Source organism: Harpia harpyja, chromosome 17 (genome assembly GCF_026419915.1).
Source record: "Harpia harpyja isolate bHarHar1 chromosome 17, bHarHar1 primary haplotype, whole genome shotgun sequence".
NCBI lineage: Eukaryota > Metazoa > Chordata > Aves > Accipitriformes > Accipitridae > Harpia > Harpia harpyja.
In genome coordinates this window covers 29,578,630-29,650,718 of record NC_068956.1, presented here as the reverse complement: position 1 = coordinate 29,650,718, position 72,089 = coordinate 29,578,630, and the positions used below count along the sequence as shown (strand labels likewise).

At 38.1% G+C, this 72,089-nt stretch overlaps 1 protein-coding gene across 24 annotated transcripts; it reads left to right on the top strand.

Moving 5' to 3' along the window:
- Window positions 1-21,526: 21,526 nt before the first annotated feature.
- POSTN (periostin) lies at window positions 21,527-59,997 on the top strand. Of its 24 annotated transcripts, none has more exons than XM_052812561.1 (24): window positions 21,549-21,750; window positions 23,251-23,349; window positions 30,125-30,189; window positions 31,495-31,652; window positions 32,300-32,464; window positions 33,227-33,373; window positions 35,975-36,116; window positions 37,315-37,527; window positions 37,688-37,822; window positions 38,692-38,840; window positions 39,370-39,506; window positions 40,271-40,401; window positions 43,777-43,907; window positions 44,081-44,183; window positions 44,548-44,615; window positions 45,196-45,241; window positions 47,447-47,494; window positions 50,880-50,975; window positions 51,592-51,681; window positions 53,279-53,356; window positions 53,777-53,857; window positions 56,051-56,137; window positions 58,178-58,216; window positions 58,753-59,997. In XM_052812561.1, the coding sequence occupies exons 1-24, from the start codon at window positions 21,629-21,631 to the stop codon at window positions 58,791-58,793; spliced, it is 2,571 nt and encodes an 856-aa protein (XP_052668521.1). In that variant the 5' UTR covers window positions 21,549-21,628; the 3' UTR covers window positions 58,794-59,997. The 24 variants fall into 24 exon arrangements, with proteins under 24 accessions (XP_052668529.1, XP_052668540.1, XP_052668526.1 ...); XM_052812560.1 differs by having other exon boundaries at window positions 21,551-21,750; window positions 58,175-58,216; XM_052812566.1 differs by lacking the exon at window positions 51,592-51,681 and having other exon boundaries at window positions 21,544-21,750; window positions 58,175-58,216.
- The last annotated feature ends 12,092 nt before the right edge of the window (window positions 59,998-72,089 follow it).

The window sequence follows — 72,089 nt, the reverse complement described above, 5'->3', positions numbered from 1 at the left end:
TTTGGACTTTGAAAAAGATTATGTAGAAGTAACACAAAAATAAGACACAGCAAATTAAACTTGCTTAAAACACACTTGCATTTTGATCGGCTCTGCATGTAAGAATCTGGAGTCTACAATAATGAAAGGATAATTTAAAACACTTTAAACTGAAACATTATAGGAGCAATTATCCTAGCTGAAGGTTTATGTTTTTATATCCAGGGTTCAAAGGGAGTGTAATGTGAAGTATCCTTTGCTACATCTGTAAGGGAATAAAAGGTCCGTTATAGGCCTTATAGCAATATGGCATTGGGCCTAAAGCTGCCAAGCACCAAGAATAATGGTTGAAATGCTTTCAAGCAGATAAGTTTTCATGCTCAAGTCTCCTGGGTTCTGTTGCCATTTGTTTAATAATAAAATGATCGCTGAACTTTTACATCCTCGGTTCATCAGTTCACAGAAACAAGAAAAATCACATTCTGCTCTACACACGAGTCAGCTGAGTCTCTATAGGTATTTTTGGAAAGAACTTAGATAACTGTTTTTTTAAAAAGCCGTATATCTAATGGGAGGGTGTAAAGACAACAGATACCCAGTGGTATCTAGTGAATAGAAAACAGACAATAAGCAAAAACTGAAATACAGGAAATTCCATTTAAACATAAGAAAAAACATTTCGCGGTGAGGGTGACCAAACACTGGAACAGGTTTCCCAGAAAGGTTGTGGAATCTCCATCCCTGGAGATATTCAAAACCTGACTGGACACAGCAATGAGTGACCTGCTCTAGCTGACTCTGCTCTGAGCAGGGGACTGGATGAGGTGATCTCCAGAGGTGCCTTCCTGCCTCATTCTTTTCTAGCTCTATCTTCAGATTTGAAAGAAATCTGAAGAGCTTGAAATTTGAACAGTACAGCTGGAAGAACTGCCATATGAACATACCCTCTCCACCGATAATTTCATTACTGATTTTTTAGATTTACAATGCAGTGAGTTCCTGGAAGCCTCCAAGAAGGAAAACTTGAAAAATTGAAGAGTTTGCATGTAGACAGCCCAGGAGTTAAGTTCTCACCTCATTTGTCCACCTACAATGAGAACTATATAGAGCTTGGCGATGCAGGCTACTTTGTGGGAGACGACACCAGGGGGTAAAGCCTGCCATGTACCACTGAACAGGGTGCACAGAATGTACCTCCGAGGTCAGGGAAGCCACACGACCAGTCCTAAGCTTCTCCACACGCTGAAGCCCATCCATCCTTGAGAAGTCTGTGTCCAGTATGATCAGCTCCCCCGTCCTGAGAACAAACCCTCAGTGCAGGAGATGGGAGGGGTGGTAGCAAAGCACCTGATTTCTCCAGCCTGTGGGATCCTTTTAGATTGACATGTGCTTTTTCTTATAAGGAATAAAAAGAATTTTGTGCATCTGAGGAGGTTAAGATGCATACAAAGGTTTTAAACTCCATGGTATTTCTATTGCAGCAGACTGTATTTTCCAGATAGTCCGTAATCATTGCCATGGACAATTATATAGTAACATGTTTGTTAAAGTAACTATTATTTACTTTATAAACTGCAATGACTCCTTTAAAACCTTTGCTATTTATTATGTCAGAGGATATTTATTCACTTCCTAAAGGACCCCTGCCACAGTTAACTATAGTTTCTTTGAGTCATTACTCCCATTCCAGCATCTGCAGTCCTTAGAGGAATGTTTACTTCACCAACCAGTAACTTGATAAGGCTATAATGTATAAAACAAATGAAGGAAAACTCTCTGTTCTGGAACATAACCTTCTTTAGTAGAGTAGGTGCCTTGGAAATTCCTGTTTAATGTTTATGTGCGGTCAATTATTTTTAATCATCTGAGCCAATTACAACTCAGTCATAAAGCTGAAGAGCAAAATAAGTTAGTTTATTTTTAAAAAAACCTTTTTGCTAAATTTAGGGGTGTTTATCTGAAAATAATTTTAAAATACTCAAGTATAAAATATTTAACCATGAGGCTTCCTTTTTTTTCCATTCAACTCATATCAAACTGCTGCTAGACTTAATTTTTTGGTAATGACAAAAGGAACTCCTCTCACTTCTGTTTGGTTCGTGTATTAGGTTCATCTTTAGATTTGTATCCTCCTTTCCATGACACTTATAAACACTTACAAACTACAGCAGTTAGATAAAGGGTAAATGCAAGACATCTGATTGAACCTTTGCATTCAGTTTCCATTTACAATTTCCTGATCCCAAGCCGTAGCACTGTCCCACACTCAAGGAAGGGCAGATTTATTGGTTCTCGGTAGTCCCAAAGGGCTAAGCAGCACAATCTGAATACAGCCCTCCACAGACATAGCTCCTTAGCCACAGCTTTTACTCTGAGGGCAGTAAGAGTAATGGCAGCAGGTCTGTCTGGCTGCTGTTCTTTGCAGTGCTTTGATGCTTCCTGGGTCAGGAATGTTTTGCCTTCCCTGGAAGAACTGACTTCAAAGTCAGTAAGCTCCATCTAGCACCTTCAATTCTATGTCTTGTGTCAGACAAAAACATTTAGTCACATAAAGAGGTGAACATGTTGTTGCAACCCCATCAACACTTCTTATTGAAAAGAATAACTCATTAGCTTTAGTTCATATTTTCTTTTGATGCTGGTCAGACTGGTTACTCTTGAATAGTAAGAATACCACAAATAATCTTCCATCTTTTATTTACTTTATTTTGCTCTCAAACAGCTTTGCGTTTTAGGGGTCATTCACTTAGAATAGGGGTTATTTACTTAGCCAATAGGTTTTCAAAGCTTAAGATTTCTGCAGTCTCTTAAGCATTTTCAGTCATGATATATTGTTCTGCTTCTCTGTGGTCTGCACATCAACACGAACACACACAACTTGCCTCTGCAGCAGGTGCCAACAATATCATCACAACCCAGGACCAGTGCAAAGTTCCTTGGGTCAGTTGTGTTTACAGGATGTGTTCTACCAAATTTACTTTCCATAATCATTCTCTGAAATCTACCAAATTAATATTTGCTGTTTCCAGAAGCTGTTTCTGCAAAGGAACTTTGCCTGTAGAAATAACCACAGCTGGAACACAAATCTTATGTCTTTAGATATTCAGGACCTATAAAGATTGGCAAGTGCTAGCCCTCAATTGCATAAGAAAATAAATAAAACAATGTTTGGGAACTAAATATGCACCATAACTTGATTGATTTATTTGCTGAAATACATGCACATGTTTAATTTTTCACTTCATAAACCATATAGCTCCAGGCCAGCTCCTGGAAAGATACCTAGTGAGAACCTCTGTACTGAGAAAGTCAAATTAATCAAAATCTTATGGATAAGAAAAACCGTTGAGACACCTTGTGATTTAAATCCAAACAAATCCACTCTTGTCTTCAAATGCAAATAATTAAAAAGAAAGACTAAAAATTTTATGAGGAGAATCAGATCTTTCTTATGGTGTAAAACATTGTTTCTTGAGACAGGTAATACTATACAAATCTTGGGAGGGAGAGTTTGACAGTTCACCATGAATACTCAGGAAGACAAAAGGATGCGTAACACATCCCACCCTTCACCTTGCTAAACAGGTATTTAAGATTCCAGTTCATCACACCTTGTCTCTGCCGATCCTTCCTCCTCAGGGCGAGGACTCCTCACTCGTCCCCTGCTCCACCGTGGGGTCCCTCCCACGGGACAGTCCTTCATGAACTTCTCTGGCATGGGTCCTTCCCACGGGCTGCAGTCCTTCAGGAACAGCCTGCTCCAGTGTGGGCTTTTTCCCATGGAGTCCCGGCCATCTTGGGGGGCATCCCCCTGCTCCGGCGTGGGCTCCTCTCTCCCCGGGGTGCGGGTGGGCATCTGCTCCCCCACTCCCCTCCATGGGCTGGGGGGGGACAGCCTGCCGTCTCACCATGCAGGGGCATCAACCTTCTCCCCTCCTTCTTCACTGACCTCGCTGTCTGTATAGGTGTTCCTCTCACATTCCAATCTCCTCCTCCGCTGCAGGTTCCCCTTCTTAAATCTGTTCTCCCAGAGGTGCTACCACTGTCGCTGATGGGCTCAGCCTTGGCCAGCAGCGGGTCCAACCTGGAGCTGGGGAAGCTTCGAGCAGCTTCTCACACAACCCACCGCTGCAGCCCCCTCCCCCGCTACCAAAACCCCACCACACAAACCCAAAACACACCCTCAGCAAAATGCTACCCCTCGCCTCCCCAAAACACAAAACCAGGAAAGTGGCGAGGGTTTGAATATGCCTTCATAACAAACTCCGGCCCTGGTCTTTGCTGGATGGGCTGTATAACAAAAACCCAAGAAGGGTACAAAGTTTCAGTGGGGGTGCTGTGGGCAGCGGGTTGGTTTTGTCCGTCGCGGAGCTGTTTGGAACCAGCTGGAACAGGCTGTGACTGGCACAGGGCAGCCCCAGCCTCCTCCTCCAGCACAGCCCACCCTGCAGCCGTGGGGTCAGACGTCCATTGTTATTTAATGACATCTGCTCAAGATGCTCCCAAACATTCCTTCTGGAGATGAAGAGCAGCCATGTGCTGCGTAAGAGCTCAGTTCCCCAATGTCCCTTTCTCTTAAATCTGTCTGAATCCTTAGCTGTGGAGGGGGTTCTGCAGACTGAAATTAGACATTTCAAGAGCCTTTGTATTTGAACTTCTGAGAACCAGACCAAAACCAGGTACCATTTCTGATGGCACCTTCAGCAAAGAGCAGTTTCCTAAACTCTGTATGCACGTGGCTACCCAGTACACAGGGTTTTAGAGGCTGGGTCGTGCCCTTTGTCCCCTATCTCGTGTCTATACTCACTTTAAAAGTCCAAGGCTTCAAAGGGGTTTTTTCTCCAACTTTGATGGTAATAGCCAGAGCTTTAAGGCAAGTCTGAGCAAGGCATCAGCATAAATGTGCACAAATGACACAAAACCCACATGCAGTCACAGCTCTCCTTAAATGTTAGCGGTATGTTTAGAAGTCTGGTGTGAACTTTATAGACAGTTTGGACTGATTCTAATTTATTTTGACAGCCTCATTCTCATTTATATGTCTTCCTTTTTGCTTTACTTTTGATATCTTAAGAGCTTTCTTAAAGTGCGTGCAAGTTTATTTCCTTTCCACTTCAGTCATTCTTATCCTGCCAGAAGGAGATGTGTGAAATAAATAGAAGGAGGCCTTAAGTGGTTTTAAGCAATGGTGTGACAAAGGACAAAGCATTTGGAAGCATTGCTAAAAATGACAGAGCAAAGCATTACGTTTTTCAGTATTAAGCTCTATGACTACAATATCTGTTAGAAACGAAGATCAATCTTAATATCCCCAGGGCTGCTCTTCTCCCATTTTTTGCTCTTCATCCTCCAGGTTTTAATTACAGATGGGAGGATTATCATATCCAAATTAAGGACTGTGTGAGCAGAACATAGGAAGAAACTCTAAATTAATTTAGACACAACCTTATATTAAAAAGGAAACCTTGGAACTGATGATTACTCATGCTATAATTATCTAGTATTACTCAAGCTAGAACTGGAGATTATTATTCTGTTAGAAGTAACATAAGACATAATATTGACCAAGTATTGTTCCATACAACTTTGATGACATGTCCACATCAAGGACAGTTTGTGTCAAATTGGTCAAATATAGAAGTCTGAAAAAAAAGCATCCAGACTCACTCCCAGGAGCTCTGGGTGCTCAGCTCAGGAGAAATAACTTTTTACAGAAGCATCTGTACACAATGTTATTATTCTCCAGTCAACTTTCTATAATATAAATTCTACAGAAAGAACCATCTGATACACATCTACCAACCACAGTATGCTTTGTGTGTGATGCATATCACAGAAATTCATATTATACCTTGGATGAATGGAAGTATGTTCTTTGTAACTTGCAGTGCACTGCAGAAGTGGCTTAAATTAAGCTTAGTGGCTTAAACTTTGCATCTTGCTTCCTTCTCCCATCTATCCTTATGGTAATTTCTTTCATGGGCTCCCTGATTCGTGTAAGTGGCAAGAGTCATTACAGCAGAATTTGATAAATATTTCTATATCCATTTCTTGTGACAGATGTGTGCGTGTGTGTCACATTTGTATGTGACAAATACATCTGACTTCTGAAAACTGACGACAGTAAAAACCAGTTGCAGATGGAAGGCCATCATACACAGTAACCAGGACTCATTTATGACCTCCTTCTTTCTCCTTCTCTCAGTCTAATGGAAGAGTGTCTGCTGTAGCCTTAAAATTTAAGCAAACAGTATTGTTAACTTAATGTTTAAGTGAACAATCCAGGATTTCCCAGAAGATAAGGCATTTCCATTATTTTGAATGTGAACTGGAACACATATTAAATACACAAGTGCTATTTTCTGCTAATTTGAAAAAAAAAAAAAGTTTTCCTGCAGTTTTACAGCTCGCATGAAGTAATTGTCAGGGTACATTTTGCACTGGGTACATTTTGCACTATATACCTTGCATGATATCACTATAAAATTAATTGCCTCATAGTTCAAAACAATCTGAATTTTTATTGGGGTATATAACTGACCTGTTAACTAGCTGCAAAGAGCAGGAGCACAGTACCATTTATTCTTTCTTATTTCAGAAAAGAGTCCAAGATGACAACAAAATTCAAGTTTTCTTCCCATAATATTATTTTTTCTTAATTCCAAAATCTCAGGTTTGGATTTCCTATTAGCACACTTTCTTATGCTTTATAATATCAGTTTCCCATTCAGTGTTCTCACCATCATTTATTTTGTTGTAGAGTATTCAAAGTACATGTTCATCCACCCTAACTTAATTGATTAAAAGTTAAATGCCACCTTAGGCTTCTTTTGTACTCAGTGGAAATAATCATGGAAAGAATCATTTGGGTTGGAAAAGACCTTTAAAATCATCGAGTCCAACTGTAAACCCAACACTGCCAAGTCCACCATTAAACCATGTCCCTAAGCACCACACCTACACATCTTTTAAATACCTCCAGGGATGGTGACTCAACCACTTCCCCCAGCAGCCTGTTCCAATGCTTGATAACCCTTTCAGTGAAGAAATTTTCCCTAATATCTGATCTAAACCTCCCCTTGTGCAACTTGAGGCCATTTCCTCTTGTCCTAGCACTTGTTACTTGGGAGAAGAGACCAACACCCACCTCGCTACAAGAGAGGTGTTATTAGAGCATGATCCCTCCCAAGCTAAATCAGGACCTCTGGAGAGGCTCACTTCATTAAATATAAAAACCCCAGGGGATTTAGGTATCTAACTTTAAATGTCTAAAGCCAGATGCGGTTAATGCTACTTTTTTTTTTCTCTAAAAACCGTGATTACCCTTTTACCACATCAGACACTAAAGTCATCAAAATTGTCTAAATTTTTGTACTTTCCAAAAAATATATTTTCTTGTTCTGTACATACTTTTTATCCAGACTTGTCACAACAGCCTATCAATGCAGCTCTAAATAGCAATTATTTTATGTCCTTGTCTTATCTAATCATCATTACCACCTCTTTGCCAATAATGCATTTTTCCATTTGAAATTTTAAATATATTTATGACAGATAAAATCAGCACACTCAGATTAGGACCTTTTGCATGCTGTTTCAGAAGTAATAGACTTCAGAATCCTTGGATTTTCCTACTTGTGTTTGAAGAAGAAAACCCTAAGGCTATTTTAATTGTAGAATAATTATTTATCTAACTTGCCCAGTAGGGAATCCAGACTGTTTGTATCATTACTGCTGAAGGACTATTTGTATCTCTTCAGAGAAAATTTGCACTTCTTCAAAATCAGGCGTCTTTCCCTGTTGCTAGTTATGGAGTAAGATAATTGACTCACAGTCATACTTGCATACCGACTGCAGGTGTTAGTTTCTTCCAGATTTGGCTTGAGTTGGACATTGACCAGCGCTGTGGCTAGGTGGGTGCATTGTTCAAATTAGCCCTTGGCTATTGTGTTGTTATCTGTCTCCCCTAAATCCACTTTGAGCCAGATGCAGCCGTTACGACTGCCACCGGTGGTTTATCACTTGAGAAGGGTTGCAGAAAATACAGGTCAGCTTGCAGGGGTGGGAGCACACGGCCACAACTGGTTATTTGCTTGGATAGCCTCAGAGTGAGTCACATAATACATACATTTTCTGGTATCAACACTCCACAGCAGTCAGCAGCACTGAAGTGAGAAAGTCACAGTTTAGTTATTTAAAGAGGTGGTGGCCATGTGTCTAATAGTTTATTAGCTATCATTTAATTAAAATTCAGCATATTCAGTGGAGTTAATATTTATTTAATGATCAGCCAGATTTGTGCCATCTGTAGTATATTCTTTAGCACTATAATGGCATCATCTGTACTACAAAATGTATAAATTTACCCAATCACTCAAACAATCTGGTATAAAATTTTATGCATGATTGAAAAGGAAACACTATCCTTCACACAAAAAAAATGCATCTGCTTTTGCAATAGTTATCTCCAAGGAAGGTATTTCTGGCATCCAGGATATATAGTATAGTTTTTGGGCTTATACTTTACTGTTTTAGGTGATATGAGAAATCATAAAACTTGCTTTTTCAGAGCCAGAATAATCAAACAGCAATTCTGTTCATCAGCATAACAATCCAGTAATTTTATACATAGATCTTTCCATGAACTTTTAAGAATCTAATTTTTAATTCACCACACGTCCGATCTATGGATGGGGATACTTGTTTTGTTCCATGGCTTTTACTCCTAAAAGCCAATATTACAGTCCAATTCCCATGAATTCAGCTTTTCTGTGGCAAGAGATTATCTGATACTGAAATGCTTGCTTGCAATGAATACTGCCTACTAAACAAGTAAGCTGTGTCACTTAAAGATGCATCAGGCAGGCTCTTAGTTTACCTATTGCATCTGCCTCTCACGAGGGTGCTGTTTGAAACCAGTGTCAGTGCCAAACCACAGCAATGAGCTGTGTCATGTAACTGTAACTTTTAGTGTTCTACAAGCACCACAAAACAGGTAGGAATCACGGAAAGCCATGGATAACGTCCTTATAACATGAAAAGTGACCACTCGAGTGATTTACTTTTGGTCCTTCACAATATATTCATACATTAAGTAGTACAAGGAAGGATGATTTCAAAAGCCAGATCTGTAAGTAAGCAATAAACATATTTTGTGAAGCTCTGGGCTGTTCGCTGTAGTTATGGGGGAAAAAAAATGATTCTGCCATTTTGATTAAGCTTGATTCTGAATACAATAACCCCTCCACCCAGTGATTAAGCTAAATAAAGTATTTCAAAAGCCACTGGGTTGTATTGCTATGGTAACCCACTGAACCACTGAAATAATAATTGTGTGCCTGACATTACACATAAAATTTCATTTTCCCTCCAAAATACAATACTGGTATACTTAATCTTTTCCTCAACCCTTTCCCCACATCAAGGAGAAAATCAGTTTTCTCTAAGCTGGCAGCATTAAATCTACCGATTTGTCAAGGTAGATTATATTATGCATGATTTTGTTTGTGTAATTTTGCCTTACCAGTCATGATCTTTAAACTGAATGAAGTTTTGGTTTAATAATAAAAGCTACAGTAGATGTCACATCCTATGAAAAGTCACAAATTCTAGAAGGGACCAAAAATAAAACTGGTATGCAAATGTTGAATTGCATCCAGACACATACAGTACAGATCAAGTCTGACTGTACATGCTTTGAAAAGTCTAAAATGCAATAAATATGCTCATATGACTTGCTGAATTGAAATCTAAGTCTGAAACTCACATTCATCTACCAGAGCAACACTCTTCTTCTGTAAATGTGTTTTACTGAATCTATGTGGAGTCCAGTTAAAGGCAGAAGTTTGATTTCCTTCAAGCTGGTTTATATGATCTGCTTTAGAAAGGTGACATTATTCTCATCTTCATACCATCTTAGCTCTTCAGAAGACAACTTGTGTATTTTAAGATATTCATGGTGAAGACAGTCTTACGATTTTTGTCAAAAAAAGTATTTATATTTTGATTCACCTTATCACGTTGTGTAGGAGATCTACAGTCTGGCCACAGAGACTGGAAATAGATTTTTGATGTCTTTTTCATTGTGCTTTGTGTTGTGCACAAACGTAAACCCAGTGAAGGGTCTCACTGGTGTGAGACAATGCCTCTGCACTGAGTTCTTATTAGCAGGACTATTTATTGGGCTTATTGGGTGAACCCATAATTTTTAAAAGTTAAAAACCTAAATGCTTCCATTCCTGGAAGAGGTAGTTTGTTTCCTGGAAAAGCTTACACATCTTAAGCTTCTCCAAGGATCAGACGAACTGCCTAATTTTTGGAATGAATATTTATGAGAAGAAAGCCTGATTCAGAACTGATACTGATACTGTTTTTTTTTTTTTATTCTACACTTACAATACAGTAGCCTAACCACATACTGAGAAATCCCTAATATTTGTGCCACATACTATAGCTGGTTTTAGGGAAGGGACACCAGACAATTGTCCTGTCTCCCAAAATTATAGAACCCCAACAGGCTAGGTAGGAATGTGAATGGAAAGAAGGAAGGCAATGTATCTTTCCATGTCTGGAATTGGTTCCCTGAATTTAATTTCAGCTCTGGGCAGTGAACACAAACTTGAATTCAGACAAATAGAGATGCCTGATGTTTCACACCCATGTGGGAATCCAAGGTCCAATCCCTTCCTGCTCAGTTTGAGTGGAAGCTGTGGATATCCAGTAACTTCTGAAACTCAAGATTTTCATGTGTGTTTTATAATCAACATTGTAAATAGAATTATATTAATTTTCATTAATCTTTTGAGATATATTCTTCACTGAAAAATATTTTAATCTATTTTTAGTATTTATTACTGTCTTATCAGTGATCAATCTTGTGTTCAGTTTATACAATGACTTCTGAAACCAAGCCACATTGCTTCCAGTTCAAAAAATAATCTGAACTGGAAGTACTTTTAGATTTTGCTAACAATATGAATGGTTCTGTTTCCTGAAATCTCTGAGAATCTGACATAATTCTCAAAAAACTTCACCTAGATGCCTACACCACTTCTCTTCTCCCACATTCAGTTGACCCTACTACATCCTTTACTTAGCAATAAGGCTAAACTTATTTTGCTATGGCATGTTGTGCTGCAGTTTTGGCTGGGATAGAGTTAATTTTCTCCATAGTAGCTAGTATGGGGCTGTGTTTTGGATTTGTGGTGAAAACAGTGTTGATAACAGAGGGATGTTTTGTTACTGCTCAGCAGTGCTTACACAGAGCCAAGGTCTTTTCTGCTCCTCACCCCACCCCACCAGTGAGCAGGCTGGGGGGGCACAAGGAGTTGGGGGGGACACACAGCTGGGACAGCTGACCCCGACTGACCCAAGGGATATTCCAGACCATACGATGTCATGCTCAGCATATAAAGCTGGGGGAAGAAGAAGGAAGGGGGGGGACGTTTGGAGTGATGGCGTTTGTCTTCCCAAGTCACCGTTAGGCGTGACAGAGCCCTGCTGTCCTGGAGGTGGCTGAACACCTGCCTGACTGTGGGAAGTGGGGAATGAATTCCTTGTTTCACTTTGCTTGTGTGCACGGCTTTTGCTTTACCTATTAAACTGTCTTTATCACAACCCGTGAGTTTTCTCACTCTAACCCTTCTGATGCTCTTCTCCATCCCACTGTGGGGGACTGAGCGAGGGGCTGGGTGGTACTTAGCTGCTGCCTGGGATTAAACCATGACACATGTGCGCTTGAAACTTGAAAAAAAAAAAATCATTAATGAACATGCATTTTAATGTCAAATCCATTTCCCTTCCACACATTTCACGATGAACAACTCAACTTGAGCAAGTTTCACTCCACCTCAATTTTGGTAATCCTTTTTTTTTTTCACATCTTCCAGAATGCCACTTTTCCTTGTGTTTAATATCACCACCTTATAAAAGCTGAAAGTATTTGTTTCATTTGGAGCCACTGCTAAGTCTCTCTGCATAATACTCAGTGCACAGCAATACCAGTTCTTTTATTATTATAGCCTTATTGATGTGATCAAAGGCCTAACTTAAAAGATCTATTTCATCTTAAATGCTCATTATTCCCATTCTTTTCTTGATTTCTTATGCAAAGCTTTCTCAGTGACTACATGCTATCCCCCCACATAAATTCCAGGATCTTCCTTACAGTTTTGATTCATGCCCTAGAAGCTGTATATTCTAGGTCACAAAGCCAGGCTGTAACAGGAAGGACTCATGGCAGTCAGGATTGTACAGTCTATAAATAACAAGCAGCTTAAAATTTTACCTTAAGTTGACAGTAACCATCACAAAATTCAAAACAGATGAAACAGCTACCGTTTTTGAAATAAATATCCTGGGGACCCCTCCTTAGTGTTCCTGACAATGCAGACCATGTAATAAATGGCCTTTTGATTAACTAGAAGTGTGGTAACTTTTACCTGCACTGGAGTAGATTAAATGACCTTTGAAATCTGTAAAAGCTTTCCGGAAGAGTAAATAAGCATTTAATTGGGCCATTTAGAATGCATATTACTGACAATTTGCTGTCATTTCAACCTCAACCAAAAAGTTATTTGCAAGGAGACAAGTTAACTAAATAAATAAACTGGATAGTACTGGCTGACTCGTAGGAATTTTTTTTTGTTATCTGTTTTTTTCCTTTAAGCAGTAAAGAATAGAGATTGTGGGCACACAGCGTAGTTCACTGTCATACCGTCTACTACCAGGGCAACCTTGAAATATTAGTGGGCGACAGCACAAGCACCCTTGCGTGGCGACGTGCTCTGCCCACCCCACCCCTCACCCCTGGAAGCCGACCTGTATTTTCTGCAGCCCTTCTCAAGTGATAAACCACCGGTGGCGGTCGTAACGGATGCATCTGGCCATGACGGCTGCATCCGGCTCAAAGTGGATTTGGGGGAGACAGATAACAACACAATAGCCAAGGGCTAATTTGAACAATGCACCCACCTAGCCACAGCGCTGGTCAATGTCCAACTCAAGCCAAATCTGGAAGAAACTAACACCTGCAGTCGGTATGCAAGTATGACTGTGAGTCAATTATCTTACTCCATAACTAGTGGACAGCCCAGGGCCCGTTGAGCTCTCCTGCACGGCAGTGGGCTGCACGCCAGGATCTCCCCTTGAGTACGGATGCCTCTCAGGGTTACTCCTCAAGGTTGAGAGAGTCCTTGCCACAACAGATTCTCAGTAAGTGATTAATAGCATGCTAAATTTGAAATTTTAGCTAAGTGATATAAAGGATTGATTGTGCATATATAATCCTTTAGACATAAAGAGTTGACCAAGTCTGGGACTAGGAGTGGATCCAGCTGCACCTAGATTCCTCTCTGAGAAGGAGTTTAGAAAGCACAGGGGTCCTTTCTGAACCTGGTGACTCAACAGGAGGGTCTCCCTGACAGTTTTGTCTGACCCTGTCCTCTATGCAGTAAGTATCAAGTGAAATTTGCCATCGAATCTTGTTAAACCACTGTTGCATTTCCTATCAAACTTTGTTAAATTGCTGTATTATATCAATAAATATATTGCTACTTGTCTCTTATGAATGAAGTACATCACCCGCAACATGTTGATGTAGGCTTTTGCTGCTTCCTCAGGACATTGTACTACACTCCACTGCTGCCTGAATCGCTTATTAACTCCTATTGATTGGTTCACTCGGCTCTTATCTCAGTGTTGCGGTGACACTTACCGTGTGTTGTATAAGCACAAGGACTTGGTAATGTGGATCTTACCTCAGGCTGCATGACGGGATGATGTGCTCATTCTCTAAGGAAGATGAGAACTGTTTGTCTATGGCAACAGCATCACCTGCTGTTGGATGAAGAATTAACATTCCCGTTTCCTGAAGAGTTTGCCGAATGCTTTTTTTTTTTTTTTTTTTTTTTTAAGGGTAACTGAGCTGAATAGGCAGATCAGGATTGAGGAGTAGGACCATAGAACTTAAGCTGAACTGTCATTTTTTTATAAAATATTGCTACATGCACGTAACTTTTTCAGTAAATAACAATTCATATCTTGGGATCTATAGTGTCACTTTGACACAGAGAAAGCAGAATATTTTGATGTTCAGGGCTGTAGATTTTTCCCAAAATACCTAAGAAGGCTCAGTCCATATTACAAAAAGATTGTTAGGGATTTGTTAGAAATAATCCTTCCCTGGGTTTGTAAATCAACATTAAAGATAGTTTCCTAAAGAAAAAAAAAAAAAAATTGTCATATTAGATACTGTAAGTCTTACTTTAGAATCACTTCTAGGAACACCACATTTAATCATTACACATAAACATTATAGAATAATTTTATAATACACAAAAAATGTAGTATGTACCATGATACTTTAAAATTTAGCAATATCTCTTCTTCTATCAGAATATGATTACAAAATAACAGTTTCTGAGGGATCAGATTCATTTTACAACTTCTGTTGACTTGCCTAAAAATTATACACCTATAGCTTCCAAGGATATCCAAGGATGGGTGTTTCCTTGCATATTGCAGGAGCCAAAGTATTGATTGGTATCTCCAACTCTGAGTCACAATAATGACAACTTTGAGTCTTCCTTTCTCCTTCCCTTCTCTCCCAAATTCAGAGGGCTTGGAGCTGTCTTTGCATTTCTCCATCCAGCAATGCTTTCTGTCATTTAATCCCCATATACATACACATGCTATGTCATGCATTCATTGGGGGATGTCACGGGGAAGAGTAATGCCCAATTACATTGCTAAACACCTTAATTAATATGTTGATTAAGATTGTGAAGACAGAGTAGTGTACAGAATAAGCTGTTAGTGAAAACCAGTGGAAATATGAGAAGTAAAACCATTTGCAGAGGTGTGCCAAATGAAATTTAAATTTTAAAACAGAAATTATTGATATTTAGGAGCAGAGTCCTTTGTCTAAGTCCTGCAATAAATGACCAGATAGAAATTAATCCAAAATTAGTACTGGCTTCTTTTGAGCCATTATACAATCATGGTTGAGATTTGGTTTCACTTTTGTATATCTCGTTCGCTGAGAGATTTTTGACAAGGGAGGCTAAGTTCAGACAAGAGCAACGTAATGATCGGAAGAATTGTGTAATGCGGAAACATTAGAAGATTCAAATTGTATAGCTTGGCGATGAGAAACTGAATGAGATTTATGAGAAGAGTCTAAAAGATTTGAATAAATAAACCCAACAGGAGGAAAAATAATTAGCTCCTGCAGGTGTGGTGTAGCTATGCTTAATGGGATGACCTTAATAAAAGTGAAAATTTAGGCAGAATACAAGCAAGAGGCCCTGTGGAGCTAGTCATTAGGTTGGGAAATAGCAGAGGAAAAAGGTAATAACCCATCTGATCACCAGAAAACATAATGGTACTTGTGAGGGCCTGAAGGAGTTAATGTCTCAAACACTGTGGTGGGCCAAGTTCTGCTCAGTGGTGCGCTCTGCATAACCACGAACCTGCCCAGCAACGAACCCAACCGCAGGCTCAGCTCACCATATGTGGCCAAAGGTCCAAGGACGGTCGTACGTGCAGGGAGGGAGAAGTCACTCCCCAAACGACTCCAAGCCCACCGACCCATTTCCAAAAGGTTCTGGAAACACTAACTGTGCATGACACCTAATTAGCCTAATGAGTTTGAGTGCCTGCCTGAAGGAGGGGCAAGGAGCTGATAAAAGGACACAAACTGAAGCCCCAGGTGCACGTGCCCACCGGAACTGGACCCCTGGGCTGACTGGACCAACGCTGGACCCAGGACCAGTGAAATCTTTCTCTTCTCTCTCTGTCTTGTTTCTCTCTTTCTTTTTCCTTTTCTGTAATCCCTACATCTTATCCCTTTAGACATAAACCGTTGCCCAAGTCTGGGACTAAGAGTGGATCCAGCTGCCCCATGGCTCCTCTGTGAGAAGGAGTCTAGAAAGCAAAAGGGTCTGCTCTGAACCTTGTGACTCGACCGGAGGGCTCTCCTTATTGTCCTCCCTGAACTGATCCCCAAATAAACAAGGCTTGTAGTTATATGTTTGGTGACATGTGGTTAGCATGTTACACAGTTTACTGACATAGTTTCATGGCAATTCTTGTGAGCATGCCAGCTGTTGTTGTGAGCAAATAAAAGTTGAGTTTCGTGAGTTAAAGGATCCCTGGTGTCATTTCACCTTAATCCTGACCTGGAAATCAGCAAACCTGAGTCATTGTCCTGAGAAATTGGGATGTGACAGTACTCTAAAGTAATCTTATTCAACATAGCATATTTCTAAGTGTCTATTCCCTGAAAAACAAACCACCCAAGAAAGGATGCCAAGGGTGGGGTTCTTCTCACGTGACACTGGGCTGTCTAAACATTAGGAGCCTAGTTCAAAATAGTCGCTTCATCTGCTCTGCTGTTACAGGAGAGAGGCACTTACAGAACACAAATCAGCTGCACCTAAAATCTGAATTGCCCTCTCTCCATCTAGGATAAAAAGGGAGCCAAGATGACTAGCTTTGACTTTGAGATGGCTAAATTTAGGTGATATGAACCCTAGTTTGAAAATGATTACATCAAAAATCATCAGTTGTGTTGAAACACCATGTTTCAGAAGTGAGTCAGGATACCTTAAAGTAAAACCCTGATGTGACAAAAAAATGAGTGGGTAACTTAAGAAGGTTTATTAGCATCTAAATACTGGTGATAGTGGAGGGAAAAATTAGGAGCTGCCTTGGACTATTTTATTTTAATTTCCCAACAAGACTGACTATTGACTATCAATCCATGCACTCATGATCATCCTATTCACAGGACCCACCATCAAGTCTTTCCTAGTTACTTCCTTGAGGTTCATTTCCATTTCTCATTTGTGGTAATACTTATATATGGATTTATCTTCACTAAAATAGCTATGGAAAGGAGAGCGAGCTGACAGCAGCAAACCTTTGCCATGCAGTTACATCAGAAATCCTGCAGTGAAAGTTTTGGTGATAATCCATCCCCTTGCAAACACACTTCAGATTTGGCATCTTGCCTTCAGACCAAGCTTGATTTTATTCCTTTATAAACTTTCTGTCAAGGTTTGTTGTTATTGTTGTTTTATGTATCTACTTTATAGCTCTGAGTTTCTGTGTATCCACGTAAACATCCAGCCGTCTTCCCTCTATCTGATATTTTAAAATGCCACATATTATAAGAGTTCATGTGGAAACCAGGCTGCATCTGGTCTAAGCATTGCTGGGTCCTTCACTGCACCAGGGGAACTCCCTTCCCTTGCTACTTTGTGTTGGTAGCCAGGCTTACCCTGCAACACGTGCCCTGCACTATTTTTTTTAAAAAAAGTCTGATCTAAATCTCCAGAAGGTACAAATTCTTACTGAATTAAACTGATTATGCTTTACATCTTTATCCCCAGTGGCTCTCTGTTAGGTACTCTCAAAGAAACAGAAAACTTTTTACATGGTTTTTTCATGCTTTATTTGACCGGGTTCTTAAGTGGTGCTGCAGTAAACCACCAGGTGTTAAATATTTTTTTCCTTGACTGCAGCTCCCTTACAACACTCTTATAAGGTAGATATGTAGAGAAGCCACATACCCCAGCTGTGACCGGCAGAGAACTCTTACAACTAAACCCTTTACTTCTAAGGTGTATCACCTTGCACTTACAAACACTAAATTTCTTATACACGTGTTACCGTCAACCTCTTAGTTTGTCTAGAAGGACAATGGGTTGCTTGGGTTCTTCTAGTGCGTATCAAGGCATTCCTAAGAACAAACTAGTTTTTAAGAAGAGACACTGAAGGTTACTCCAGGTGCAAATTGCTGATCTAAATGAAGTTAATGACAAAAATCCCAAATTTGCTGAATCAAGGTTTCTAAGGAAACCTAACGATTTAAACAACCGCAGCATAGAGGTAGCCTCTCCTTTAATCTTAAAACTTTTTTACCCATTTGTTCTTTCCACTGAGCACACACAGTCACTCAACAAAAAGTAAACACATAACGTAGTTATAAAATAAAAAGCAGAGTATGTATACCACATGACACACATTGTAAATGACCTGAAATATCTGCAGGTTTTAACTGGGAAGACAGTATTTGAAAAACTTTTAATTTCCCTCCATTCTTATGTGCTAAGTTTCTGCACATCATCAGTGGAATTAGCCACAATAGATAGATGCTTCTGTTACTTCAATTTGATGTAAAGGCACTTATTCAAGCCCCTAAATATTTGAATGCAAGGATTTCTGCATCGTACAGTTAAACTAATCCTCTTTAGGAATAATAAAACAAATTGCTTTATTGTACAATAAATTCTTAGCATAAACAGGTAAAGCAGCTTTGAGAAATCGACTTTTACAGAGGTCTCTCCACTAGAGGTCTCTAGAGAAATACAAGAAACAATTCAGAATAGCAGATACCTTAGACTTTTCTTCTTGACACTATTTACATTTCGTGGAAGATGAAAATCAGCACTCGTTCTATACTTGTTCCAGATATATCTTTGGATATGATGCTTCTGCTGTGGATAATAAAAAGTCCTATTACTACAATAATAATTCACATCCATGAGGTGGCTTTATGCATTTTATAATTAGATTTTCAACATTTATAACTAGAATTTCAACATCACATCCCCTAGGAAGTATAACATTGCACAAAGTATTTAGACAAAGGAAGAAAAAAACCTAAGGTTTTTTTCTACTTGGTGGGGTAGCCATCTTGCTAAATAAAGAACAAATTAAAATAAATGAAGTAGCAATGAGCACAAGTGACTAAAGCATTGGTTAACCAGAACAGTGTTTTAGTTGGCAGATCAGAAAATGATTACTCTGGTGTGCTGTTCAGCACACCATTATATCACAGGCAAAACAGAGCCTGGCTTCATTATTTGTTTTTATATCTGGACTAATGTAAACATAAATGAGGAATAGGATTCGTGTAGTTGGACTGGTTTTTCTTCTTGATGCTTCTTGCTGTTTGGGTTTTTTTTGTGGTTTGTTTGTTTGTTTCATTGTTTGTTTTTACTAGAAGTTTTTAAATTATAAGTTTGTGCAATTTCCATTGGGTTGATGATTTTCAAAAAAAGTAATTTCCAGCTAAAGATGAGCTTTATCCATTTTAGGATCTGTGCAATTTTACACCACTCACCAGAACAATTCATTCAGTGATTTAGAGATTTTTCAGAAAGTCAAGCTTATGATCATTATTTTTTTCCTCATGCTATTTTATTTTAGTGAACTTCATGTCTGCATTGACTATTTTTTACTAACATTTACCTCATTAAATATAATGATGTCACCAGCATTGCTATAAGGTTTAATGTTGATTTTCCTTTAATTTGGTGAATTAACATGACTTTATATTTACATATTTCTTCATGACCAGTTTCTGTGCTGCCCTATTACCTCTGACACCATGTTTGATATTAAAGTTGACATATAACAATCCTTAAGATCTTTTCTTCTATACCTCTGAAGTGGAAAGGGAAGTTTTATAACATTAATGTATGGAAGTGGGAAGATGAATGGTCTTAGGATGACTATTTTTTCCCATTATGTCCAGTTCCTGTCACAATCAAAGGCAAGTGGAAACAGAGAAGAGTAAGGTATTATTAATAAGAATTATCAGTTTAAGAATTACAGCCTACTGTACTCTACACAGAACAAGGGGGGGTTCTCTGCGGTTTAAGATTAGGTCACTAATCAGAAACCTGGAAAAATCTGGAAATAAAAATACTTGCCCTGCTCAGATTGCTCCTTCTTTAACTGTGGTGGATAGCTCTGTAAATGACAGGAGCTCAGTGCATACAGCAGCATTAATTTCTACTCAATTTTTGATGCTGCATGGTAAGTGTGGAAGAGACTAACACGAGTTATGCTGAGTTGAGAGACTCAGGAGGGAAGCACTCCTGAGAAGACAGGTTACTGAGACAGTTCTGGGACTTTCTGAAGTTTGTCAAGTTACTTTAACAGAGTATATTCTAATTTTTTGATCTGTAGCTTGAGAACTGCAAAGGGTGATCAACTGAGGCCAATTAGCAGATTGAAATGTCACAGCTAGACATTTAAGAGGTGATACTTGTCTCTGTATTTCTTGCTGCAAAGACCAGGAAGAGATAAAAAGCTCAGAGAGGAACAGGAATGCAGCAGTGACATTCTCCTAAACTTGTAATATTATATCACAGAGCTGACCCAGCACCTCCATCAGCTGATCTGACGGTGATGGTTTCAGGCGTGGAGTTTTATTGAGTTCACACGCAGTGAGTCTAGAGATGCTGACGCTTCCATGAGCTATCTCGAGTCATTTGCAGGTAGGATGAGTACAGGTCACAGCAGAAAGGAGCTCCACCTACCATTTCACCAAATCCTGGTCCCTGCTGTTAACCTTAGAAACCATAAAGTGCTATGGTTATGTGAGACATTACCTTAATCATAAAATGTCTATATACCTATGCCTAGTTATAACCTTTACCTATGATGATATATAGGAGATAGTCATTGTCTCTGCCTGTTTTCATTTGCCCCATTTGTGTCTGTTCTATAATGAGCGGTTGGTCCCAGGTGTGTCAGTCCAATACTGCATCCATTTCCAGTGATTTACCTCACTACTCGCTCTGGTTTGGAGGAAGAAACTACAGCAAAGTATTGCCATTAGAAGTCACCTTACTTTCATAAAGATCTGAAATGATCTATAGACTATACCTTGAAATTGTATTAATATGCAAACACTTCTATATAAATGGCAGAGTTTTTTCCTTGACATGAAAATTGCGAACTCCTGGATTGCAGTCCCAACACCAGCTGTCCCTGGAGCCTTAAGACTGTGACTTCACCAGAGGCTTAAGCCTGTCACTTCACCCTTCTGTCTCAGTTCCCTCATTTACAGCTCGGAATTATGTTTTCCCTTTACTTCACAAGAGGCTCCCAAGGACCGACTAATAAGTATAGAGAGGTATATATTCAAATTTTCAGATAGTCAGTGGTTTTTGTATGATTATGTAAAGCTCTGAATAAAAGCATTATGTAATAGCTACTGTTATTATTAGAATTAAAATGAATATTTAAGCTAATACTGCATTTGATTGTGTAACTACTTCATAATCTGAATGTGTGTTAATACAGCTTTTTTTTCTCAAGACAAAAATGTTATTCCAGGTTCTTGACAACAGTATTGTTTGGAACTTTCATCAACTTCACTAATTAAACAGCTCATAGCTGATAACTGTGAGGACATGGAAAACAAAGGAAAGCAGTGCAGTTCTTATGGGAACAGACAACATCTTCCTCTGGGTTTGAACAAAACCACACGCAATGATCACGACCTCTGGATGCTTCAGTGCTATAAATATTAATTCATAACTCAAAGTCTAAACTTCTCAAACTTTCTCTGCTGTTGTGTCAGCAAAATAAAATGCTAAGCTTTCTGTAACAAGGAAGAAATTAGTCAATTGGGGATTAAAAAAATGTTTTATATAGTTAATGTATGGTACTAATTTAGGTTACTGAAGCTGGCAAAGAAAGCTGCTGTTCTAAGGAGGGTGGTACGAAGTTTCAGGTTGATCCTGTGGTTCCCTCCCACCACCTTCCAACATGTATATAAATTGTCAGCTCTCCAGACACTTTGCCAGTTCTCTCTTCTAGCCTTGCCAGAAGCAACAGAGGACTAAAGATGAAGATCTTTTTCTTGTTCACCTTTTCCACTTTTTTTTGGTCTCCTTTTGAACAAGCAGCTGCTTCTGTTCACTATGACAAGATTTTAACTCACAGTCGAATAAGGGCACGCGACCAAGGGTAAGTAACTGGAGTTTATTTCTATTTTAAAAGGGAGATTGTTAATCTTTTTTCTGCCCTTTCTTCTTGCATTATATTAAATGTGATTTTTCACTATGAATTCTTACTATCATTCAAGTAGAACTAACTTTCTCAATTAATTTTACAAGAACTGTTCCTAAATAAAAAGCTTTCTGGGGAGTTTCAAAAGGAGACTGAATACTGTTAAACTTCATAAAACGTGAAAAAAACCTAAAATCACCACTTCTCAATGAATAAAATACATGCATTTTAGAATCACTGAAGTTAATTACAGTTCACAATTAACATAATGGGATGTCAGATATGTTTAATATGTTTTCAAATGTTTGAATAGAGTTGACACCTATCCCACCATATTTTCTCTTTATCCATCCTAATGTAAATCATGACCTCTATTTAAATGCTTTCTAAGATGGGAATATATACTGGGAGCCTTTGTAAAACTTCTATTCCCACTAGAGCAATGCAGCAAGTCGCTCAACAGGGTACCTGAAAGACAATGCTTACAAGCCAGGCTGCTCAGAGACATGGAAATAATTTGAACAGCTGGTGTCAGGGAGACACATGTGTCTAAACTTATTTTCCTTCAGTCTTCTTAAGTAAAAACTGTTCTGTGAATAGGAGTTGTTTACCATCCTAGCTTCCTTTGTTGAATTCCCTCTGCCTGCTACACACACACAGCGCTATTCAAATAAAAAAGTTCACTGGCTTCCCAGTAGTTGTAACATATATGTTCTAACTTTTTAACTGATTTTTTTTTTATTTTTATTTTAGAAGTATAAAAACTAGTGACAAAATGCCCTTGCTCCATGGAATTTTCTTTTAAGAAATTCCTCTTCTGTACACTACCATGCTAAGGAAAAAGTATTCACATTTGAAAACTGTGACTCCTTTTATTTACATGCCAATTTACCCTTTGGTCCCCAGTAATTCCCAGAATGTTTACTTAGGTGCCTGCGGTACTCCAAAAGGTTGGTAATCAAAACAGCTGACTGATTTACAGAAGACAGGGTTTCCTTCTACATAAAGAATGAGGCACTTTGCTTCCCCATCTCCCCATGACCTGCACAGATGTGTACAAGAAAAAAACTTTAATGAAAAGAGCCTGATGGTATTCACAGCTCAGTCCCTGCTGGTTGGTAATTAATTCACTTTGCAGGGGGAAGGGAAAAATGTAAGGCATATTGAGACTTGATTAGGCACAGCTGGTGATTGCTGCCCATCAGAGACAGGGGGTCAAGCCAGAACGGAGGGGAATCTTCTGTCCCTGCCGGGAGGGTGGGCTTGCCAAGGAGCTCAGCTGGGCAGTCCCAGGATCTTGCACTGTGGTTGCCTGAAAACACACCTGCCCTGGAAACTGAAGCCAGATGTTAATTTCTTACATTTCAAGAGAAATGGTATTTGCCGCTGTTTTATATAAAACTTTTCTGAAGATGTACAGAAGCTTCTTTTTAAAATGTTTCTCGCTCCCACCTACAGCCAAAATGTCTGTGCCCTTCAGCAAGTTATGGGAACAAAAAAGAAATACTTCAGTACCTGCAGAAACTGGTACCAGGGAGCCATCTGCGGAAAGAAAGCGTAAGTATGCTCTGTTTCAAAACTCTTTCCCATTCATTGAGATAATCCAATGTAAGATTAGAAAACTCTCCTTTTCTCAGACATGAGCTGTTTGTTTCAAATGCAGGCACAGGAAGAATTCGGTTCGTAATTTTACAGGGTTACAGCTTCTCTTTAGCTGCTTCTAAAACCTCCTGGATAAGTGATCCAGTAATCATTGCCAAAAATAATCACAAAAGGATTGGAAAGTCTGAAAATGACAGCATAGCATATATTCTTTTTTTAAGTTTAAGAGGCTTCAAAGTATTAGTTTCAGCAATACTTCTCTGAGTTAAGTATGCATAGGTCTATTTTAAACACAAAGAGGTATGAGGTTAAATGACCTACCCAAAAACACAGAGGGACCTAATAGGCCAGTTGTGAAAAGACCTCAGCACTACCTAGCAGAGCTGTGAGCTCAGACCACACCTCTCCACAAAGCAAAAAAAAAAAAAAAAAATCAGTTTATGGTTGTGGATACAGATTATATCTGGGTGAGTTTGGCATTCTTTTGGAATCTGCGTGTCACTTCTCAGAATGCAAGTCATTGCCTTCTCCGTGACAAAATGTCAAAGTCACTATTGTTTTGTCAGTCATAGAGCAGCTTCAGAGTGTGAAGACAAAGTCCCCAGTCCTGAACTTGGTCTGCCCCACTTGTCTTACTTAGAATTAAGTAATTTAACAGAGACTGTCATTGTTTACCCAATACAATAAACTAATGTTTTTCTTGTGTACTATTCTCTTGCTATTATGCAATTACTTGGATAAATTTCTCAGCAGTCATCACAGGAAATCATTATTCTTATGGTCTCATTATTCTCTTACAGGGTACAAATAGGTCTGGGGTGACATTTTCAGAAAGGCTTGAGTGAACAGGGAGTCCTGGCTTCAGTTGCAACTCTGTCTTAGGGTATTAGGAGTCTCTTAGTGAAAGCTTATAAAACTCTTCAAAATGCCCAAGTAATATTTAAGTACACAATTTGAATAGTCACTGAGAGATTGTATGCCCTAAGACATAAAGATGTCAAGTTATATTGATACATGGTGCAAATTGTATGTATGAGGAACTTAACTCCATTTGAAGTAAGACTTGTACTTACAACTTTCCTAATGAACATCAACCGATGTTTTAGATGTTAATGTAATGTGGAATAATTTTTTTGTTTCTGTGCCAAAGGCTTCCTTAATAGAGGTTAATATGGAAGAAAAATATCCACAGTGTTAGCAACATAAGCCAGTCAAAGATGACTCCCTTTGTAAACAAGCTCTTAAATTCTCTTGAAAGTGTTTTTCTGATCAACAATAATTCACTAAATAAACTAGAAAGGAGAGCTTGAACAAGACGTGACTGATAATTTGCAATTGGTTAGTCATATTTTTTTTCTCTTGATTGTCAAAGTCATGAGTAAATAGGATTCATATTTTCCAGTCCATTCTTCACGTTTAAAAAAATGTTTCTAAATATAGAAACAATGATAAATTCGGGGGGGGGGGGGGGGGGGGGAAGAAAGATATGGTTGACTTTAAACAATTACACATAGCTGACATTGAATCCAAGTGAGCTTTTACAAAAAGAATACTTTCAAGTTAAAAGTGCGACTGTAAGACTTCATAAATTTGTATGAAATTCATTGAATGGTTCTTTACAGAAAGTCAAAGAATTCCATGTTGACAAAGAATTAGATGCAGATACAATCTGGGTTTGTGCTGGGGAATGGAGGGGCACAGAAAATGATGCAGAGTGTGCATGCATCGCTGACTGCTAATATGGCTACACTCTCTCATGCTCTCTTTAGTGCATCTACATATATGACACTTTCATAATTAAAAAAGTATCCTTTTCCCATTTTTTTTTTTCCATTTTTCTTCAAAGCCAGCTTTGCATTTTGTTTCATTTTTTGGCTGGTTGAGCTGTCCTGGTTGACAATTATATTCATAGTTCTTGAGCATGATCCCTATATTTACTAATGTAAAACTGATTAAGACTCCCAAATGATTATTTATGTGAGACAAATGCCTCCAGTAACGATTTTTGCACTATTAAAATATGACAAGTAAATCAGATAGTAGTCGGGCAAGGACCTGAAATGGGCTTGGATTGTGGTTCCTACTGCTCCTGTTGGGTGTCAGAGGCTTTGCATTTTTTGAGATTCCTGAAAGATGCTACATGTCATAGCATGGTGTTGGAAAGGATCCTTAGGAAAAAGAATGAGGGAAGATGTAGTAGGAGGAAGTTTTTTTCCATTTCCTTTCTGAGAAAACATTTTTAGTGCTCTGACAGCATATCATAAATTAACGGAGCTGAGTTATACTTCCAATACAGTGAGACACTGATTCCAACACACAGTCTTGCCTTTCAAGCACTGCCATGGCTTTGAAGTCTCAACTCTAAAGTCAGTATAGACATGAGTTATGATACAATGGCCCCACCAGAGCTGATGAAAAGACCTGATTATCATGGGCCAAGCTGTCACCCTAAGCTTTCTGCTATTGTAAACTTTATTGCTTACTAATTACTTACTTCAGGAGTTGAAAGAAAGTAACAGCAGTAAGTTAAAGTGGACATAGCACAAATCATAATGAATATCCTACCCAGACAAGCAATCTGGTTATTCTAAATCCCCAGAAGTTTCTTTGAAACGTAATTGACTGTCTGGAATCCTAACCAGTTTCTCCCATTTTTATTTTGGCTTTGTTTTTATAAGCAAATCCAGACAGGTTAGAACTCATTTTTCATATAAATTGCAGATTTGTATGCATATGATGATGGTAATAATGATCAATTTCTAGTCAAACTAGACTGTATGGTCATTTGTTCCACCTCTACCTTCAATCTTTTTAGGACCTGTAGCTTTATAGTTTTTATCAGAGTCTTTCCTTCTCCTCCAGGTGGCATTATAGTACTGACTTCCCTTTTCCTTCAGTGGACATGCTGCAAGTCATCCAAAATACTTCACCTTTTGAGTAAAGTTTGCCATACCACTGACTTCTTTGGCACTACATTTTATTCCACTGCAGACACATTGGGAAGAAGGGTATTTCCTGAACATAACTTTGGACTGAAACTTGGATATTCTCAAAGTCAGTTTGGGAAAACAACCTACTCCTGTGGTTTTATTCCTAGATAGATGTCATGTCTTCCCATGAGACAAAGTCTGCTCTCAGCACAAATCTGACAGGGAATTCATTACTTTGCTGAGCTCCAGAAGTAAAACAACTTATGTAGTGATAGATACCTTCATGTGTCAGGAAAAACTGTTTGAAGCAATAGGCAATTCATACTCATTGAACTAAAGTCAGGTGGTGACTTTGTTCTCTTCACTGACTAGAATTGAGAGGAATGTAAGCTGTAAAACATTTTACAGAGCCTGTGTAAGGCCCTAAGCAAGAAGCCTGCTACAGCCAACCAGAGGAAGACGTTGAGCCGTGGGGCTGGGTGGAATTGGGCACGAGAGTCTACACAAAACTACCACCTACCTTCTCCCTCCTAACACTCCTACCAGGCTAGAGGGGCAAAACAGTGTGTATGAGAGTAAGTTAAGTGATAGAACTCCTGAGGGGTTTTTTGTGGCTGTAATAGAGCATCTGTTATAACTTAGTCTTAGCTGTTAATGGGAGTTTTATATTCTGTGCACTCAAAACAGAAATGCAGACGTTACTAAAGAGGTTACTGTAATAAGAATGCTAATCCAAAAGGACGGTGGCTCTTCTCATGGTAATATCTCCATGTTAACAAGTCTTCCCTAACTTGTGTATATGATCTACAAAATGTTAATTTGAGAATGCTTTTATTATTTACACTTCCTATCCACGGCTCTGAATTTCCAATTGGGATGCAACTTAAAGATCTGCTAAAATCAAAGTCAATTGGACCAGAAGTCTTTCCACTGTTTCTCTGCAGTATTTGAAATCCATGCCAGCAAGGAGTAGAAACAGATGAGTCACAGAGCTGATCCGAATAACTGTAAACTGGCTCTGTTAGCCAAGAATAACAAGGACATAAGGTAGTGTTGCTCTGCCCTTTCTTCCTTTGGATGAGGTCAGAACAACTTTGTGCTAAAAAAAAAACCCCAACAATCAACCAAACATCTCCCACCACCCCCAGCCCCCCCAAAAAACAACCCCAAAAAACAACAAAAAACCACCAAAACCTCCAAAAAACTCAAGAATGTAGCATTGCTTATTGTCTGGATAACTGTTTTCTTCGCTTGGGCACCATCTTATATTGAACTAGTAGGGAGATACAGATGAAGGTAACTAATGGTGTGAGATGGTACTTACCCTGTGTACTGTGTCTATACACGAGTGGTGCTGAGGAGCTGCATCCTGCACTGAGTTTTATCTGGTTCTAACCTTATTGTGGGATCCTCCATACATAACCCTTTTCTCCCATTCCACTTTCTCACTACATTTTGAGCACAGCTGATACATGGACCTTCTAATTGCAGTCAACTGTAAGGGAACATGAATACTGTAAGTAGGAACTTACAGTAACTCTTGATGACTGAAAAAAAGCCTGGGGTGTACATAACAAGTTACAAGGTAAAAAAAGGCACTGACCTTGTAACGTTTGGCTGAAGAAGCCTTTTCTTTCTTAACTATGTTCTTCAGCCAGTTTTCTGCCTTTCATTAATTGTGTCATTTTTGGATATGGTAAGAAGACTAAACTTGCTGTGTCTTATTCTATGCTTATAACTCAGCTTCCTTTTTCCTTTTTCCAAAAGCTAATTAAGACCACAATCTTTCATAGCTGCTCATGGGGTGAGGGGGAGATAATATTTTTTTCCTTCCACAGAATAGAAAATTTCTCATGACAAAGCAGTTCACACAGTTGGGAGAACATTCTGACTCCTATTCTGCTACATGGTTTTCTTTAATCAGAATTTTTTTTATTAGCTTCTGGCAGGAATGCAACAAGGAGGAAGAGTATAAGGTTAATTTCCTTATTAGTTAGAAAATCTGTAGCCTAAACTGTATGCTATTCTTACATTCCCAAAAAATAGCCATTCAGTAAATTGTTTTAAAGAAAGAAATGTATTAAAAAGAACTATGCAAATACTTTCGATATACGGCTTCTCAGTTGAAAAGATGCTCATGGCAGAAGGGTGAATATGTTGTGTGTGTCTATGTATGTGAGGGAAGGAGACAAAGTATTCTCTTAGCATGGAGAAATGAAAGATTATGTGTGTTTTTTTTAAAAATCTTTAATCTTCACCAGTTCTATCAGTTTGCTAATAGTTACAGAATTACAATCCTCACTTTCAAAATCATGCTTTGTAATACTATTGTTCCTCCAGTCTACTTTCATTTTTTAATCTCTTCAAGTAGTTTGGATGTTGAAAGTCTTAAGTCCAACTTTTCATTTGAATAAGCTATTCATTTTAATGTGTTTGTGGTTAATGTTTTGTCAGCTTTAGTTTATGAAAAAATGAGAGAAGCGTACTCAGCTGCCACCAAAGAGTCTACAAATTAAAAGCTGGAATGTGGTGGTAAAGACTCAGCAAAAACCTTCAAGGAATTAGTGTTCAGAACTCTAGCACTGCCAACATCAGCCACACCTATAAAAATAAATCTATTATGTAAAACTGTGATGGCAATTTTTCGTTGTCATTCACAGTGTACCATACTTTGAAAAGTAATATCTGAAATCTATTGTCTTAAAGTTTGTTTTAGACTTTGGTAAGATTATATAATTTGTTGGCATTCCCTCTCACAAGGAGCCAAAATCAACTCTGTGATAACTTTAGTGAATTTGCACTTTCATGTAAGAGGGGAGAATTTGTCAAGCAGATCTATGGCAGAGCTTTTATGTCTGTCATATGAATTAAGAAGACATTGTATCTTCTAAGACCATCAAGGCTAAATTGAATATTACAGTATAGAATTATCAGTTAGCCCTGCTTTGCTGTTATGTATAGTTCACATGTATTCAAGAATGAGAATATTTTATTGACATCATTATATAACAGTTCCTGGTCCCTGGTATTGCTAAGTTCTATGTAACTAAGTTCTTTTAACTCTGTTTTTGATTTCTTGTAGTCTGGTTTTCATCCTCACTACATTTACCGGTGAACTTTCCCTTGTGTCCATCCATCCAGTCTTTAGTGACTTCCTTCTCTAGAACATGCTTTATGTCTGTTCTTAATTAGTTCTCTCCCTCATTCCTGAGCTTCTTCAAAGTCTTCCTTGAAAAACTGAGGCTCTGCTATCCCACTTTCTATCACCATACAATCCACAGGACCTTCTCCTAAACACCTGTTTATTTTCTATATCCAGTATGGTGACCTCACGTAGTTTTGTCATTTTAATTTCTGTTCAGTTTCTTTAATTTTTTCTTTCCTTTACAACCCTGCTGCCACCAGTTTCTCTCAATGTCCTCACTTTCTTTATTTCTCCCTTTCTTCAATCCCATCTAATCTTTTCAAAATAGATCAGTTAAATTTTCTTCAGCTGCTGTTCTAGTCACATCATCTTTTAATAACTCTATATAGGTTCCACATCCCCTCCCATGTTCCTTCCTAGCACTTAATGATGGCAGTCATTCCGTAAATTCAAAAGCCCTGCATTTAGTAAAATACAACCAATTTGTAGTCTATACAGAAAAGGTTGAATGATAAAAAAGGGATGAAGATCTGGGGACTGCATACTTAGCAATGAAAAACTAATAATAATAAAAAAATAAAAATTAGACTCAGCTAAAATTAGTATACATTTGTCCTGTATATTACTTAATTGTGCTTTTGTCTATATCCCACAGAACTGTGTTATATGAGTGCTGTCCTGGCTATATGAAGATGGATGGTATGAGAGGATGTCCTGCAGGTACAAGCTTATTTTCATATGGATGAGTCAGTATATGAGAAGCACTACAACACGAGAGACTTTCAAAGGTGGTCATCCTGAGAAATGATTGCCCCTTTTTAGGAATTACTGCCTGAGAATACACAGCTTCATTTGCACACAGCCAGCACAGTTAAAAAACAGCCAGCACTGAATTTGATCATGCAGTTTAAGTTGAATTCCCCAGCTCCCTCCAGTTGCTGAATTGGAGAGGAACAATAGTGTCTTCAGTTCCCAAAGCTGCCAAAGAAGAATTTTTATTCCTATTCCCATCACACCCCAGAATAACCTAAAGCATACCAGTGAGGTCAGAAACCCAGAACATGAGGTGTGGCATATCTAAATTCTGTTTATTCCTTTTCCTGAGAAAACTTGAATCTTACTTACTTAAAGAGTATTATAGGCTTTAAATAAACTGAGGACAAGTGAAAATGAAGACAGGAATTCTTGATTTCTCCTATTTGTGTTATTCTGTTTTGCATAAATAAAATTAATTGCAGCAGGGAAGAGTAATCTGAGAAGGAATATAATTCATAACTATAGGTCCCTATATCTGAACTAATCCTTTTACGTTCAATAATAGAGTTAGGCATGCCTAAGGCAGAGTTCAGTTTGTTTAGATGAATTAATCCCACTTCAGATGTTTACATTAGGATGAGAGCAGTCACACTCTAGAATTGCCTGTTCCTCTCCATGACCATAAAAAGAGCCAAGAACAACTAGCTCGCATGCAGATGCCTCGCCTATAGATACCTTGAATTAGGAGAGATGAAGCCTGTTCTCATGTAGCAGGGTTTGAACTGTGGGACTATGGCCATTCCTACTCTCTGGATGAATCAATACATGCACAAACCAAACACTGGAAGAAGAGCAGAAGGTCTCACAAGAAGAGTTCTGGTCCACCATGACTAAATGAGACCCACTCCATTGAAATTTTTGTGATTACAGATGGAACTTACTCCTGTCCTCAATGGATAGCCTCCCATTTCAGGTTGGGTTGGCACAAAACAAGACAACTCTTCTAAAGAAAACATTACAATATTGGGGTTTGTCTGATCTAATTTTTCATTAAGCAAACCAAAAAACTAAATAACAAGCAGATGTGTTTGGATGGTTTTTTAATATGTTGACAATGGAATTTTAGTCCAAGCACTTTGTTTTAATATTGATTTAAACAGTTTCAGAAAGGCAATACTATTGTCCAACCAAAAGAAACAAAGTAGATTTGATTGTGAGAAACTGGATGACTGAAGAGTTTACAGTATTCTTATCTCATGTTTATTTTAGTTGCTCCTATTGATCATGTATATGGCACACTTGGTATTGTGGGAGCTACCTCCACGCAGCACTATTCTGACATATCAAAGCTGAGAGGAGAGATTGAGGGACGAGGATCATTCACTTTCTTTGCACCAAGCAATGAAGCCTGGGAGCAATTAAATTCAGTAAGTGTGTGTGTGTGCGCGCATGCGCGCACATGCATGTGTTAAAGTGTATTTCTCTTTCAGCTAATGTTGTTTTAGCTGCAACAGGTAGTCTATGGTAAGGTAGACTGGAAACTATTGATATTTTAGATATTAAAGGACATTACACAAGTTATAATAAAATAATTTGAATCTTTAACATGCATTGCTGAAGCTAGAGAGTCTGAATTTATTTTCAGGAGTACTAAGTGACTGTTAAGTGTTGCTTATATAAGCACTTGCATGACAAATATTAATATTGTTAGTTATTAGCATAGTTTTGGAGAAACTGACACGAATTCCAGCAACAGCATGATGTAGAGTATAATTGTACTTTGTCAGTGAATCAGGTGTCCTTCTTTTAGTAATGTTTTTAGTTAAATATTGAATCAAAGCTCCTCCAATGACTTGTCTGTGATGAGACCTCTTATCTTCCATTTGTGAGCAAATCAGACTAAAGCATCATTTAAATAGAGCCAGATTGATAGGTATCAAAGTCATGTCTCCTAACAGGAAGTACCCATTGTTGAATATATTGAAAGCATATGTTAAGGTAAAGCAGTATGTACATCTTTCCATCTGGAAGAATGTTTCGAAGTTCTAATTAATTAAATGCCTTTCTTCTTCAGGAAATTCACAGGAATTTGATTGATAATGTAAATATTGAACTGTATAACGCTCTCCATCACCACATGGTAAACAAGCGCATGTTGACAAAAGATCTTAAGAATGGCATGACTCTGGTGTCTATGTATAATGACCAGAAATTGCTTATTAACCATTATCCTAATGGGGTAAGTCTATTCTCTTTCTTTTTTGTTCCTAATATAATTATTCAGTTATAGCCATTACTCTTTCCACTTATTTCCTTCTATAGCTAAGAAAATAGGTTATAGAAAATTTAACATCTAGCAAGTCAGTTGCCACTGACAAAAATAAATAAATTTTCTCTTGAAGAAATTTTGTCTGCTGTGTAGACTAATCACTAAGAAAGAATTAATGAACATATGCCACTTGCTGTTTAGAAATCAATGTTCAAAAGAGAATGAACTTTCTTCCTAAAAGACAAAGGCTTTTGTTGCCAAAATATATGATCATAATAAATCTGAGACAAAAACCTACTATTCATGTGTGTACAAAATATTATTAAATCAGATCTTTTATTTGAATTGGAGTGCATGGTAGAAGCATTTAAGATTGTAGGAGGGACACATCCATTTTTTGGCTGGAAAAAAATTCATTTTTATAAATGCTAGAAATCTCCCAGTTAAGTCACTCATCTTTGTTGCATCAAAATGTTTATGTTGTACTACAGTTTACATTGGTAAAAAACGATAAAATCAATGTAGCCTGAATAAATCTGCTGCTAGGTTTCCAGAACCTTAGTCAGCCTTTTAAATCTTACAAGGTTTTAATTAAAACTTAAAATAAAAACTGAAAGAACAACAGTGAATATATAATGTACAGTACATACATTGCCAAACTGTAAGAATCAGGTTCCAAGTATATGATCAAATTAACGCTTAATCTTCTACTGCTTGATTCTTCAAATATAGGTTGTTACTGTTAACTGTGCCAGGGTCATCTATGGCAACCAGATTGCTACCAATGGTGTTGTTCATGTCATCGATCGTGTCCTGACCGCTGTTGGAAATACCATTCAAGATTTCATTGAAGTCGAGGATGATCTTTCATCTCTTAGAGTAAGCGGACAAAAATAAAAATGCTTCTCTGGTCTTTTAGTTTTTTCTTCTTTCTTTTCTATTTGTGTATCATACCTGGAAGTAAGAAGGGTTAGTTCAGTAAGAGACAGAAATAAATTAAATTAAGAACTCCAGCTAATATTGCAAATCTAGCTATATAAAAAGGCAAAGTATATTTTACATAAGGAGTCTGCTTCTGCTCTTTTGGGGATCAAATAAGACCACATCAATAGGACAGAATGTGTCCCTGGACATAAAGTGTGTCTTCTCTTCAAGCACTAAGGTAATGAAACGTGTGAGCATGTTACAGTGTCTGGTGCTAGATAAATGAGAATAGTTTCGAAATGGATGACAGAAAATGGTAAAAAACCCAAATAAATTCCAGAACCTGGCTCATAGCAAGTTTCAGAACACCAGTAGATACATATGGGAAGGATTTTTCTTGCAGAGAAGCAGCAGGGGTTTTTTTCTGTCCAAGTTTCTAATTTATTCTTCTTCTAGAATATATGTCTGCCTAGTGTAATGGGATTTCATACTGCACATGTTTAAAAAAACATGCCATGGTTTTGCAAATAGCTGTTGTCCTTTTCCCTCCATCTCCTCAATAAATAAAAAAAAAAAAATTAAATGCAGAGGCATAAAGGTGGAAAAGACCTTCTGAATCCCTCAAATTCAGTCCATGACAGTTATAGGCAACCACGTCATTTAATCCCTTTAAATAACTGAATATAAAAGCCACCCCTTTTGAGTTTCCAGTTGAAAAACAAGCCCTCTCTATTTCATTTTTCCCTGTGCATTCTTTCTTGTATCTCTTCTATTTTGGTTTAACTTTTGTGAACTCTAAGCAGATGTTTTCACCTAATCCTAGATAAGGTCTTACCTATTCCTTTTATATTAACTTGCATACCTCCCTAACTCTGCTTGAAAAAAACTTACTGGTTTCCAGGATAGATGCTAGCATCATGGTTGTTTTTCTTCCAGTTGTGTCACATTGCACTCTGCCTTTCTGACTTTTCAAAGGGTGAAGTCCCTGTTTATAGCACATACACCTGCTAATTCCTGTGTGCGTACCTCTGCACTTCATACTGCTTTAATGACTTTGGCTCCAAAAGCAAATGTGCTAATAAAACCATTAAACAAAATCAGCCGTGAGACTCTAATATGACATTTCTTTTAACATGGTTATTCCCATCTTCCAGTTCACCAGTTTCATATGCACTTTATCTTTCTATCTTAATATTTAATATATAATATCTATAATATAGCTATTTCTATAGTATTTCATATTTGACAGAGGAAATTCTTTATTCAAGTCCAGATTTGTTCAATTTTACATATGTTCTTTTTCTAGAAAAATTGTTCATAATTTATATTGTCATACTCTATCATATTATCCTTTTAATCCATCATATATTCTCACAATATCTTTAATTACTTTTCCTGCCTTGTTCTTTTTCTTCAGTCTTTGATTCTAATGAGGACAAATTGCAGCCACCAAAGAAATATATATTGTTATAGTATTCTCTTTTAGGATTAATCCAATAATGGAAACACCCAAATTGTGAGGTTGTACAGAGGAGATTTATAAGCAAGTTAAGAAGGTTTATTTAACGAATAAAAGGAAAATAATACTTTTTTGAAAAATATTGATTAGGGTTTTATTTAGTTCAGACTGCTTACCTTTTCTTCATCACTAGAAAGTAGAGAATTTTTCATCAATTGTGTTTAACTTTACTTTTGTAATGTCCAGTGCTGAGTAACATTTTAGGGATTAAAAACCTGGAGATAATTTTTCCTGGCCTCAAAGCCTGAGATAGAATAGAATAATTTCAGTTGGAGGGGATCTACAATGATCATCTAGTCCAACTGTCTTACCAATTCAGGGCTGACCAAAAGTTAAAGCAAGTTATTAAGGGCATTGTCCAAATGCCTCTTAAGCACTGACAGGCTTGGGGCATCGACCACCTCTCCAGGAAGCCTGTTCCAGTGTTTGATCAACCTCTCGGTAAAGAAATCCTTGCTAATATCAAGTCTGAACCTCTGGCGCAGCTTCGAACCGTTCCCAGGCATCCTGTCCCTGGATCCCAGGGAGAAGAGCTCAGCACCTCCCTCTCCACGTCCCCTCCTCAGGAAGCTGCAGAGAGAATGAGGTCACCCCTCAGCCTCCTGTTGTGATTCAAAACCTCCTCCTTGCATTTAATCAAATTAGTCATACACCCGTATTACATTTTTTATTATTTCAGGGGCAAATTATCAGCTTTGATAGACTATTGCTTTGATCTAATTTGTCAAAACCTGCATGTTCACATTTTTCATTTAAAAATTCAGGCCATAATAATAAAAATTTCTGCCCTGTTGTCACCTCTATCAGAATTTATTGATTACTGTGTGCTAAATTAAGGAGGTAACTTGGTATATCGACACATTTTTCCCACAAAATCAATTATCTATTCTTTTTTGTCAATTCATTTTTTCATCTTTCTGTAACACTGATCTCAGTCTAGCATTAAAGTGCCTGTGGGCATTCGGTGAAACTAGACATATAATGTATTTTAGTAATATTTTAAATGACCAGTATTAAAAACCAAATTTATTTTCTAGGCTGCTGCTATCACATCAGATGTCTTGGATATTCTTGGAAAGCCTGGTCATTACACGCTCTTTGCTCCTACTAATGAAGCTTTTGAGAGACTTCCAAGGGGACTCTTAGAAAGGATCATGGGTGACAAGGTAGCTTCTGAAGGTATGTAACCTTTTTTTGCAAATGAAAATACAGGTTAGTAGATTGGGAGGTAGAAACTACGTTATCCTAGTAGCTCTGAAATTAAGCACCTGTACTTTCATACATGTAGGAGGAATTATTTCTTCTGTCTGATTTTTCCAGTTACCTAAGGATTCAAATTCACTGAGGACTTAGTTTCCAAAACAGTTTAAAGGAAACTGTGAAAATATAGGCGCATTGATGTTTCTAATAGCTCAGCTGCATAGTTCTGATAGAGATTCCTGCCTCTAGAAATGCAGGGCTGTCTGAATGTGGGATTCTCTAATAGCTTTCTCATGAATAGTTTTTTCATACAAAAAGGCCATGTTCTTGTAAGACAAGTTCTGTCTGTAAGTTGAACTGAATTTAGACTATATATTCGGACAAACTATAAGTCAGCACATTTATTCTTGAGAACTACAATAAACTTAATAACTGAATCAGTCTGTTATGTGAACAGTAATGTAATAGAAGGTTCCTTTTCTATGGAACCACTAAGAAATGGAAGGTTACATTTCTATTCTTATTTATGAGCTCCACTGCACTAAACAAGTTCTCCATCATTTCATTATAGCCTGATTAAGTCACTGTGGAGTATCTCAATGGAGGATCGTGAAAAGAGGGATCTGGGCTAATTTTAATTTGAGACAATGACTAAAAATGGAATCCTGAAATAGCACAGCATTTTTTTTACAGTTTTTGTTTGTTTGTTTTTCATTTTGCTTTCAGGAATTTTTGGCTGATTCTTTTGTTACACACAGAGTATAGTACAGTGAATCTCATGTACTAAGGCATAACAAAATATAAATGTGGGGCTGACTTTGCATAGCCTATAGAGTTTTGTACTCAGAGGTCCATTTGAAGCATATCGTTTGCAGTCACTGAGTTATATACTCTGTTACATGCAGATTGCAGCATAACCAGTATAGTTTTCATAATATAATGGATGCCAAAGCTTTTTGACCATAAATGTTGTTTAAAGGGCCATAGTATCAATTCTTATATAAATAACTTTTAATAAAGAATCTATGAATGCAAATAAGCAAATATGCTAGATAAGCTAGTAAAGTATTAAAAATAGTGTAGATGTAACTTATTCCACATCTGTATGTGAATTATATATATATGAATATATGTGTCCAAACACCTATGTGTGAACTTCCTGCTCTTTTCTCCGCAGCTCTCGTGAAGTTCCATATTTTAAATACTCTGCAGTGCTCTGAAGCCATCACAGGTGGAGCTGCCTATGAAACCTTGGAAGGAAACACAGTTGAAGTTGGTTGTGATGGTGAAAGTCTGACTGTGAATGGAGTGAAGATGGTGAAGCGCAAAGATATTGTGACAAGCAATGGCGTTATCCACCTCATTGATGAAGTGCTAATTCCTGATTCCGGTCAGTGATGTGTATGAAAAACTTGTTACACTGATGATGTTTTTCGCAATGTTACCTAGATTACCTCAGATATATTATTATGGATAAGCATGGAGAATCCAAATCAGGAAAAGGAATAAACTGTGTGTTAAAATACCTTTTCTTATTCCTTTATTTGCAGCCAAGCAAGTCACTGAGCTTGGGGGTGCCCAGCAGACTACTTTTACAGACCTCATGATACAATTAGGACTGGCATCTTCTCTAAGACCAGAAGGCCAATACACTCTCCTGGTACCTCTGAATGGTGCTTTCTCAGGTTAGTAGCTTTAAAAGATTATGCTCTGAATGTCAAAATGAGCAAGAATATACGCTACCCTGACAGTTTTCCAAATAAACCCCAGTACTTGTTCTAAGTCCCAAGGAAAGAGAGCCATAGAGAAATAGAGATACTTCATCCTTTCAAAATACATACCATGCAGAAAGACAAAAAAAGCCTAATGACCAGGCTGCACAGTTTGTTTTTAGCGGCATCATTTGTTAATGGAAATAGTATCACTAAAATAAGATACAAAATATGCACAAACAGATTGTGGGAAAGGAAAGATATTAATGAACTGCCAGTTCCCTTAATCTTTGGGTTACTTGCATTAGATTCACAACTTATTTATTCTCAAAAAATTTATACAAGAAGATTGGTATTTTCCAGTACATTAAAGCAGAGAGAAATTGATACAAATATACTATAAAACAGGTGTTCGCATATTTGCAGAAACGACTACATGGGCATCCTAACTTTTCCCCAAGAATTTGGTTAACTCACCACCACAGAAGCAAATTTGGAAAGGTTTTAAGGTGCACATGCAGAAAGGAAAAGTTGTAATAAGAAGTTCAGCAGTAATTCAGAAGATGGAGCAGGCCCACATATAAATTATCAGCCATATTATTTATAGTAATTAATCAGGGCTATGTCAAAAGTCATTACTGAATTTAAGGAATGGCAATTTGTAGAAACTACTTAACAATTCATTTTCTGTGTACACAGGTCTGTCCAACACTTAACTCAAGCATTTCAAAGAAAGATACAATATTTCCATGGTCTTTTAATATAGCATCCACAGTTAAACTTATTTAAATGAAAATTCACTATATAAATCACTATATATTAATATCTAAATGGCTTTGTAGATGACACCTTAAGGATGGATCAACGCCGCCTTAAAACAATCCTGCAGAATCACGTTATAAATGTGAAAGTTGGGCTCAATGAACTGTACAATGGACAAGAGCTGGAGACAATTGGAGGAAAACTGCTTAGAGTGTTTTTATATCGCACAGTAAGTGAACAGGGCTTTCTAACGATATGTATTCCAGCTATGAAAATGAAGAATCATGAAAGAACAAAAGAGAAAGCTGAATGAAACCTCCAACATTTGCCATTACGACTCTCTAGCAAAATCTTTAAGGTTTTAGGCTAGGAAAAAATGAAAGGAACTTTGGGAACTTTGTTTGCATGGAAGACTCCTTGGGAAAACAAAACAGGATTCCAGATCTGGCACTCCATTAATTACAAAGTTTTAAAGCTAGTTTTTTTTAGAATCAATTAAGAACATTCTCAAGGGAAACAAAAAAATCAAGTTTGGAAATATTTACACCATATTAACTTACTCAAGATTTTGCTACTTTTGCTTTCTCAAGCAATACCAGATTTCCTGGTAAGAACACACAATTTGACTGTAGGAAATACATATGAATATTATTTTTAAATTTAGAAGCCTCTTGGAAAGTATGCCTCTATCTCATTTTATCAAATATGTTTAAGTGTATCATTGTGTGAATAGCTACACTTGTTTCTCTTTTAATCAGGCTGTATGTATTGAAAATTCATGCATGGTCAGAGGAAGTAAAGAAGGAAGGAACGGTTTTATTCACATCTTGAGACAGATCATCAATCCAGCAGAAAAGACATTACATGAAATGCTGAGAAATGATAAGCGTTTTAGGTGAGTAGCAGTTTTTTCAGCACTGAGATTTTCCTACAGAGGGTAACTGTATATACAGCACAGCTGGTCTGAGAAATAGTTGTGGACTGTGGGTTGTTGGATTTTGGGGGACAGGGAGGGCAGGGGAGGGGGTGTTACCTCCTTAAAAAAAAAAAAAAGTCAGGGGATGGGGAATAAAAAAGAAAAGATGTTCTTCTCCAGCTCTGTGCTGAAAGGGCTCCCAGACTTTATGCTAGAATGGTTGTTAATGGCACATAGGAGTCAGTAAGACACCAGAATGAGAGGAGTAAGAGGACAAAAGGGATTGGATGATGAATCCAAAGCTATAAATGCAGTGGAGTCTGGAGGTTTAATTAACGAGTAGTACAATTCCATATGGGTGCAACATGATTGCATACCCTTCCCAGTACCTATTCTGTCCCCTTCCTGCAAGTATCTCAATACTCCTAGAGAAAGCAACTATCCTTGGCATCCTCCCTTCATCTCTTCTATCTGTGGGGTTTATATTTGATGAATTCTGCTCTGATCCAGGCTGCCAATATTTTTTTTTTTTTCCTCAAATCTTTTTTGCTCAGTCTGTTACTCTTAAGACTGTCGTCTTTTCTCATTTTCCTCCTCCACTGTCTTTATTTCTGGGAAACAGGGCGAGTGTTTGAAAATTGATGCACTATCAGAAAAAATGAGGGAACTAAGTGCCTGGACCCAAGTATAGTTACTACACTTCAACAGAATGTATTTGTGTTTTGTCTGTTTGCTGTAAACAGTGTTTTCCTCAGTCTGGTGAAAGCTGCAGATTTAGATGATGTTCTGTCACAGCCTGGAAAATGGACTCTGTTTGTTCCAACTAACGATGCCTTTAAAGGTTTGACTGATGATGATAAGGATATATTGATAAGTAAGTAACATAAGAAAACTAGAAATATAAGCAAAGGTAAAAATCGGTGGGAAAGGTGGCTAATGCATTTCTTACACAAAACATGTCTGATAAAACAGTTTACCTTTTGCGCAGAGCAGGTCATAGGACTTCCCTAAATAATTCCTTCTTGGGGGTTAGAGAAAATATCTTTTTTGAAAAAAGCATCCAACCTGAATTTAAATTTAAATTTAAATTCTTGATATATTATTCCAAGGTGTAATTACCTTCCAAGTAAAAATCTGCATTCATTTAATTAGCTTCAACTTTTCATCATTCAACCTTGCCACAGATTCTTTAAACTGAAAAGTCTCTTCTATCAGGTTTCTTTTCTAGTTGTGACCACTGCATTAAAAGATGTGTAGTATTGACTTTCCTATCTTTCCTTTCCTCTCTCTTCTCTGCCTCCACCCAGTGATCTCTGATATAACTTGTGCTCTACAAGTTAAATATTTAATATATATTACTAAATGTGAATTTATGTAATTTCTTTCCATCTTATGCTTTTAACCTCTGGAATTACATAGATTTTTCACATGATTTAAAAGTAGTTTCTTTAATGTCATGCTTTATTTCTGTAAGAGAAGAAATGCACAGTGAATACTTCAAATCTCCTGCAGAATTTCCCACTAGAGGAGTAGACTGTGGCCACAGCACTATAAATATTTTTAGTTTATTTGAGAGTAATGTGAATCTGGCCTGTGCACAAGTGCAGGAGGAGTGATTGCCTTGAATCCCGTGATTGCCTTGAATCCCACATCCAGAAGGTCAGTCACATTTTCTGCTCCTGCACTTTTCAGATCAAAGTTCAAAGACATGAAGCCAAATCCCGTGAATCCTTAATGACTTCAAAGAGTCCAGCTCAGAGCATAGAAAACAGCAACCCTAGCTCTATACAGCCTTTAACTCACTGGAATTTGAATTACCTCTTCAGCCATTTAATGTTATGATAGTGGCCTAAATCACCTTCTAGTGTGGTGTGTCTCTAGTGGCTAACACTAAATAACAGCCTAAATGGCTAATATTAGATAGCTATAAAATGAAATGAAGCTTGTCTCAAGGCTGTGAACTGAAGTAACTGGATAAATGCCATTATTCTGTTTTTATTGGACTACATAGTTATTTTATTAACTAAGACTGAGTTTATCAGGTCTATTATTTTTGTCTTCAATTCACAACTTGACATGCACCCAAGGCCCATGCCATTTTTTATTTCTATAATTAAGAATACAATTATGCGCCATTCTGCTTTTCAAGGGGCTTTATGTACTATCTTCTCCTATCGTTGTGACTCAGTTTCTACTTCCTTTCCTTGGCAGATGAGATTTTAATTTACCCTCGTTATTTTTTTACAGCAGAATGTCCATTTCTGTGTGTCAGATTACTTTCTGTAGTTCTGTCTTGGTTTTCTTTAAAGACATTATGTTGCTTTCTCCATAAAAATTAAACCTTAAAATATGTAATTTTTTTAAGGAATATAAAGAAATACTGTCTTTATCTGTAAGAATGACAGAAAACAAAGCTTATTTTACCCAGTAACCATTGTGGCATAGAACAAAGGTAATCTGATAGTTTGTGAAAACAGCTTTTGAACGGCCATGTTTAGGCTTTGTATATAACTTGACGCCATCTATGAATGGTCCAGTCACAAAATCTCAGTGCTAATTTTAGTAGGAAGAAAAAGAGAATTTAATTGCATTTCAGTAGTAAAGTGAATTGCATTAGTATCAGTGCTCAAAGCAAAAAGCAGAAAAAGGAAAATATTCACTGAAAGAGACACCAGGAAAAAATTATAACCAGACAGTATTTCCACTGCAGTTTCATCAAGGCTGAAACTCCTAATAACAATCAATATCAGCCTGTAATGCTAATACAAGACTTGTAATAGAATGGTCAATATTCCATGTAGTGGCAAGCAGATGTGTTTAAAGACTGCTCTGCTTGGAACCCTGTCTCCTGGGGAAGTTATGGGTATTCCTACAGCCCATCCTATGACTCTGAACCTCCATGGACCCAGAGCACCAGAAAGCCCTGTCAGGACACTAACTTGAGCTCCAGAATCCATTTCCTTTCTAAGACAGTCTTGAAAATGTTGGCTTTTTTTGCTTTCTTCCCAAATGGGAATGTCAAACTTTGAAATATGAAAATCATCCCTAGAATAGGGTTTTTTTCCCCAACTTTTCCAAGCTGTGTCTGTTCTCTGTAAGTACAGTCAAAACCAGCACTCCAAATGACTCCTTTTCTGCCTGAAGTAAATAGCAACTTTCTCCTGCCCCAGATGGGAAACACTATATTTACATGTATATATGTGTTTTTATATAAAGAGTTGTGAGTTATCCCCAGTCATCTCAGAAGGGTGTTGCCACAAGAGAATAATTATATTAACTGTTAGCTATGGTTCCCTTTAATTGCAACAGTGTTAAGGCTGGTGTTTATTTAGTAGCTTGGTGAAATTTGATATTACCGACTGCTTAGTGGTCCTGAAATTACTGTGTTTGCGAATGATATGTAGAGCATATTTAAAAAAAAAAAATCTGATTAGAGGTGCAAGCAAGTAAGAGAAAATAATACAGAAAAATAGGAGAATGCTGGCCACTTTTCTGTTCTTCTGTACAGGAGTTCTCACAGCATCTTTATGATTGATTGTGTTTAGCTCTGGGGCCCCCAACATAAGAAAGACATGGACCTGCTCGATGGGGGCCAGAGGAGGGCCACGAAGGTGATCAGAGGGCTGGAGCACCTCTCCCATGAAGACAGGCTGAGAGAGTTGGGGTTGTTCAGCCTGGAGAAAAGGCGGCTCCAGGGAGACCTTACAGCAGCCTTACAGTACCCAAAGGGGGCCTACAAGAAAGCTGGACAGGGACTTTTTAACAGGGAGTGTAGTGATAGGACAAGGGGTAATGGCTTTAAACTAAAGGAGAATAGATTCAGACTATGTGAGGAAAAAATTTTTTACTGTGAGGGTGGTGAAACACTGGCACAGGTTGCCCAGAGAGGTGGTCGATGCCCCATCCTTGGACACATTCAAGGCCAGCTCGGATGGGGCTTTGAGCAACCTGGTCTAGTGGAAGGTGTCCCTGCCCATGGCAGGGAGCCGGAACTAGGTGATCTTCAAGGTCCTTTCCAACCCAAACCATTCTGTCATTCTATAATTACATTCTGAATGCCTTTTTGTCATATGGTTGGTTTTTTCCCTTTATCATCATTTTAACAGATTGAAATTGTCTGTGTTCATGGTAGTTTCATTCATACTATGCTTAGTTCTGGCTCAAGCCTGTGTGAATCCTTAGAATTTCCAGAAAGAACTATCCATTACCGTTTAATTTTTACTCCTACTTTTCTTTTCTTTTAAAATAGGAGACAAAAATGCTCTCAGGAATATTCTTCTTTACCACTTGACACAAGGAGTTTTCATTGGAAGTGGCTTTGAGCCTGGTGTGACAAACATTCTCAAAACCATCCAAGGAGGGAAACTCTACTTGAAAACAGTTAAGTGTTGAAGAAGAATTCTCCCTGATACAGACAGACTTGTAACAGGGATTTGGCATTCCATATCTTTCCACATTACAGAGTGGGATGCATTTCTCTGAATGTTACAATAGGGTTTGGGGTTGTTTTTTCGTGCCCCTATAACTTATGTTCTCTTTTCATCTTTTACCAGGTGAATGATACTCTTCTCATTAATGAACTGAAATCAAGAGAATCTGATCTCATGGCAACCAATGGTGTCATTCATGTTATTGATAAACTCCTATATCCAGCAGGTGAGTATTAGTGCATGGAATTTATACACACTTTTCTGAATCTCTTTACATTTTATGTAGGTGCAATAACTTAAAAAAGTTAAGTCCTTTAAAGAGACAATTCCTATGTGGAATAAGAAACAGAAAATTTAACTCACTACTCAACCTTGCTTGAAACCATGGCAATTTTGAAATTCTGTGGTAGTCAAGTATATGGAAGACAAGATGTCATAGGCTATGTTTTCCACTGATATGGAAGAATGTATGTGTACAAGTACATGCTTGTGTGAGTGTTTGAGAGTGATTACATCCCCTTATCACTGTAAATGGAAGTAAAATGAACACAGATGTATGTTTCCTCTTACATGCCTATTTCTTTTGTCAGATCTGCCTGTTGGAAATGATCAGTTGCTCACAATCCTGAAGAAGTTGATTAAGTACATTCAAATTAAGGTACTCTTTAATGATCCCTTCGTCTTTTTGGCAGGATCTTTGAAACCATGTACTTTATAGTTCATAAGTGATTCTCCCGTCCCTCTGTTTCTTCAGTGGACAACACATTCAATAGCTCCCAGTTACCCAAGTATAATCATGAATGATACACTGCACTCAGTAGTTAGAATTTATGTTTTGCAACACCAAATAATTGTAGAATATTTGCATTTGGATAACTCCAGTGTGAACTGGCCCAAATCTGCTCTTTGGTTCAGGTACATTGTATCACTCCAGCAAAATAGATCACTTCTAAATCTTTGAGGCAATCCCTCTCTGAAAGAAATATTGAGTGGCTAAATTGCTGTGTCATTAAACCCACCAGCCTCAATAGCCTGTGGAGAAAAATAGGCATCCTTATATATCTCAGCTGTCATCTTGAGATTACGTTCTCCCTCAACAATGAATGAGAGGACCTAGGCAAATAGCATAGCCTAACTTTTAGATCAATGAAGCAGTGAATCCTACCCACACTCCTTAGGAAACTAGAAGGCAAGTGCTCTTTCTTTTAAATTTTAAGATTACTTTTCTGTATTTATAGTTTGTTCGTGGCAGTGCCTTCAAAGAGATTCCACTGACATTTTACAGTAAGTTCATTTTAAGTACTTCCAGATGGCTTTGAGATTGCTTTTTAAATGTTGCCAATTCCAATCTTGAATTGTAGATCTTTTTTTCAATCAAAAAGAAAACAATTTCTGGGAAAGTAAGATGTGCCAATGAAGCACAGGAAGAGAAGGACTCAAAAGTAGAATGTTTCTGGCTGTTGTGCTACTGTGTATTTTTTTCCCTTTCCAGATGTGTGACAGGAAAGTAACCCTGAAGTAAGCTGTTCAAACTCTTTGGGGTAGGCAAGATACACATGGAAAAGATTGGTTTTCAGTTTTTAGCCAAGGTCCAGTGCTTGGTGCACAGCAGAGTTGTACTGTCTCTCTCTCATAGCATTGTACTGTACTGACTCTCCAAGATGTAGTATTGACCAAACTCTGCATTGAGATGGTTTCTTTTTCATAAATGCTTCCAGAGGGACAGGGTGTACCTGTTCCACCTATTTCCCATATGTACAAAACTGAGGCTTGTATGGGAGGCAGTTGTTCTTACCATTTTCTTTTAGGGAGTAAATGTAAAAAAGGAACCTTTTTTGTTCTCTTGCAGCCTTTCTCAGGATTTGCATTTAGTTTCTGCATATAAAGGAGAACCTGTTGAAGCAAACTGTTAGAAGACAAAGATCCTGCTAAAGCTTTGGCTTGTGAGGGAATATGAATTTAGGCAGATGATTAAATTTCTATAGGATTCTACTTAAATTTCTCAGTCGAAATGGAGACCATCACATTAGGCTTTTGAAAATTGAGACTGGACACACTGAAGTTAAAAGACTCTTGGAACAACAAATAGAATAATCTGTCTTAATGGCAATTTGAACATGAGTCAACAGCGTGCCCTGGCAGCCAAAAGGGCCAACCGAGTCCTGGGGTGCTTCAAGCACAGCACCGCTAGCTGGTCAAGGGAGGGGATTGTCCCACTCTACACTGACCTGGTACGGCCCCACCTCGAGTTCTGTGTGCAGTTTTGGGTGCCTCAGTATAAGAAGGACATCGAACTGTTAGAGTGTGTCCCAGAGGAGGGCGACCGAGACGGTGAAAGGTCTCGAGGGCAAGGCTTAGGAGGAGCGGCTGAGGTCACTTGGTTTGTTCAGCTTGGAGAAGAGAAGGCCGAGGGGTGACCTCATCGCTGAGGGGTGACCTCATGGCAGCCTTCAGCTTCCTCACGGCGGGCAGCCGAGGGAGAGGTGCTGATCTCCTCTCTGGTGACCAGCGATAGGACACGAGGGAATGGAATGAAACTGCGTCAGGGGAAGTTCAGACTGGACGTTAGGAAAAGGTTCTTCACCAAGAGGGTGGTCGGTCACTGGAACAGGCTCCCCAGGGAAGTGGCCGCGGCACCACGTCTGTCAGAGTTCAGGAGTGTCTGGACGATACTCCTAGTCATATGGTTTAGTTTTAGGTAGTCTTGCAAGGATCAGGAAGTTGGGCTCAATGGTCCTTATGGGTCCCTTCCAACTTGAGATATTCTATGATTCTATCTCCCATGGCCAGTGAGAATAGCACGAGAAGCAATGCCTGTAAACTGAAGCAAGGGAGGTCAATGTCAGACATCAAGAAAGTTGTAACTGTTGAGTTATCTGGATGCGGGAATGGGAAGGCTGGGACCCCTACTAGTGAAGGCTCCTCTACCTGGGAATGAATAAGAGTCAAATAATGATCTATCAAAGTTGTTCAATGATTACTTGAGTCTGTGTTAGGTGTAGAAGGACAGCTTGATCTCCCAAGGGCACCACAGTCATGCTCTCTGTGACATTCTATCGAGTGTAAGAATAGCTCTGAATGTCAGAGGGTTTCCTCTGTTTACGAGGTCAGCTCCCTAATGAAAAGGACAAGATTAGAATTTAAGATATGTCAGGGAATTGTGCAAATCTTTATGCAGGGAATTACATGAGCCATTATTATTATTATGTACCTTTCATTATCATGGGTTTCATGACCAGTGGGTTTCAGAAGGCACAAAGGCAGGCAAACAGCATGCCAGCAGACTCCGTCTGCAGGTCACTTCCATACACCACCATGTAGTAACTAGATCCAAGATCCATAGTCTAGATCCTTCTGAATTACTTTTCCATCCATTAATATCTGTGTTTTTATCCACATCTTTGTGACCAGACCAAGTATAAGTGATCATTACCATAAAGAAACTGTAAGAATGGAATGTGCTTTATATTCCATTTTCTATACTTTCAGAAATTAACATAATTGAAAGCAACGTCCAGCCCATCATCAGAAAGGAAGGTAAATGATGCCCTTAGTAGATATATTTCTGTATATGTTCATATACATATACAGAATATATATTGTGTATATTTCTTTAACAGGATGCATTTTGTACATAACAACTCGAGGAAGTTCAGGACTTTGCTGGAAAAGCAAAGATACAAATATTGCAATTAGAACTGGCTGAAATATTTTGTATAAAAAGATTTCCCACAGTTGTTTTCCCTAAATGGATTTTCTCCTTTTTCTATGGGCATTTAAAAAATATTTTTTAAACAACCTTTTTTCAAACCACTTCTTTTAAGTGTCCCAAATATTACTATACTTTCAATAAAAAAAATTTCCTTTTTCTTAAATTAAAAGTTATTTTTAAAATGAAGTAGATTTGTTTCTTACACTTTGAAGAAAAAAAAAATCACTTCATTTTTCTATAGTTTTCAATCAGTTCTAAATATCAATATCTGTCAGATGCCTGGAAAGGACAGTTAGCCAAACTTTCTTTTTCAATTTCTTGAGGCAAAAGCATGACTTAAAGATTAGTGGTGGGACTGAAGAAAACAAAAAGTGGGGCTGGGACGGTCAAAATCACTTGTGATTCATAACTTAACTAAAAAACCTAGACCAGGTACACTGCTAATGAGCTGCACTTTCCCATTGAAATAAAAATGCTCGGGGAGAATCTGGTTGAGCTCAACTGAGGAGAAAGGCAGTTAAAAAAGTATTGCAAAAATTTTATCCAGACTGATTAATCATTGTTTCTGGGAGGGCTTCCTCCCAGCAGAAGTGACATGAGCTTGCTCATTCAGCAGCTTGTCTGTGCTTCATCCCACTTAGGATTAGACACCATCTAACATATACGCTGATATTTGTTGCCTAGTCTCCATCATTAAATCAGATCCACAGAGCAATATAAATAAATAATAGAAATATAATAAAATGAATAATGTAAATATAATACAATAAATAATACAAATAGATGATTCCATATGGTAATTCATCCAAGATATTTTAGAAATCTTCCTATGATGAAGGTGAATCACTCTCTGAAAGTACCTGTTCTTCTATGTTAAACCCAGAGACGGGGCATATCATTTAGGTGATTTACACAATGTTTAGAAGTTGAAAGTTAACTGAAACAAAACCCTCTGTAAAAAACAAAGAACAAAAAAAAAAGAAAGAAATGTCTGGGAATTTCTATAGTTAAATGTACAACTAAGTGTTATTCATCAGAGAGAGAAAAAATACAAGCTAGTCAGTATTGAGGAGTTACTCGTTTCCACTGCCAGTATAGTGTCTCTGCTTCGGGACACACTCCAGGGAGTGATCTCTGGCCAGTACAGCCTTTCTGCTGATGATTGAGAAACAGACCCAATAAAGCCAACGCTGGCCCTTCTGAGCTTGCTAATAGTAACAGTAGTGAGCAGCAGCTCCCATCAAAACCACATAAGCCCACAACTGTCTGTAGAAAAAAGCTGCAAAGTTGCATGTTAATTTTTGCAACATATGTCAGGAAGTTCTAGCAGATCATGATGGAAAGGAGATTTCAGTAAAAAAAAGAGAAACCACCACCATCCCCAGGTTTAGAGGGTGATGTCTGCCCTTTCCTGTCTCAATGTTTTCTACTTGAGTTGTGCTTCCATTGTCCATCCATAGGCAAGTTAAAGGGATCTAAAGAGTTAAATCTGATTGAAACCCAAATTTTAATGGATTAAATGTTCAGAGGATTGGTCCTAGACTAGGTACTATAGCAAACTATGGCTTTACCTTTGTTTTGTGTATATCTGCGATATCAGTCACATGGGAAGGTACAGTAATTTAAAAATCTAAAAATAAATAAAAGGATTTATAAACATTCATAAATACATGTTCCCATGAATATTCATCACTTTTATCAATGTATATTGGTATTCAGTGGGTTCTCAACATGCAAAAATGCCTCTAAATTTGAAACAGGAGCAAGTGAATGAATCTTGTAAGATTGCTTCTTTAAAATGTTTATGAATGTTTTTCAGCCAGACTTGTTAGAAAATAAAAGAAAAAGCAATTGGTTGTTCAGCTGTTTAAAACTCAGAGTAGATGAATAGAACTCTATAATAACTGGCCATCATTATGATCCTATCATATCATCTCATCTGCAGCAAATAAATGAATTATTTTGCTCTAAAGTCTAACTTATACAATCATAATCTGTTGCAAAAGCAAACAAAAATATATGCTTGGATTTGTAACTATCGAAGGACACTAGTTAGCCTGAATTGTACTGTTTTCAACAATTAACACCAGGAACACATTTTAAAAAGCTATTATTAAAATCCTGATCAGTAATTTAAAAAAAAAAAAATCTGTACAGTATTGACTTCTACATATATTCATATAAAGAAAAATTTTTAAAGGATTTTTAAGGCCAGTGAGACAGATGGACTGTGTTAAGTTTCTAACTCTGAATAGGGAATAAGGGAAGTGTGTGTTACAGCAACTTCTTAAGTATAAGAAGTTGCTGTAACACTTGTTACAGAAGAACCATGTTATTCCTGTTAATTGACTGCATCAATGGTATGTTCCTAATTTATTTAGTATCTGCTGCTCCTGCATGTCAGTCAGAGATACATTTGTATCAGTGTGGTCTGTAGGGATGGCACAACATTGAGGCTTGTTTTGGCCATTGAAATCAAGATGACCTCTCCCATGCAACTCAAAGAATGATAGCCATTAATGCTACAAATATCCTTACAGCCATTCCAGTTGATTTCTGAAGTTTATTAATTTTTTTTTTCTTTAAGCTGCGTGACCACCGGCCAAGTCTTGGTAGCTTAAAAAAAAAAAAAAAAAAGACCAAATTAAAAAAAATCCCCAAACAACAAACTAAAAAAAAGCCCAAAACAACGTAAGGGAATTTTGATTAAAAGACCTAGTTTCCTCTTGGATATCTATACAGTTAGTAGGAAATAACATTACAAACATTCTCTAGTTTTTTTCTAAGTTTTCACAGAATAGTTTGCATGCTGATCACTAGTGAAACACTAGCTATAAGATTTCAGCAACGCCGCAGAGTAGGCTTCTTACTAGTATATGTATAAGCAAAGACTTCCTTTCAGCTGCTGAGGATCTGGTTTTTTGCCTGAGACTTGTCAACAAATGTAAAAAATATCAGATACACAGAAGTAAAAAAAAAAAAAGTTGTAAGTAGTGTGCAATAGGATCTAAATTTGAGATAGGATGGGAAAAAGTGCAAGACTGTACAGCATTGCCACAAATGGCTTCTCAGATTTAAAAAAATTCTCCATTATAGTCATCTGGTTTATATAGGGTAGGAGGGATAATTCTAGCTTCATCTCAGCCCTGTGGAATACCATAAATATTTTTATGACTATTTGTAACATGTTGTTTTTTTCCTATGTCACAGACCCATCTATTACACAGCTCACTAAATTAATTGAAGGGGAACCTGAGTTCAAAATAGTCAGGGAAGGGGAGACAATAACTAAAGTGATTCATGGAGGTTGGTATGCTTTCAGCAACTCAATTTGTATTAGTTAAAATTTGAAACACTCACTATTCCCAGTCAGTTTCTACTTTATGTAGGTGATTCATGTTATATGTGGGACAACTACTCTGTTTTTAACAAGACCTTCTGAAAGTGTTGTAATTTCATTGCATCATTTCATTCCCACTTCTCATGCATTTCAAAAAATTGGCGTTTTTGCCTACCGGTGTCCCATAGCTACAGTCAAGACAGTGTTAGAAATGCTCTGCATGCTGACATAACATGTCTCAGTTAAGAATTATTTGCTGGTTGTTGTCTTGAAGTCAAAAATGCACTATGTGATTCTGTGATAGAAAGGCAATTTTATCAGAGAGAGGTAAATTTTGCATTCATCTTTGCTAGGGGCATTGGGAAGTTCACCTCTAGGGTACTTTTAAAGGAAAAACAGCATGTAGCCATCCTAAATGTGGAGGAAGCTTAGTTCCTGGTCTCCTCTGAATGTCTTTTTATTTTTCGTAAAATATGCTATGGTATTTCCTTGGGTGCTTCAGTGAGTTTCAGCATCTCAGAAACAGCACTTGTAACACTGTTCATCACTTGATTAATGTCTTCAATTTAAAAATCCTTGTAGAACCAATTATTAAAACATACACCAAAATAATTGATGGGCGACCTGTGGAAGTGACAGAGAAAAAAGTAACAGAAGAAAGAATTATTCAAGGTAAATTATGCTGAGCTATTCATACTTAGTAGAGTTCAACATTACATACAAAAGTAACGCATCTTAAGTTCTGTCCTAATGCCTAAACTGCATTTCCTGGAGAGATGAATTTTTCCCTAATGCTTCCCACTGCCTATGTATGGCTCAAATTCTGGCCATGTGTGCTACACACACGTATACAGAAATGGCAACAATATTTTAACAGCATGCAAAACAATGAAAACTTGTCTTTTTTTTTTTTAATGTATTTGCAAAGTGTCTGCTTTTGCAAGCTTCTTGCTGCCATTTCAGGATGAGATTGATTATATTGCATTTTTTTAGTCTGGCTTGCTTTAGAAAGAAGTTTGTTGGTTTATTTGGTTGGGTTTGTTTGGGGTTTTTTTGGTGAACTTCTGGGTTTTATATCTCCAGGTAGGTTTCATTTGACCAAAGGTAGACCTTCAGTGTGTAGATACCTACTTTTGCATGTCATCCCAGGCTCCCTTGACAATCATTTCAGAAAAAGAATTTCTCTGTAAGGAGGGGCCTCAATTGATCTGACATGCACAAGTTAGACATTTGTATTCAGCTAATACAAGATAAAATTAATGTGCATCTGTGTCCCTTGATTTTCTCCCGCAGTAACTTTCAAACTCTTTGGCCAATTTTAATTATATTTTACCTACTACAGAGATATTTCTTCAAGAATCCTAGAAACTTCACAGAAATTGGAAAGTGGAGTGAGGCGTATTTAAGCAGCCACAAATTCCCTGCTAACACATTTTGATCCCCTTGGTTAAATATCACTTTGAATGCTGCCATTAAAATTCTCTCTGCCAGAGCAGTTGTAAGGGAAAGACAGTGTTATAGGAACACATTGACTTAGCAGAAAATCTTAATATTCAGCTTATTTATTTAGAAAATCTTAAAATTCAATTTAAGAAGTCATTCAAGCAAGAGGGAAATAAAGAACCAGGCTTAAGTTATTCTTGTACAACTATTGACTACAATGAAGATAACTGAATGAAAAACATTGGTGGTTTCTGAATAAACTTGGGACTATTTTTCAAAACAGAATTTATGGGGGAGAAAATAAAATACCATTTTCTTATTTCTCAAATTCAAGTTTCAGTAATATCCCGCATAAACTGGTCACTATAATGTAAAATGCCAGCCTTTCAGACCTGCTATTTCCTTCTCTTCTCTCTGTAGTAGAAACTGATAAAGAATCTCAAATATTAAGCTCTCAAATGATTCATAGCAGTAATAAAACCAATGTCTGTTTACAACAGTGGACCCAGACTCTTTTTGCACTCAGGAAATACCTGATCTATGACCTCATAAAGTGTTTAAAACTGTGTCTTACTTTAAGAATGTAAGCAGATATTTACTGTAAGTATTTTAAATTTGTCAAAGTACTTTTCTGAATAGCTCTAAATACTATTTGTAACCCTCTTTCAGTTTAATTTGGGACACAGTGAAAGATAAAATGATCATAAAAGCAGATTAAAGCATGTCAACCATGGAACCATCCTAAGTGTTAAATAGGAAAAAATAACTTAAAAGGCAATCCTATTAGATCTGATTGAAGTCAGTCTTACACACATCTTTTTTCCAGGTCCTGAAATAAAATATACCAGAATTACTGCAGGTGGTTCAGACAATGAAGAAAAGTTAAAGAAATTGCTTGAAGACGGTTAGTATCCTTGTTTTCTTTCCTTCCTTGAAAAAAAAAAAAAATTAAAAATTACATTACTTAAGTAATTACTGAATGGATACTCCATGTTTTCAGCAAAGGTGCTCATACTGCAAAATTATACCCAGAGATTAAACCTCAGAACCTGAGAAATGTCCAAGTCTAACATTCTGGTTTAAGTCTCTGATCTTCACATTTCAGTCAGCTCAAGAGTTGAGGCTGCCTGGGTCTAATATATAGTATGCTATCTTCATCACAAAACATGGTGTTTTCAGTGTTTACATGGAATTTAATATCACAAGAGATGAATTTTCTAATTTAGCAAAATGCTATGACAGGATTAATTCAGTAATATGCTCTTACACGATTGTCAAATGTTTTCTGTAAATCAACTTTTTGCCATAACCTGTATCCTATCAGAGGTTACCAAGGTGACCAAATTTATTGAAGGTGATGGTCATTTGCTTGAAGATGAAGAAATCAAAAGACTTCTGCAGGGAGGTAATTCAGTGTATTATAACTAACCTTTTTGCAACAGGTTATGATAACTGAAACCCCTCTCAGATATGTTGATCTCAACATTTTAAAGACTGACCTAGCAGAAGTGTAATTTTAATGGGGGAAAAAACAGAATGCCATATATGAAGTGCCAGATGTCTGTGAAATGGAAATAAGCACCAAAGTTTGATTAATCAATTCTTTTATGATATTTATCATTAAAAAAAATTATTTGGTTTTTTTCAGTCTTTAAAAAGTTATCTAATTAAAACTCAGGGGAGCAATGAAGATTTATTCCACTAGCAGTGAACTCTTTTTCATCAAATTTAAATCTGTGAAAAACACTTATGAAGTGGAAAATATCGTAATAGGCCAGATTCATCTTACTTATCAGTTCTGCAGAAATGAATATTCATTGCCCTCAAGTTAATAATTAAAGGCATGTTTAGCATCCTTCTTTCAGTGCTTACAGGTGATGGATATCAAGGCATTAACTTTAATTCTCTTCAAATATAGCATTCCAAGGAATGGTTTTCTTTCCTTCTTGCTCTCTTAATTCTAACAGTTTTGGCAATATATAACCAGTAGCTGTAGAAAACTGGTAAAAGAACTTGTGCGTATGAAATTAATCTTCATCTATGAATTTGGAATGTTCTCTGCTTAATGTAGATTAGAAAAACTATCTATAATAGCAATGGGGAATAAAAAAAGAACTCAAGTGTTGTGGTTTTATTAAATGTTAGTGTAAATCTGAGTCAGAAGCTCAAAAATATGTACGGATGTTTCTTTTGGCATAAATTAACTGAAACCACATCAGTTTATGTTCACTTTTTAGTAAGTTACAAACTTGAATACCAGTGAAGTAGCTCACAGCCAGCTGTGTGTTCACTGAACTAAATCTTGTAGCCCTTCAAAAGCACTATTCTGTGGATGTGACTTAAACTTCAGTAAAGTAAAAAATTTAGTGATGTCTGAATGGCTGAACAGCTTTTCACCAAACAAAACCATGCTAGTTGATGATACGGCTAGTCTTAGAGAAAAGCCAAGATATGGCTATGAATACTGTTGACTGTATTTCTTTCTTCTGTTTTAAACATCTAAATCTTAGTTTTACACATCTAAGCTAGGATTTGCCTGTAATCATTGGAGAGAAATAGGAACTTCCAGAGGGTTTTTCATCTTAGATGTCCCAGCTATGTGAAAAGAGCTGCTCTCTGGAGATGCCTATTTCAATGTTGAATATTTAAAAGGAAAGTTGAAAATGAAAGGAATTATAGCCAGAAAATCCCACCATATACTGGACTATATTCTATTGGTGTCAACCAGGCAATAAAGAGTGGGATCAAACTTTATCTGTAGAACTGTTCAAAATCCTGGTGACAGGTCTGATGCCAGAATCTAACTACAATTGTAATTGTAATAATTTTCAGTTACAGAGGTATACAATTAAATAGACATAATCTGTAAGGATACAACTTACAGTGATCCTATAGGTGTATGGAAAAGAGATAAATAGTTTCCTTGTAGTAAATTTGAAAAACACAACATTGTCTCTTGAGTTCTTGCTATTTTTCCTTGCTGTTATATGTTAGTTTGCATAAGCACCCTGCTTTACAGAATGGACCAAATAGGCAGTTTTGTCTGTTTTAATTTGATTTTTCTCTATCTTTTCCATGATTTACCCAGTCAGCTACCCTTGGCTGCCATAATAATACCTTACCATACATTTAGCCAACAAAAGCAGATACACATGCTGCTTTATGGCTGTTGGTGATAATGGTGATAATGCTTTATGGCCCTATTGTCTACATCAAATTACTTCTGTTTTACTGAAAATTTCCTAAGCATCTAAACCCAAGTCCAGTCACAAATGAATGTATTACCACTACCTAAAGTAAAAGAATTATTTCATATGGGCTGTAATCTACTCATAGAACATCCAGCACCGCTTACTAGAATTGGCAGTCTTTGCTGAAACAGAACTTCAAGCCGAGATTGCAATGAATGACTCTCAGCCCTGGAGAAGAAATCACCTGTGGCAGGGCTGAGAAAATCAGCAGGACCTTATGGCATGAATAACATGGTGGCCTGCGTACACCTACACACCCAAAATGACATTGCTTCCACTGAAGGCTCCTTGCATATGGAAAAATGCTATGCCAGATTTAACTCATTTGTTTTTGATGCTTATCATAGCTGGAACTGAGTACACCAAGGTTACTAAAGTAATTGAGGGAGAGCCACAGATTATCGAGAGAGAAATCAAGAAAGTCCATCTGGAAGGTTAGTTTGTCTAAAAATCCAGTATCACTAAGACTGCTTTGTCTGAAGTGATCATTCCAGGTGGGGTTTTATAGTATCTATTCACAAAAATTACTTGAGTCTGACGCCAGTATTTTAGCAAGAAGAGTTTTATAATTATTTTGGAAAAGAATTCTTTCACTGACGTTGCAGAGAAAAATGTTGAGGCTTATCTTGTGGCTAAAAGTAACTAAAAGATTTGGCAAGCATAGTAGACAAGAGGAAATGTCTAACTGCAAAGCTTAGGTAAAACATTTGAAGGAACACGCAGCGTAAGAATTGCCTTTTCTCTAAGCAGCACATCCAGAAGAAGACCACGTGAGTTGTTTTTAACTTGAGTTATTTGTTGTTGGTGTTAATGTGATCTGTTGATGTGAAGGGTGAAGGGGGTGGAGGGTGGAGGCAATATAACCTTTGGGGTTGAAAAAATGTCTCAGAGGGTCTTGGAATTTCTCTATCATCCTGTTGTTAAATGAGGGAAGCTCTTGGGTTTGAAAAAGCTGAATGGTGTGGAGGTCCAAAATAAATCTCTTAAAGGAGCCCAATACAATTTAGCCTGGCTTTATACCAGGAATTTATTCTTCAAGTTTAACAATCTTTTTTTTAATGATCTTCATTCAAATTTAAGAAGTAGCTTGTTCAAGGTTTCTTTTGTATTTGTATGTATGTTCTTTTCCAATTCTAATTCTAACAATGCAGAATAAGTTGTTCTGTCAGCCTTTGAACTAAATTCATAGGAAAAAATATTATGGTTTGTAGAGAATGAAGTTAAATATGTTTCTACTTCTTAAATTTTGAAATCTATGCTAAATACTGAAGGTATACCACAGTGTTTGTATAACTTCAATGTTCAGTAGTACAAGGCATGCAGGGAAGTCGACTACTAAAAACGACAGACAGGTGTGATCTTCAGCCATGAGGTTTACCTGAAAGCATAATTGTATGGACACCATATAAGTATGGAAAGCATACTTTGGATGGACCCTGTTCTGTCCTTGTCCGGGCAGCACAGAGCTTGAAATTTTCAATCACATTGGTGCAGATACCCAGTGTTTAGCCTCAGCTGTAATGAGGTGAAGCCTGTGTCTCAGGGCTATGCATTTATATACCCTGTACCTCAGGATGAAAAGACAACTGACTGCAGCTGGTTAAGTGAAGAAGCAAGTACTTTATGGTTGTAAAGAAGGAAAAATACCGCAGTAACGTTTCTGTGACAGTAACAGAAGAGTTATCTCATGCTTGTGAAATATTTTTCCTCCTAATGAGGAGACATCTGGTTTAAAAATGTCTCAAGATTGGATGAGAAGGAGGAAGAAGTGTCCATAGCTTCACTGAGTCAGTATTTTGGAAAACAGGTGTATCTGCTAATGAGGGTCGTACCTATTCAATAGCCCTTGCTCTACTTGACCCATTAAAACAGAAGTGTCTGAAATCTAAATGTGGAATCATACTGTGGACTCACAATGCAATTACACATCAAGCCCCAAACACAGCTGGAAATGTGGCCAACATCTTGTGATGGTTGAGTTTCAAGCATATCACTTATAAATAATTCCTAAAGTAATGTCTATACAGCAGACCTGGACATCCTCTGCCAAAAGCTGAGACTGAGTCCTGGGCTGTACATTAACCTGAGCTTGTACGTCCCTGACAGTCTCAGATGGTGTTTGTTGAATGAAGAGCATGGGCAAAACGTCCTGGCACCTGCCTACATCATGTAACCATCTGTAGGAGATCAGTGTAAATAATGGATTAATGCATACTGTTAAAATGTAAAAATACTTTTGAAACGTTGGTAAGATTTGATAGATGACTGCATATGACAGAAATATGTGAATTGTATTATGAACACTCATGTTTCAGGTGATCAAGTCAACATGCTAATGGGACAAAATTCTTAGCTTACCGAAATCCTTAAACAAACTTCACAAATCAGCAATGGGTTTCCAACATTTCTGATGAGTTTTAATTCAAAGGTTCTTACAAATAACTTCTGACTACAACATTTCTATTTTCTAGAAGCACCTGTACAGAAAGAACAACCAACCAGGAGGACACAAGGTAAAAGCAAAATACACATTTAAACATTTTAACACGCATCAAATACTATTCTCAGTTACATTAAAAGTCAGGAGGGAAAAAAATACCCTTAAGAAATCAGAGTTTGAAAAGCAAGAGTTGCATTTATGCTTTTAAAAAAAGAAATTTTAACAAAGCTTGGTATTGTTAATTTCTGGGTTTCTAGATTTTTTTCTTATATATATTTCTACGTGAGAACAACTTAGATTGTGTGCTTTGGTCAAACAGTATTTCAGACGAGAATAAAGCTGTCAAAGTGAGCTCTGACTCTGGAGTCTAGCACTGTGAGATTCCCCACCATGGGATTTGTAATTCACCGATTCTACATTATTTTGATCAATTAAGAAGCTGAGAGATCATTGTAATTTCCTAGCTGTCAGCACAAGAGTGAAAGATTCAGCATCAGGCTTCATCTTTCATCTTCACATGTCTGTTTCACAAGTAAATACAGTATATAGTGTAACTGTATTATACATAATTATAGGTAATAATTATGGTTCTTCTTCTGTTTTTCCCAGGGGGAACAGCAAGGAGGAGGACAAGACTAGCTTATCCCTAAAAGCTTTCCAAGCTAGAATCCACAGAAATACAAATTAACAGCATGGTCTTTGAGAGGAAGAGAAACTTTTTTTAAAAACAAGAATGTCAGAAAATGACATTGTTTTGATAACATAATGTAAACTGAACCATGAATCCACAAAAAGATGTGACGCTGCAGATACTCACTGCTAGCACAGTGCTCACTAGGAGGAGTAGTCCAGTGGGGGTGCTTTAACTGCTCTGAGTAGTAAGCACTATGCAGGGTGGGATCCTGGAACTGCTGAAGGCCATTGACTTCTGTAGAACCAGGATTCCTTCTTGTGCTGGCTAGTAAGTGTTTGCAGAATTGGATTCAAGAAGAGCAGGGAACAATACAGAGTGTATTTTTTTATTATTATTATTTCCACTAAGTAAGAAATATAAATGAAATTAGATCATTTCTAGAAAAAAATTACTTCAGGTGACTTTTAGAGTAATCTAAGGAAATATGGGATGTTAACATAGCACTTTTGGTTCAGTAATATTGTATGCTTTTTATAAGTCAAAATTCATGACGTGTTTAATGTCATAATGACACCGGTAATATTACCTTTTCTAAACAAACAAATACGCCTTATATTAAATGTATCTTTTTTTTTTGTTCTGCATTGCATATCCAAGTGCCTTCTAGTAACGTGGCTAATGGAAGCTCTTAAAAAGAAAAAAAGCAAACATTATGAGCTTCTTGAAATGCATTTGAGATCATGTTGACTTCTTTATTGATAAGAAAAATCATTCCCATTAAAGGAATCCTGTACCAATACATATACTGAGATTCTTAAGTGTTTTCCCACTTTTCCCTAAATGTGTCTTTTGATTATTAAAAAGTGGATTATAAAAGGGATAAATAAAAAATGCATGCAAACAGTTAACTCAGCATGGAAAAAGGTGTTACAAAAATAAGGCTAGGTCTGAAAGCTTTTATATCAAAACATGCTTTGCTAATGTCTGGTACTAATGTGGAGTTGTCTGTAAATTATGTCAATTTTATAACTCTAGTTTTGTATTCATAAAAGTTGTTTGCCTTTATTAACAAAAGTTGGAAAACAATTAGTCATGGAGTTGAACACATTTTTTTCTAAGTGCCTTAATTCTGGAGACCAAAGTTTCAGAGGAGTTATCTAATGTGCTTTTATACTTCTGTTTTGAAACAAATACTCAATAAAGAATTTGGCTGAACTGTGCTTGCTTTCATTTGTAAATATTTTTTTTTTTAATAATAAAGCAAATTCTAGATATTCTTAAGCTTTTAGTGTAGTTGTTAGTTAAAAAATATGCTTTCACAGAAGCAAACCGATGCTTCCCTTTCTCACTTAGCACATGCTAATGCACTTAAACTGTATCACTCTCCTTGAATACAATTAAAAACCTTCCCTAATTCCATAATCACGTACCACGAGCACTACTCCCTGAACGGTAACGCTATCTGAGCATGGGATTGATACATCTTGTAGCCTTACTGTGCTGTCGGACTCTCTCAAAAAGGTGACCTCAGAATCTACTATCGTAGTGCTTTGGTGGAAGGACAGCTTTTAACCCTGGTGAGAGCTAGACAGCTTTTAGGTGAGAATGAGAGCTCTTAGGACTGCCTAGAGGGTGAACTGAAACTGTCGCCTTTCCTTGGAGCCTTTGACTGTCATTAAATCATTAACTTTAATCTGCTTTCTTCACTGCTGTGCCACTGTGAGCTGTCAGTCAAGTAAGATTTTAAAGGACAGTAATTATGATAGGGGACGAATGTGTCTGTGCTCTCCTCTCGCAAAAAAGAGCAGCAGATGGGGAAGAAAATGGAATGGAACTGACAGATAAAGTATGTGCAGGAACTGGGGATGTATTGGGTTTGTGTGGCAAGGTTTTGGTAGCGGGGGGGTTACAGGGGTGGCTTCTGTAAGAAGCTGCTGGAAGCTTCCCCTGTGTTCGAGAGAGCCCATACCAGCCGGCTCTAAGACGGACCCGCCGCCGGCCAAGGCCGAGCCAATCAGCGATAGTGGTAACGCCTCTGTGGTAACATTTTTAAGAAGGAAAAAAAAGTTGGGATGGCGGTATTCGGCAGCCGGAGAGAGGAGTGAGAACATGTAAGAGAAACAACCCTGCAGACCCCCAGGTCAGTGAAGAAGGAGGGGGAGGAGATGCTCCAGGCGCCGGAGCAGAGATTCCCCTGCAGCCCGTGGTGAAGACCATGGTGAGGCAGGCTGTCCCCCTGCAGCCCAGGGAGGTCCACGGTGGAGCAGATCTCCACCTGCAGCCCGGGGAGGACCCCACACCGGAGCAGGTGGGTTCCCGAAGGAGGCTGTGACCCCATGGGAACCCCGCGCTGGAGCAGGCTTCTGGCAGGACCTGGGGATCTGTGGAGAGAGGAGCCCACGGAGCAGGTTTTCTGGCAGGACTTGTGACCCCGTGGGGGACCCACGCTGGAGCAGTGTGCTCCTGAAGGACTGCAGCCCGTGGAAAGGACCCATGCTGGAGCAGTTCATGAAGAACTGCAGCCCGTGGGAAGGACCCACGTTGGAGAAGTTCGTGGAGGACTGTCTCCCGTGGGTGGGACCCCACGCTGGAGCAGGGGAAGAGTGTGATGAGTCCTCCCCCTGAGGAGGATGAAGCGGCAGAAAATAACGTGTGATGAACTGACCGTAAACCCCATCCCCATCCCCCTGTGCCGCTGGGGGGGTGGTAGAGAATCCGGGAGTGAAGTTGTGCCCGTGAAGAAGGGAGGGGTGGAGGGAAGGTGTTCTGAGATTTGGTTTTATTTCTCATTACCCTACTCCGGTTGATTTGTAATAAATCAAGTTAATTTTCCCCAAACCTGAGTCTGTTTTGCCCGTGACGGTAATTGGTGAGTGATCTCTCCTATCCTTATCTCGACCCACAAGCTCTTTGTTATATTTTCTCTCCCCTGTCCAGCTGAGAAGGAGGGGGAGTGATAGAACGGCTCTGGTGGGCACCTGGTGTCCAGCCAGGGTTAACCCATCACAGGGGAGGAAGCAGAAGGAGGCAAGAAAATGGATTACAACCTATCCTGTGGTGCGGCATTTTTAACTTTTCAAGTGGGAACAAATTTGTGACATATTAATTTTGGTGTATTTTCTGCTTTTATAACATTTTAAAGCCTCTGGTAGTCACTAAAATACCTTTCTGTCCTTCACCATTAATATAATCCAGGTGAAATACAACAATATATAAAAGGCACGCCTCCATGAACCCTTGTTATCCTGATACACTCCATCCCTCTGAGTCCTTCCTTGGCCACAAAAGGTGTCTGCCCAGCTGCACTGTACACTGACATCTCTCTTGATGGAGGCGCTTTTTCTGTTTATCTGAACAAGAACCCTTCCACAACCCAATGTAGAAAGAAAATCAGCGTGGTTTTTTAATTGCTTTTCATATAGTTAGTCATTTCTTTCTCAGCACAGGCAGTCTTTTACCAAAGAGCAGATTTGGAGAACACTTGTGACTACGAATCCTCCCGCCTCGTTATCTATTTCCCCTCCCCTTATAGTAATTTAAACTAATGTAATGTGATTAAACAAGGGATTAGCATACTACCGAGTCAGAATACTTACTAATAATAGAGAACTCACTCTTTTCTTTGGTGTTTCCTTATGACTTCTTGGGGATTTATAAGCAGGAATGCCTAGTTGAGTTGGTGATGGAATTCTCAAAGCACTTAATTTGCTTCCTTTGGTATCCTGTATGAAAAACTGATGCCAGAGAATTTGTAACTAGCACTGCTCTCAAATCTGTCAGTTTTGCCAGCAGTAGGTGCACATAAGTGATCTATAAGATCACTAAATATTCATGTTAGCTTTGAAAATAATGACATTTTAGAATTACACATTTAATTGTTATCTTGTGATTTCTGGAAACTAAGATTTGTATCTACATGTTTTCTTTGTGAGGTGGGAGGGTGAATATTCATAAATATTCATAATTTGAGAAGTACTGAACAGAGGAGACCATGGTGATTGTTTTTTGTATATTGGATAAGACGAAAAAAGTAGAAGCTACAAGGCAGAGACATTGCAGGTGCATGACAAAACTGCATGGGATTTAACAATACTTCACATTTAAATATCACAATATACTTAATTCTACATCATTATTCTTCATTATCAAGGCCTTCATTGTCTGTATTTGTCAGACTCATAACAGTAGTGTTCTCATCTCCATTCATTTAACCTATGCCATATAAGCAATAACACAGCAGGAGAGGAGGAATAGAGGGCATTGATGCCCGTGAGAGAAAGCCAATCATACTGTTCCAGGAAGTAAATCCGTACCGCAGAGCTGTGATAATACAGGGTTTGTCCATAGGCAACTAGAACAGAGTGGCTTCAAACTGTGACAGTCCACACAACGGATATCATCGTAGTAGCAACCCCTGGGGCAATGGAGAAGGGCCTCAAAATTGTCACAGCAATAAACTCTTTTTCAATGGCACTGAAATAATTCAACCACAAAACTGCTAAGTGGAAAGGAAGCCCTAAGGAGTAAAAAAAAAATATTGCCAGGGTTGAGATTAATGAGTGAAGGTTTCAACAAAGTTTTTCAGAAAAAGTTATAGCTGAGGTGCAGACAATGCTTATACAACAAATACATCAGAGAAGACTGAAAACTTAAAAAGAATCTTATGACCATAATTACCATTTGGAGGAGACTTGAGAGGTGAGCAAATACTGACCTAGCAATGGCAGAAAATAGGCCTTACTCTAGATCACTGAATATGCTTTTTTTGAATATAAAATGGTCACTTCTGTCCTCTCTTCCTCTTTCTCTCATCTCCCATGTGAAGTGACCAGCAAGGACGCCTTAACACTTCTTTGGCATGGATCTGTGCGGTCAAAACATTCTTAAACTGGTCCTTTGAACTTTGCAGTCATGTTAACTCTGCTTAGCTTAATACTTATAAAGCCCACTTCCCAAATTTGTCTGTGATAAAGAACAAGACAAAAAACCCTCAAATCGACTTCTCCAAAACAAAACTGTTTATTCTTTCCCTTAAAGGTGAAAAGTAAATGGATCAAAGACATAAAATAAACTAGCCTTAAAAACAGCACCACAAATCATATGCTGTTTCATATAGATTTCTGTCTTCTGTGTTCAATTGTCAAATTGATCTGAAATTTCCTAAGAGGTCCAAATTTTAATAGATGACTGATATCCATGTACTAATCTTTCCATACTCTTACACATATTCCCACCAGCGTACCCTCACCCATGACCACAAGACCGATGAAACAAGGCCTAAAAAAAGGAGAAGAAAATTGTTCTCAGTAATGCCTGATTCTTCGTTTACATGATTCAGTGAAAAGTTTCACCCATTCCTATTTCTCCCTCTCTAGTTTGAACAAGAGCGCTGTATTGTACAGCCTGATATCTGCATCACATGGGTGTCAACCTTAAACTGCTTATATTACCTTTTCCTTTCAGGGTTCATATTTTTAAGCTTAAACAATGTTCTGTTAATCTTGGTACTGTCTGAGGAGAGTAAATTTTTCTATCTCTATAGACATGAGGCTTTGGCTTTTATCTTGCTTTCTTACCATTTTCTTGTTTCTTCGAACATCCTTAGAATTACCTATGGTGGCACGTTGGTGCTCTCACCATGGACCACTCATACAACAGCTTCTTGACACAACTGTAGGAGTTCTAGTAGTAAAGGTGCATATGATATTTGTAAAAAGCCAAACAGAGCAAAACTCTCCATTACTTTAACTCAGCCCCCAAGAAATATATCAAAAAATATTACAAAATTGAAAAATGTCAATGATGATGAATTTTTTTTAAAAAGTGAGTAGGAAAAATGCCATCTGTGATATTATTCTGCATGAAAAAATGAGTAACTATTTATTAGTGCATTTTAAAAACCTACTTCAGCTATGCACATTCAGTGTTGGCTTTCCTTTTTTTTTTTTTTTTTTTAACCAGGAACAATTTTCAAAAATATTACGTTTAGAAAGATTAAAATGACATTTTATAAAGAAATATGGTTTGCATTATCTCATGGATTTTGTGTTTCAATTAAATGCCATTTGTGTAAAGTGGAGGCTTTTGAAATTGGCTATACACCAAAACAATGTAGCAGTTTTTTAGGAAAACGCTAGACCGAATGTTTTCAGGTTATATTTTAACTATAGGAAGGGACAAAATAAAAGAATTCTTATAACAACAAAACTGTATAGTTACAGTTGCATTCTTCTTGCAGACTCTCTCAGAGCAGTTAACAAGTATTGGTCAAACTGACAAAAAGCCATTCCTTTAACATTGCTACTAATTGCCAAATAGTGTTTATTACTAGCAATAAAATTGGTTAAACCACTCAAAAATCCCTTTCTCTAATGAACTAATAAACCTGGAAATAAATAATTAAAAAAATCAAAGGCATTCTTTCCATTTCAGTACATGTATTTTGAGATTAATTTTTGGTAAGAGTATTAAGTAGAAATTAAAATAGCTGTTCTCATGCTTGGAAAACACAAGAAAATTAGTTACTGTTTTTAGTCAACAGAGCCCCAAGCATCTTACAAAAAAAAAATCAACATTCGTGTCTCAGTTTTACAGATGGAGACAGTTAGTAACAGAAAAAATTAAATCCTCTCTTCTGAGTTCCAGTTCATTTCACCATTTTCCAGATCACGTTTCTCTGGTTTCCTCATCACTGGCTAACATTTGACATCAAAATGCCATAAAAAAATTGACATCTTGTTACTCTGGTGGTGGTACTTTTTGTGGTTCTATGAAAGCAGCTATACCAATAGGACAACTGGTAGAGATGACGTGCCTCCTGATCTTCTGCCTCTGATCCATCTGGGTGCTCCATGGTGCAGACTGGTGTGCTTGGCAGCAGATTATGTATATCCTTTAGCTGGACATATTGTCATCAGACAGGCCTACATTTCCTCAAGTTCTTTGCCAGTGGATGCCAGATAAACATTAGGTACCTGCACATGCCACTGTTCATATATATAAACTGGAGAAGGGAGATGATACCATGGCAATGTCGGAAAGCTCAACGTATGCAATACTACAGCACAGGAAGGGGAGAGTGCCAGGCTGACACTTACAGTTGTGTCTATGCTAGGAAACTAAACAGAGAGGGGAAACAAGCTGGAGCACTGACCTTTGGTGATCCATGTTATTTAGCTGATAGTGTGCTCCTTGGACTGGGATTTGCCTTTGACAACCAGGCAGTGCCTGGACATAGTTGAGGGGATGGTGAAGAGAAAGGACGGTTCCCAGTAGGAAGCACAGACAAGACCGTCTTGATTTAAGCAGGGTGGAGTATTGAGCCCCACAGAGACCCATAAAGTGCTTCTTTCCCCCACAGTCAGGAAACAGGCCTTCATCTTTTTTATTGGCTAGTATAAGTGGTGTGTATAATATCAGTCTTGTGACCTATTCTGGGCCAGCTGGCTGCCTTCTGTCTCTGTTCCTCTCTTTAATTCCCTGTTTTCAGTGTTTTACCCATATGGAACCTGAAATAGCCTTTGTACCTTAAAGAAGATAGAGACTGGGTAAGACCTTGTTTGTACTTTCTTACCCCCAGCTGTAGGTGCTCATCGCTCTCCTTAGCCAAGTGGAGGAGCCGAACAGAGTTGCTGCTTCAGGTGCGTCTCCGCTTCTTGGGAAAGGAGTGGTAATATATTTTTAAAATAAAATCTATCAATCACATGTGCCGACTACGAACGGAGATTAGGTTCCTCTCACCTAATGTGGAGAGTCTACAAGGTACATTTCTACTTCTGAGGTAATTGCCAGCATTTCCCTCCAGCGTCAATGGCAGCCCCAGCACAGTCAATAGAATTTAGCAATTTAGGTTCATGTGAGTGAAAGTAAGCATCTGGTCCAGGGTACAAGGATTGTAACCTAGACTGTCTGAACATCCATTGCATAAAAAGACGTGGTAAGACATGCTTAGACATGGACTACCCCTACATTATAGCAGGTCTCCGTTGGATGAATAATGTTCAATGAGTTTTAAGTCTGCAAATCAAGTTTCTTACATGCAAGATTCTTTCTTTTGCAGAAATAACTATAAAAAGCTACCAAGTAAAGTCAAATGGATAGTTTGATTCCTTTATAAAGATAACAGTGTGAAATCTTAAATAATGTCAGGAAAGACTTTTACTATTTGCATTTTGACAAATAAAAACCTGCTATGCAATGGACCATCTTCAATGTAAAACTAGTATCTCGTCTCATGTCATTCATCTGTCAAAAGATCTAGAATAGCAACACTGAATTAATGAATTCCACTTTTTGTACACAAAGTATTTTAGTAAGATAATTGGTGGAGGCAGCAGTCCTGAGAGATAAATGTGTATTGTGATTCATTCTTTTACCGTCTGAAGCTCAAAATTGCTAAATGCCAATCCCAGACGGAGGGTCTGAGTAGGTATACCAAATTCTGGGCACAGCTCAAATAAAAGAAGACCTGATTCCTTTGAGTACTGAGCTGCAGAAATTCCTGGTGATAGCATGAGACGCGTAGGGCCTCCTCTTTGTAATTGGACCATGTGTGATGTAGAAAGTCTTTTTGAAATTCATGAGGGCACAGGGCTTCATGTTCAATTATTAAAGGAAGGTTTGCCTCCATTTCTATTCTGCATAAACCACAAGCAGGAAGATTTCAAAAGATCACCACCTTCTTTGTGTCACCCTTCCCCAAATGTATTTTTTTATAGCATTTCAAGAAAATGCAAGTATGAAAGTATAAAAGCTTGCCAACAGTTGCCAACCATTGTTTTTTTCAGTATAACAGCCATCTATTTTTGACATATACAAAAATTTTTGCATCAGTATGTTACCTTTTTTTTAACCAGCACTAATTAAAAATTCAGTGATATATGAGTTTCATGTTTAACTGCTAGCACAGAAGAGGAAATGTTAGCTACAGATTCTATATGGGGAGGAGAATAATTCCTCGTCGTACAAGTAATTAGTAAAAGATCAGGATGACACTATATCATTAGGAGCCCAGCACATTATTGATTGAAAGGTAGCAGTACTTTTTATTCAGGAGACTTTTCAGTCTCCTTTAGAGCCACAGTAGTTTATTCCTAATGTCATACTAGATTAAAATGCTTCTTTCCTTGCTGCTTTAGCTGGCGTCTTTTAAATACCGCAGAACTCAAGCTTTCTTTTATGGATTTCTTCCTTTTTAAACAGAAATAACCTCTCTGATGGAACATGCAACTCAGAGGAATGGCATCAGCACTTACTCTTTGGATCATAAAGTTCACCCATCCTCATGTGTTGGGTTTTGCATTCTTGCTTCACTTTCTGATCTGATGCATCTCTTACCTGCTTAGATCTCTTGACTTTTGTTTTTAATTTACATATCTATACTGCTAAATGAAAACTGAAGTAGAGACTTTGCTCATGTATTTAAATTCAGTGGCACATGCAGTCTGCATCCACAATACACAGCACTTTGTCCTCCGCTGTTTTTACCAGCTGGTACCCCTGTGGTTTAGTTTTCTTGGCAGGGGCTGGGGAGGAATGCCTTTTTTTTCCCCTCCCTGCTTTAAAGTGTGTGAAATTATAACATGGTGCTTTTGAGGATGCTGTTTTAACATGACACCGAAGTTTTGCATTGTATGCTCTGTGGTAAAGTGTACAGGAGTTAACTGAGAGTGCAAAGCCTGCTGGGGCAAATTTGGAGGAAGACAGAAAGCAAAATCTGTGCAGCCTTGTCTATGCTGTCCGTTGGAACATTTCCTGGAATCTGTCGTTCATGGATTAATGGATGGGATTGGCTCAAAAAGTGCAGGCTGGCGTGGGCCAACACCATGCTATGGAGTACTCTATCAGCAGAGTAGTGTGTCCAGTGCTTTGTCTTGTTCCCATATACTATTTGTAGTATATATGTAGCTATGGACTAAGATAGTTGGAATGCCCTCTTTTTATATACTGTACCTCATGTTTACCTTCATCTGAGCCAGTGTAAATTAGGTGCTGTAATATTTTTATAGGTCCAGCATACTCAAATGGGGGGGGGGGGGGAGAGAAAAAATTACTAGTTTCAGATATCCTTTTATCAGCTGTCATCTTTCTTTTTAATTTCCAATAATTAACTCATCTCTGGTAACAAATGTGTGAGATTCACCTGTGTGAGAGTTGATCACTTTTATCTACAAACCATATTGTTTAGCTTATTTATAGAAAAAAATATAAACTTTATGCTTCCCCTGGACATCGCAGAATCACAGAATGGTTGAAGCTGGGAGGCATCTCTGGACATCATGCAGTTCAACCACACTGCCTAAGCAAGTGCAGCTAGAGCAAGTTGCTTCGGCCTGTGTCCAGTCAGGTATTGAGTATCTTCAAGGATGGAGACTCCACAATCTCTCTGGGCAACATCTGCCAGTGACTGACCACTTTCACAATAAAAAAGCTTTTTCGTATGTTTAAATGGTGTTTCTTGTATTTCAGTTTTTGCCCTTTGCCTCTTGTCCTGTCATTGCTAACTTCTGAGAAAAGCCTGGCTCCGTCTTTGTTGCAGGTTCCCTTCAGGTATTTATGAACTTCGCTGAGATCCCTCTGAGCCTTCTCTTCTCCAGGCTGAGCAGTCCCAGCTCTCTCAGCCTCTCCTCATCTGTGAGATGCTCCAGTCCCTTCATCATCTTAGTGGCCATTTGCTGTACTCACTCCAGTAGCTCCGTTTCTCTCTTATACCAGGGAGCCCCAAACTGGACACAGTACTGCAGGTGTGGCCTCACCAGTGCTAAGCAGGGGGGAAGGATCACCTCCCTCGATGTCCTGACGGTGCTTTTCCTAAGGCAGCCCAGGAGGCTGTTGGCCCGCTTTTCCATGAGGGCACATTGCTGACCCGTGGTTGATGGGTTGTCCAAGAGGACCCAGTGTCCTCCTCTGCAGAGCTGCCTTCGAGCCAGTTAGCCCACAGCCTGTACTGGTGCCTGGGATTATTCCTCCCCAGGGGCAGGACTTGGCTTTTGCCTTTGTTGAACTTCATGAGATCCCTGTCGGCCAATTTTTCCAGCCTGTCTTCTGAATGGCAGAACAGCCATCTGGTACATCAATCGCTCCTTCTCATTTTGTAGTCTCTGCAAACTTGCTGCGGGTGCACTCTGTCCCATTGCCCAAGACATTAATGTAGATGTTAAACAATATTGAGCCAGTACTGACCCCTGGGATATACCACTATGAAATGAAAGACGCTGCTGGCCATGGTGTGTCAGGTGTTTAAGCTGTGAGGAGCGCTGCTTACTGCATGCCTGCTTTATACAATTCATTTCATGATAACTCCTACTGATACTTTTTAGGGTGGTTTTAATCATGCCTGGGTTGAATCACAGGCATTTATCCCTCTAATTGCTAGTCCAATTATCTTTTAATTTTTTTTTCAGCAAAATACTTAACAGTTTTTTTAACAGCTGTATTTCCCACAATGGAACATGTGGCTTGAGTCAGGGCCACGTTGAAGCCACGTGATGTGAATGTGATGCTAAACAGAATTAGAACAGCATGTTTATTAATTGAGAAAAATACATGAATGCAAAAACTACTGGCAAGAGATGGGGACATTTTCAGGGGCATAAACAGGAGTGACTTGAGGTATGATTTGTAGAATTTTACCCCAGGTTCTTCAGGCTATTGACTGTACTGCAAATGAGGACTAAGAAACCTCTTGATGTCAGTGTCCCCGCAATCCCCCAGAGTTCAGGTGCCTGCCTGGCACTGTCAGTCTGTCACCATGACCCATGGCAAATCCAGACCCTGCAGTTCTCAATGGCAAGTACAGATCCATCTGTCTACAGACACCTAGATGCATTTGTCTGGAGGACTTAGCAGGACTTGTTTCTATCTTTTATGAAGACCTGGATTATAAAGTGCCCGTATGTCGGTGGAAGATACAGGTGGAGTGGTGAGTGAGACTGCTGAGCCCCCTTCTTCCATCGCTAGAAAAAACCAGCTATGATTTAATTGGGAAAGACTGTTCTTTCCAGAGAGGGCAGAAGGATAACTCATTTCTGTATCCCAGCTGGTCAGAGACAGGAAGTACAGGAAGTATAATTTTTAAAGAGGAATCCTGGGAAAGAGCTTTTTAAAATAAGATGTTTATTGCTGTATTTTTTTCCTTTTGCATTTTCATATGAAATTGGGTATGGATGAGGTTGTCTTTGGAAAGGCTTATTCTGTAGTGCCAAGACCTTGGCAAAAGTGCATGTGACCACTGCAAGGCACACACCTTCTGTACAAGTCTGCAGAAGCCCCAGGAGAATTTCCAAGGTAGTGGATCTTCATGTGTGTCCCAAATATGCCCTAACTCTATTGGGACAATACCTGAATGTGGACTCTCCTCCATCTCCAATCTTTGGAAAGGATGCTGAAAACACGAGCAAGGGAGATATGCCACAATCCAAACAGAACCAAGTCTGGAACAAAACAGCTGTGCATCAGATGTGTATTTATTATTTCTCCAGCTGCAGATCAGAGACATTACAGATGGAAAAGTCTTATTAGATCATGTCATTGATCTACTTGCCAAGGCTGGATTGTTCCCCACTGTTACAGTCCGTAATGCTTTGCCCAGGCAAATGGTACCTTCCCACAGTAATTCTCTCACACCCTCCTCAGAGCCACTTTCCCATATTTTGCTCCCCTTTCCGGCTTAGCTGCCATCAGACTAGGCAGGCATATTCCATCAAGTACTCTTTCAGCAGAAAAGACAGCTGGTTTAGCTATAACAAGGATGAACATTCCTGTTAATGTGACAGTAATGAACTTGCTCATACTTTCCTGAAACATCTGTATGATTGGAGATCTATTTTGGTATTGAACAAACTATTGACTTTGATTTAGTTTGTGGATGGCCTCATAGGTCTGCCACTTTTTTTTTTTTTGCCTTCTTAATGATGCCATAATAGTTCAGGATAAGTGGTTCATAAAATCACAGAATCACAGAATGTTTAAGATTGGAAGGGACCTCTGGAGGTCATCTGGTCCAAACCCCCTACTCCAGCAGAGTCAGCTAGAGCTCTAAAAAACACTTAAAAACTCAGCTGCACTTGTGAAAAATTTCTTATGATCTGGAAATGTCCCTATGTATTTCCCTCCTTGTCCCAAAATTAAATGCATTTTTCAAACACCAGTGCAATGAGAAACTATTTCATGTAATTGTTGGCACTCCTCATGAATCAAGTAGAGTTATGTCAGTAGAAGTGTGGCAGCAGATGAGTATAAAATTCAGCATTCTTTTCAGTTTCATCGTTGAAAATCTTACTGGTCTGAAATTCTTCATCCCCTGGCAGCCAGG

Bases quoted from the DNA above. Each gene is read 5' to 3' on its own strand.
- POSTN (XM_052812560.1), top strand. From the start codon at position 21,629: ATGAAGATCTTTTTCTTGTTCACCTTTTCCACTTTTTTTTGGTCTCCT. The intron at 37,823-38,691 runs GTTAGTAGCTTT...ATGGCTTTGTAG, and splicing joins TCTGAATGGTGCTTTCTCAG to ATGACACCTTAAGGATGGAT. The intron at 38,841-39,369 runs GTAAGTGAACAG...TCTTTTAATCAG, and splicing joins GAGTGTTTTTATATCGCACA to GCTGTATGTATTGAAAATTC.